The sequence below is a fragment of the Rana temporaria genome, chromosome 1 (genome assembly GCF_905171775.1).
Source record: "Rana temporaria chromosome 1, aRanTem1.1, whole genome shotgun sequence".
NCBI lineage: Eukaryota > Metazoa > Chordata > Amphibia > Anura > Ranidae > Rana > Rana temporaria.
The window spans coordinates 291,223,391-291,295,479 of record NC_053489.1 but is presented as its reverse complement, the minus strand read 5'-3'; positions in this window follow the sequence as shown (position 1 = coordinate 291,295,479).

The window sequence follows — 72,089 nt, the reverse complement described above, 5'->3', positions numbered from 1 at the left end:
TGCAAGTACATGGTAAACAGACCAATATCAAGAATATGAAAAGTTGAGGTTACATATACTTTAATACATGCAAAAGTTTTCATGGGGCTGTGAAGTGTAGTTACAAGATTTAAATTTTTGATTTGACTTTGGTGACACATATGGGGCAGTATTAAATAGAATGGGGCTGTAAAGTGTAGTTACAAGATTTAAATGTTTGCTTTGACTTTGGTGACACATATGGGGGCAGTATTAAATAGAATGATATAAAGTTTAAAAAGAGGGTAGAGCTCCGCTTTAAGACATGGTTTGGATGACTTTACTGCTTTTTTATGAATTCTGAGGATAAATTGCACCACAATGTATGCAGTCACAGAGGTCATTGAGGGCTTGTTTTGGAGCTCATTTGCTAAAAAATATGTAAATAATACTTACAAATATTGAAATACTGCTAGAATGATGTATACACATCTGAGAAATTCAAGGAGTATGTTAATTATTGATCATGCATTATGTGTTTTAATAGAAAATAGCGATATCATTTTCCTGGTTATAAAATGTGGCAGGAGTGTGTTCATTGCAAAAGTGGATAGACCAAGTTACATATATTTTAGCAGCTTAGAATTCACAGTTCACCTACTGTATATATTTAACTAGCACCTTTATGTATTTTTTGGAAAAATACATAAAGGACATCATTTTTCAATGCAGCTGTTACATTGTTTCTTTATTTATAGTGAGTTTCCACACACCATTCAAAAGTTCAGTCAGGGCTGCAGTGGATGTTTCTAGTCTAAAATAATATTTTGAAATGTTTCTATTGTTTTATGTACCGGGCACTAAAGAGTTAAAGCTTTTAGACTTATACATTTGAGAATCTTGATTGTTCTCCAGTGCTTCTATTTGTGAAAGAAACTAAGATCAGTCCTGGTAGATGGAAAAATTGCTAGTCTTGGTAAGATCATTAAAGGGCTTCCTTAATTAGTAATTGTATCAAATTATATATGAGGGTTCTAAGACTTAAAACGTTGTAGTCTTTCATTGTCAGTAAAGCCTGAAGAGTCAGTTGTTTTGTTCTTTGTATATTTTGGTACATTCAATTATACATCTTGCCACATAATTACTATAACCGGTTAGCTGGAGTACATAAGTGTTTGCAACAAGTAATCAAAAAAGAGTTCACTTTCTGCTTTATTCTATTCTGACAGATTCTCTATAAATACAACAATTTGGAATGTAGCATTGCTTGATAATTATCATAGGAGTTGGGTGAATCAGAAACATTTCTTGTAAATTTTCAATGTATTTCTTTTCAACATATCATTGTTTGCGCCTGTCCAAAAGGGGGTATACACAAATATAACAAAAGGCTCCTGGAAGAGAATATGGCATATGGGAGCCTGTATTTCAAACCATCCTATTTGCCCAACACGGGGGGTTTAAAAGTATATTATTACAAATGATGAAAAGACAGGGCTGTCGGGGGCAGCACTCAGCCACCTATGCACATTAATTACTATTAATAACAATTACCTGTATCTATGAAATGGTTCCAGATTACTGTCTTGCATGCCAGTGCATTCCAGGTGGGTCTTTATATTTATTAACCCAGCACAGTTTGTGTGTTTTTGTTGGTGTAGGAATATGCTGTGTATCTAGCTTTAGGCCCGGTTCCTGATGCGAGTTCATAACGAATGTGATGCATCAAAAACATTCTAAATTTGCATGTCATCTATAAAGTCATTGTTTTCAATGACGTTCGTTCACATACATGCGTTGCGATTCCTCTACGAATGTGATGCGATAAAAAAAAGGATCTTGTGTGAATTTACAGCGTTGCGTTGCAAATTTAGTCTCCACAGTCATCAATGTAAATTGTTCTGGAATCGCATTGATGGTTCACATATGTGCGAATTCCACTACACTACTCTCCACAAAAACGAGGAAGTACACAAGAAGTTAACACCTTTTTTTTTTTACATTATGATTCCACTGGCTAAAACATCAATCTCATGTCCAATATCCAACTCCTAAAATCTATGCGGTGCAGTGCATTGTGGGGCGCTCGACAGGCCAAACAAATGTTCGAATGCCCCGACAATTGGGTGTTCGCCAATCAGGCGATTAGCCAATGTTTGGCCCGAATTCATGCTCAGGCTGAACTGTTCACCCAACACTACAAAAAAGAAAAGGATTTTTTTTTTACACAGAGTTGTCAATTTAATAAGATAGTTGTCACACACAGAATTGGCATATATTATTATTATAATTACGCCCCAAAACACATTCTGCTATGTCCCCTGAGTATGGGGATAACACATGTGTGAGACTTTTTCACTTTTTGGACTGATTAAATACCAGACATTGTATCTTGTGTACCACACAAATCAACCAAATGTCAAAATCAATGTACTGTAATGGTCCCCTCTATACGAGTGGTCAGAAAATATAGCTTAGTGTAGCGTCACCTATAGCAGTCCCAGTTCCTGACAGCCAAGCAAGCCAAGCAAAACAACCTGGAAGCTGATTGGTTTCTATGAAGATCTGCACCAGATGTTGCACTATCCAGTTTTAGTAAATCAACCCCTGTATGTCTTATCTGGCTGCCTTCAATGTTTTTTTGTGAATGTACATAAACAGGGGTGGCAGTGATTAGGGAAATTTATGAATGCTGCGGTGGTGATTAAGGACACTAACTAGTGTGGCAGTGATTAGGGACAATATGACTAGTGTGGTGGTGATCAGGGACAATGTAAGTGGTGTGACAGTGAATATGGACACTGTAAATGGGTGGCGGTGAATAGGGACACTGACTGGCAGCACTGGTCTGATGACATTGTACTGCCGCGGCGGTGATCAGACATAATGGCTGGTGACACTGACATACAGTGATATTAGTGATATTAGTCAAAATAAATCAACACACAGCCATTAATGTCTAAACCGCTGGAAACAATAGTGAGTACACCCCTAAGTGAAAATGTCCAAATTGGGCCCAAATTGTCAATATCTTCACAAAAGTGTATGTGGATCTGGAGGAGCAGGGGGGAAGGGGAAACTGGGAGAAAAAGTGCAAAACGGAGTGGGGAAATACTTGTCCGTAACTTCCTTCAAGTGAGTGCCTAGGCCAAGCAAAACTCACTCAGTCACACAAAAAGGAGGGCCCGGCAACACAGACATCAGGCGCCTGTATGGGGCGGCATGCCCCAGGTTGGAGGAGCGGTGAGTTAAAGAAAATCTCACAACAACGAACTCACCAACTCCTCAAGGTAGACACGCGGCTCCGGGCAAGATGCACTCCGGATAGGGCGCCTCTTCTTCTTTTTCTTGGAGGCCCGTAATCCCTCAAAAACCTGTTACTCGGGGAACCGGGGCTCAAAAAGATGACCGGGGAGATCATTGCCTTCCATCGTGGAATCACCCGACCAAAATTCAAAATCTGAATCCTCCGCTCCGGAAGGGAGGTAATTTGTGACCTTGGCTAGAACGGGTCGGTAAGGCAGTCTCCATTCACCCCAGCTGGGTAGATGGGGAAGTTCCTTTCCAGCAGTAACACATCTGATGGAGGCCGCTCCAACCGATATGGCCTCCCGGGTGGTCTCGGCCTGCACGCATGCTGCACGGGCCATACAGTCATCATGCTCCCCCTTGTGTAGCGGGCTTACCTCTGTCAAGCAGGAGGGCGAGGTAGCCAGGGCCAAGGTCTCGGCAGATGGGGCGATGATGGCATCATCAAGGTTCAGAATCTCCAGCTTTCCGATCCCTTCAGAGGGCCATGGGACTTCCACCTCTGCGGTAACTGTCCCCGTGAAGCGGTCCACAAAGTAGTCTCTCGGGGGATCGACGGACGATAAAACATTGAATAAATATGTCCCGCACCTTTGGCATCGGGTGAAAGGCAAGAGGCGGACAGCCAGCTCCTGGCATTTAGGGCAAGTCAGGCCCAATATCTCTGTCCCTCCGGACGACAGCAGCACAAACTGCCCTCCCATAGACAGCCGGATGCCAGTGTCCGTCACGGGTGTCCCAGTTGGGATGGACACAGAGGACATCCCCGGTGTGGTCATGGGGCACCTTAGTGTAGCAGGGTCAGCAGAATACTTCAGAGTTCCGGACATTCTCTGTAGCAATCCGTCCTTCACTTATGAAATGGTGGCTCTGCTGATTTGGCGCGAAGAGGGGCGTTTCTTGCTCGTTTGGCGCGAAATCCCACTATACGTCTCACGCAGGGGAGGGTGGCTCCTCCCACTTGGAAGAACTTGTCCAGGCACGTTGAAGGCGCGTGCTATGCTGCACGTACACCCAAGCTCAGCGGTGCGAGGTTAACTCCCTCTTTGCCGGACAGTTCAAAACCACAATACCAAACACTCTTCGCTCTTTAATAAATTACTACTCATTTTTCTTGTTGCCAGCGGTAACGGCCGAATCCCGGGCGAGCCCCCACGTGTAGCGCTACCCCCGCAGGAGCCGCTGGTTGTTTGTGAGATCGGCGTATTGAGTTACCTGGCAGGGTGTCTAGGGGTGTACTGAGTGAGTTGAGGCAATGAGTGAAGGTCCAGTCATCAATTGGGTTTTCTTCAATGCTTTATTCCAAGGCCCAACATGGCCAACATCAACATAAGACAAGATAGGAAAGGTTGATGAAGCATGAGAACAACTTTAGTATCAGGCCTTGGATATGAAGAGAGCAGTCCTGCTCTCAATAATAATGAGATCAGTTCGTCGCCACTCCAGCCAGAGTGGGTAAAGTGCCCCGGACAGACTTTTGTCACAAGCCTGGCAGCCGAAGTGTCACTTGAAAAGCGCTGGGAGGAACAGACCTCTGCCACAGGCCTAGCGATTTAGAGTGCAATAATTGGATTGAGCGAATCCTCCCAGTTAAGTTTAGTCAGGGTCACCAGTTGACAGCTGCAACATACCTGTCAGTACCGTGGTGACCAGATCCCCGGTGGTTCATCAGGCCTCCTGGATAACCTCTCTCTCTGGGTTCTCCCTGAGCCGATTCCCCACCGCACAGCTCTCAGCTTAAGATCCTCTCAGCAAAGGGTGGGACCCAACAAGTCGCTGGGGCCCTTCTCATCATCAGGATGAAGCTCCGCATGATGCGCAACTCCGGCCAGGTAGGCCATGGTGGTGGGGTCCATGGATGCGCGCACCATGAAGGTGGATGCCGCACCTGGAACTCGGACCCCGCGAAACGGACCCGAATCAATGGCGTCTGCCCCAGATATACCCTTCCCCAGCATGCCCAGCGAGGGAAAAACTCCTCTCATTGGCTGCTGGGTAAAAGTGACTCTGCCAGAACCCCTCTAGCGCCAACTGCCGCCCAGGGGTGGAAACGCACCCCTGAGACGCAGACTTACCTACAAGACAGTTCTGAAAGGACAGCCGCCCTGCAATTTGACAAATTGTAAATGGTAGCAAATAACTCTCCCATTCCCCACTAACTTTAGCGTAGTGCCCATACTGAAAGTAAGATTAAGAACCCTTTCACATGGGCTTTTAGTTTAGGTCCACTTGTCAATTTTTAAGGGGGACCTGATTGAAAGCTCCATGCAACTCTATAGACAGGCTGATGTAAATAGACTTGAGTTCTTTTACTCCCATCTACCTCCACGCAGGTCCGTTAAAAAAAGAAAAAGGAACTGCATCCCTTTCTGTTTTTCTAGGCCTAAATGTGACATATTGGATATAGCCTGATCCATAGAGCCATCCCAGTTCTGCCGGTTATTTGTTACAGCTGATCTCAGTAGGCTGCCACACAATGCCATGTAACTTTGCTGCACTAAGAAGGTTGTATGGACATTTTTCTTGCCTTTTTCTTTTACTAAAAAATATATGAATCATGCAACCCCTATATCTATTTTCGTTGCATAGTTGCAACATGGTATAAAGCAAGAGGTCTTTATGTATACATAAGTATATTTATAGCAATGGACAATGCATAAGGCAGTGTCATGGTTTCATGTTTCCCAAAATATTTCATTCTAGTTATAAGATTGCTGAAGCCACCTGTCCAATGCAATAAATAGCAAGCAGTTTAACATTCAAGTCTCCTTTACATATATAAAATATATCCATTAAACATACATAATAGCCAAATTTCATGTTAAAGCAGGGGTTCTCCCTAAAAAAAAAAATTTCTAGCATCTTATTCAGCATAGTAGCGTGAGCTACAGTATGCCTTTATATATTTTTTTGGCGCTGTACTCACTGTGTAATCGCCTACGAAAGTTTCCGGGGAATGGGCGTTCCTATTCAGAGCGCTTGCGATTGACGGCCGGCTATGGCGCGTCACGCTTCACGGAAATAGCCGAAATAGGTGTTTGCTCTTCACGGCGCCTGCGCAGTCAGCTCCGATGTCTGTGCGCAGGCGCGGTATAGCGCCGGGAAGAGCCGAGACCTACTCCGGCTATTTTCGTGAAGCGTGACGCGCCATAGCCGGCCGTCAATCACGAGCCCTCTGAATAGGAACGCCCATTGAATTTTACTACGCTATTAAACAGTGAGTATGGCGCCGAAAAAAATATATAAAGGCATACTGTAGCTCACGCTACTATGCTGAATGAGATGCTAGAAAGCTGTTTTTAGGGTGAAACACCGCTTTAATTAAAAAAAATCTGTCAATACTCCTGATTTAAACTTAAAATGCAATTATGTATTATATTTTATCGGAGACGGAAATTAACCCTTTGAAAATAAACATTTGTGTTTTACCAACTGTACATACCGGTAGTTTCAGATTTTGCAGGCTTTTAGTGATGCAGGTCTTATTAATTGATATATCAAAGCAAAGAAAAGCAAAGAAAAGTTTTGGCTATAGAAACCATTTAAGTTCCTGGTATTAAAGGGGTTGTAAAGGTTTGTTTTTTATTTTCTAAATAGGTTCCATTAACCACTTGACCACTGGGCACGAAAACCCCCTCAATCACCAGACCAATTTTCAGCTTTCGGTGCTCTCACAATTTGAATGACAATTACTCATACAACATTGTACCCATCTGAAATTTTTGTCCTTTTTTTCACACAAATAGAGCTTATTTTTTGCGCTATAAAAGAAAAAAGACTGAAAATTCTGTAAAAATAAAAAAAAATTCTAGTTTCTGTCATATTAGCAGGTTATTTCTCACACACAGCATATGCATACTACAAATTACACCCCAAAACACATTCTGCTATTCCTCCTGAGTATGGCGATACCACATGTGTGAGACTTTTACACAGCGTGGCCACATACAGAGGCCCAACATGCAGGGAGCACCATCAGGCGTTCTGGAGCACCCAGACCAATTCTGACATTCCTCTCCTACATGGAAAAATCATCATTTATTTGCTAAAAAATTACATAGAACCCCAAAACATTATATATGCTTTTTTTTCAAAGACCCTAGAAAATACAATGGCGGTTGTTGCAACTTTTTATCTTGCACGGTATTTTCGCAGCAATTTTTTGAAAGCGTGTTTTTAAAAAAAAAAACTGTTTTGTGCTTAAAAAAAAAAAAAAACAGTAAAGTTAGCCCAATGTTTTTGCATACTATGAAAGATGAAGTTACGCTGAGTAAATAGATACCCAACATGTCACCCTTCAAAATTGCACACACTCGTGGAATTGTGCCAAACTTCGCTACTTAAAAATCCCCATAGGCGACGTATTGCAAGGTATTGGATTATTGGGGTATTGTGGAGTATTGAGGGTATTGCGGAGTATGGGGGGTATTGCAGAGTATGGGGGGGTATTGCAGAGTATGGGGGGGGGTATTGCAGAGTATGGGGGGTATTGCAGAGTATGGGGGGGTATTGCAGAGTATGGGGGGGGTATTGCAGAGTATGGGGGGGAGGGTATTGCAGAGTATGGGGGGGGTATTGCAGAGTATGGGGGGGTATTGCAGAGTATGGGGGGGTATTGCAGAGTATGGGGGGGGGGAATTGCAGAGTATGGGGGGGTATTGCAGAGTATGGGGGGGGGGTATTGCACAGTGGGGGGGGTATTGCACGGTATGGGGGGGTATTGCACAGTATGGGGGGTATTGCAGAGTATTGCGCAGGGATGGATGGCTGGATCTGTGACTGCAATTGTCACAGATCCAGCCCACAGTGCTGCTGCTGCCACCCGCTCCCCCCTCCTCTCACACTGTACCGAACGGTACAGAGAGGAGAGGGAGGAACCGGCGTCATTACATGACGCCGGTTTGTTTACAAGTGATCGTGCCGTCATTGGACGGCGCGATCACGTGGTAAGGAGCCGCTTCCATTGGCTCCTTACCGCGATCCTTGTTGCTGCGTGTCCCGTGGACCCGGCGAGCACCGGTGATCGCGTGTGCGCGCCCGCTCGGGCGCGCGGGTCTGATTCTCTGGGAGGATGTATATTGACACCCTCCCAGAGTAAGGGAACCGCCTTATAGCCGTATTTCGGCTATAGGGCGGTTACTAAGTGGTTAAGATGTATTGTTGGCTCACTTACCTTTTCCTTCGATTTCCCTTCTAAATGTTTTTTTTCTTTGTCTGAATTTCTCACTTCCTGTTTCTCCTCGGTAAATTTGCCCCCATCATCCGAGCTGTTCTGGCTGGGGGTTAGTCAGCCAGAACAGCTTACTGAGGAGGAACAAGAAGTGAGAAATTCAGACAAAGAAAACAAAGACATTTTTTTTTAGAAGGGAAATGGAAGGAAAAGGTTAGTGAACCAACAATGCACTAGCTTAACTGCTTGCCGACCAGCCGCCACAGTTATACGGCGGCAGGTCGGCTCTGCTGGGCGAAAGCACGTAGCTATACGTCATCTCGCAGAGCAGCCAATAGGGTTGCTCACTCCTGACTCCCGCGCGCGTAAACGCACAGCTCCCGGTCCTGTCATGGGAGAAATGCCTGACCGTCTGTTCATACAATGTATGAACAGCGATCAGTCAGTTCCCCTAGTAAGTCCACCCCCCCTACAGTTAGAACACACCCTGGGAACATACTTAACCCCTTCCCCGCCCCTAGTGTTAACCCCTTCCCTGCCAGTGGCATTTTTATAGTAATCAATGCATTTTTATACCACTGATCGCTATAAAAATGCCAATGGTCCCAAAAATGTGTCAAAAGTGCCCGAAGTGTCCGCCATAATGTCGCAGTACCGAAAAAAAAACAAAGGTAGACGTGCTGACGTCATCGCTCTGAATGGGAGATCGCATGCCGGCCAGCTCTCCATTGTCCTATACGGATGTTTGTTACTCTTTTAAACTGGAAGTTGCCATTTTGGTTATTAAACCTGATTCACCATACATATGTTTCCTAGACTATGACATTGAACTCATCCAACTTAAGTGTAAGTGAAGTCACTACCCTAGATTATTATGGCCTGGGATTTGAAACCATTAGCACACTGCTCACCAGTGCTCCAATGAAAAAAGTGTGAAGCACTAAAGCCTCGTACACACGACCGAGGAACTCGACGGGCGAAACACATCGTTTTCCCCGTCGAGTTCCTTGTTAGGCTGTCGAGGAACTCGGCAAGGCAAGTTTCTCCATTCCCGTCGAGGAAAAAGAAGACATGATCCTCGACAGTTTCCTCGTCGAAAAATGTACACGCGACCGGTTTCCTCAGCAAAAAAAAAATCCCAGCAAGTTTCTTGCTGGTTTTTGCCGAGAAACTCGGTCGTGTGTACGAGGCCTGAGACATTCGGTTTAAAGTGGGCAGCACAAAAAAACAAGAATACAATTTGCAGTACTAAGTAAAGATAAAATACACAGAGCTTTACTAGATTTTAAAAGATATTACAATGCAGTTTTGTTATCACAAATTATAGATTGGACATGTGAAAAGTTGGGTTAAAATTAAAAACACGTTGAGTAATACACAATTGAATAATGGGATATGGGTACCACAACAGTATCGTAATTTTTCGATGGACACAAGTGAATTACCAATGAACGTATTTAAGGTATGGGATTTAATACACAGACAAAGAAAATGGGAATATAATTCACCACTAATACCGCTCACAGGGACAAACAATTTTTTTCCAGGGAATGAGACACTATTTGAAGGATGGATAAAGGATAGAAAAGCATGATTAAAGGATATTAAGAGGGAGAGATATGCACAATCTAGGAATTAAGACACAAAAAGGAGTTACTTGTGATAGATGAACTAAGAAACCATCAGTTAAGACATTTTATAAAGACACTGCCACATCCAATAAGATCAGGAGAAAGTTTATTACCATTAGAAAAATTGCTCAACTTACAGGAAGCACCAAGGCATGGACTTTCCCATATTTAGATGATTCTTGTTTTGCTGGAGAGGGTGTTGGAAAAGAGGCACAATGACACATATATAGTGGGAGTGTTTCAAAATACAGAAATTTTGGCAAGAAGTTATACAACAGATCCAAGAAATTACGGGAGAAGATATGCCTAAAAATACAGAAACCTATTTATTACATAATACCAAACTTACAATAAATGCAGCAAAACACCTGATTCCAAAACATTGCAAGCATTGGAAAGCCCAACGCTAAGAGAATGGGTTCAAAGTTTAGAATTTATATATATACAGTGACATGGGAAAATTGTGTAATTACGGAGAAGATAGACTAGAAATGTTTTTAAATACTTTTCAAGAATTGAAAGAGTTAAAAGAGTTCAAGAATACAAAGAAATACTCTGAGATAATGTGAATCTGAAAAAAGAGAGGTAATATAAATGAAGGAAGATGATAATACATGTTTAAGGAATGTGGGACAGGGAAGGTGAGGGGAGGGGGATAGGGCAAAACTAAATTTTTATGAATGAGAATTTTGAACAAAGTATTTTATATTTTGTATAATGTGAAATTTAATAAAATTTTAATATAAACATAAAATAAAGTGGGGTGCACTAAGAGTATACAGTGCACTAGGTCCTATGTACTGCAGTTACTACATTTTTTAAGAGTTCCCATTAAAATAATACATTTGTAATAATTTTTGAGAAAAATTAACTATGAAAATCCAGCATTTTGTTGCAAGCAACACTGAAGCAAGAAACAAGCAATGATATGTTTTTAGCAAGCCTCCGCAGTGCCTCTCTCCCTCTGTTTGATAAGTTGAATATGTTTTACTATCTGGCATCACCTTCCCTATGCTGTGTCAGGGCTTGATCAAACCAGCAGTCCTGCTGAAAGCATGGTCCCTGTATTGCAATGTTTAAGTTTTTTGTTAGAACTTTATTGAAATGTCACAAGTGATATTTTATGAAGTTCTATAGGCCACAGCATGGTGTGATATGGAGGATTGCATCTCAAGCCTCGTACACACGGCCGAGGAACTCGACGTGCCAAACACATCGAGTTCCTCGGCCAGTTCAGCCCTGAAGCCGCCGAGGAGCTCGGCGGGACGAGAGCTCCCATAGAACAACGAGGAAATAGAGAACATGTTCTCTATTTCCTCGCCGAGCTCCTCGTCGGCTTCCTCGGCCGAAAGTGTACACACGACCAGTTTCCTCGGCAGAATTCAGCCAGAAACTCGGTCGGAAGCTGAATTCTGCCGAGGAAACTGGTCGTGTGTACGGGGCCTCATTGTGCTGCACTGAAAAAAACGACTTCATTCTATTCTTACTTCAATGTCCTGGTGTGAACTGGCCTGATAGGGAAGCTTTTCCCAACCTTTATTTCTGTCACGGCATTATTTAAAAGTATGCAAAATCTCAAGACACCTCAGTCTAAAATTAAAATATATAAATAATGGTAAACCTGAGCCTGGGATCAGTAGTGTATTTAGGTTTTGTGCTGCCCTAGGCCTGACTAAACTCGCGCACCCCCTTATTTAAATATGACCCACCCCTTCCTGTCAAGGCCACACCCCTTTATGTTTAAGACCCACCCTGAAATTTTCGAGTGGGGACATTAGTTCTTGGATGGATTCCCTTAATTTGCATAAATTTCCTCTCACTTCCTGTTTGGCTATGGGGCAGGAAGTGAAGGGAAATCTCTGCAATGGCAAAGGGATGGTAAAAAATAAACGAACAGGGGCTATAACCCTCCCTCACTCTATCCAAAATAAAAATAAAAGTGTTGCCTATAGTTCTACTAAGCACAAATTTTTGATAATTTTATGGAGAGGACTAATGGTGCAGCAGAAAATGGTGCAGCAGAAAACGTATAGCACAGTGAGGAAGGTTTGTGGTCCAGGCTGATAGGACAGTCAAAAGAAACAGCTTGCATTACACTAACAGTGTAGCACAAGCCGGTGAGGACTCTTTCCGTTCTGCCCCCCTGCAAAGTGCTGCCCTAGGCCTGGGCCTTGTTGGCCTAGGCCAGGATACAGCGTTGCCTGGTACAGTGCACATAACCATCTTGGTAAAATAACTTTAGAGTCCTGCCTTCATATCAGAGGCCCCCCATCCCATCAAAGTCATCCCTATACATCAAGGACCCCATCACATCAGAGTCCGCCATCACCTCAAAAGCTTCTTATTGCATCAGAGTTCTCCATCACCACCAATTCCCTCCATCACATCAGCGTCTCCTCATCACTAAACCACCCTAATAACACCCCCATCACAGAGCCTGGTTGAGAAACTCTGTGATATGGAATAACTATATACTATGTTGTTTGTATTGCCTAAAATTACCTTATTTGTTATAATAAATGGCTTCAACATGTTAGCTGTAAGCAACCATTTTCTCTGCCAGTGTTTACACAAACTGCAGGTAAATATAAATTGCTTAGCTTATAAACATCTTAAAAAGGAAAATTCACTAAAAATAACTCTCCAAAAGTCTGTGCACCTCTTAGGGCCCATTTATACCAGGTGAGTTTAGACTGCTCTAGGCACACAGAAATCCTTGTTCTTAGCATATGAGACAAGAAGCTGTTTTTATGGATCAGGACTACTGAACCTAAATGGTATTGCAGGAGAAAGACATACAGAGGTATTCATCATATAAATTGCCTAAAAGCTTATTTAAGCAAACACGTGAATGAGGTGGCAAGGCCATGAAAACATCCAGTTTATTCATAAGTCAGCAAGCTTCTAATTGTCAACGGTACTAATTGCCTTGCTGACATAAAACTTGACTTTGATCTTGAGATATTTTTATACAGATTAATTGAGATATTGAAAAGGTTTAACTACTTAGATTTAATTTCAATAACTAATATAGGTAAAAAAATTTAGATATTTTATTCCACCATTAAGAAAATGATCTAGTTATCTCTTTATATTTAATACCATTTCACATCACTTTGGCATTTAGTGTCAGATTACTTTTGTCATTTTTTTCATTAATATTACACACATCTCCCAGCTGTTTCGGAGAAGTGTGTGATTAATTTTCCCTCTGCTGTGCTGTGACCAAGGAGATAGCTGTGAAGCTGGAACTAAAGACAGATGATTAAGTTGATAAGTAAAATCAGGTTCCGCTAAATTACCATCAATAAAATGTTGTCTTAACCTTGTGAAATTGTTGCAAGTTTTGTAAATAAGGTTATAACAGATTAAGATTTTTTTTAAAAAATTTGTACTACAAAGTCAATGGTACCTTGGTTAGCACATTTAGTGGCTAACTACACCTTTTGTAAAAAATAAATGAATAAATGCAGTTGATTTTGCAGGTAAAAAAATTTGCATTTGTAGCCAGATTCACGTAGACGTGCCTAACATTAGGCAGGCGTAGCGTATCTCATATACTCTACGCCGCCGTAAGTTAGAGAGGCAAGTGCTGTATTCACAAAGCACTTAGCGTAAATGTGCCGGCGTAAGCGTGCCTAATTCAAATTGGGAAGAGGTGGGCGTGTTTTATGTTAATAAGGCATGACCCCACGTAATTGACGTGGACATAACCCAGTGCGCATGCCCCTAATTACGCCGCAAAGACTCATTGGTTTCGACGTGAACGTAAATTACGGCCAGCCCCATTCATGGACGACTTACGCAAACGACGTAACAATTTTAAAATTTCGACGCGGGTCCGACGTCCATCCTTAACATTGGCTGCGCCATCTTTTTGGTGGTTTATCTTTATGCCTGAAAACGCCTTACGTAAACGGCGTATATCTTTACTGCGATGGGCAAGCGTATGTTCGTGAATAGGCGTATCTCGCTGATTTACGCTTTCTAGGCATAAATCAGCATACACGCCCCTAGCGGCCAGCGTAAATAGTCAGACGGTCGTATCTTAGCAACATTTAAGCGTATCTCAATTTGAGAATACGCTTAAATATACGACGGCGCAGATTCGGAGTTACGACGTCGTATCTACTGATACGCCGGCGTAACTCTACCTGAATCTGACTATAATTTTTTTTTACAATGGAGCCTGCAAAGCATTGCATCAGGAAGGTGAGAAGGTATGTAGTGAACATGGAAAATTGTGATCACAGGGTCCCTAGGCATTAAAAAATAACAGGTTATCACATCGTTCATATGACTGGGAGCCGACCCTTCCAGGTACTGATTGTTAATATGAGACCAGTAGCTGTTGTTGGCAGTTCAGTCTCTGCGCTGGAAACGCACAAATACAGGAGCCTATATATGCGGTAAATTAGAAGAAAGCCTACTTCTGTGGTGCCACATATATGCGTGAGCTTTACATAAAGCGGTTCAGATTGAAGTTTTTTTTTTTTCATTTACCAAATCAAAATGTATTTTGAAGCAGAAGGAAAAACATCTTTTATATTTACATATTTGGTAATTGGTAAAGCTTACCGTATAGGATATTTTGGGGTTCGGGTTTACTATTCTATTCTATTACTATTCTACTTTAAAAATGAATGGTTGGACTGTTCCTGTGTGTGCCTTTCTCATGCATGCTTTACCGCTGCCAATACCAGTTGAGTATGCCCCATTTCAAAATTTACAAACTTGCCCCATTTCTTGAAGCAAGCTTTATTTAAGTAAACCTATCTTGAGAGAAGTTTGGACAATGCTATTTTGAATCTCCTTCTAAAAATGCTGGTTGGGTGGCTAGCATCCCGACCATTTATTTCAATACCTAAATCAAAGTCCCAAATTAGAAGGTATGACTTAAGGCCCATACAAGCGATCAGATTTTCCGACAACAATGGCCTGACAGACGTGTTTTATCAGACAATCCGACCGTCTGTGTGCTCCATCGGACAATTGCTGTCGGAATTTCCGACAACAAATGTTGGCTGTGCATGCTCTCAAATTGTTCCGTTGGATCATCTGATCATGTGTACACAAATCCATTGTGCTAAAATCCAAAGTATAAACACGCATTCTCTGAACCAATGCTAAACATCAGCCAACAATAGCAGAAGTAGGCCCAAAGGGTGGCGGTAAAGTGCTGAAAAACCAAGTGGTTTGGTGAATGTTGGCTGAAAATGTTCTGTCGTGTGTATGCAGCTCTCATTAGCCCTCTTATGATTCACCCCCTCTCTTCCTGGAAAATGAGAGTAATAGGGAGCTGTGCATGATGTCATAAGCCTAGGCTAATGACCAGACAAGAAACAGGAAGTGGACTGTATGAGGTATTTACTGGCAGCAAAAAAATGTTTTACTATCCAAAGGTAAAACAACAAGAGCAGAAGATTTAATAGATGGATAGTTGAAAATATGACTGAAGGTCCGCTTTAAAGTTTTTAGGCAAACAGCTAAACACATTTTAAATACCTATACTACATGTGAAATGTCTTGAAATTCTGTTTAGCCAGTCTTGTGAACCAGGTACCCCTGCCAGTTCGCAAAGTTGGTTACCTCATTCTTCTCCACTGTTGCTTAGCAATACAGCTTACTCACCAAACAGCATCCAGTCAATGCATCAATGCAATGAGGATGTCATTGCTTTTTTCCCTTCTTCCTTTTACTAGCAGGCCCCCGTTTATACTCTTTCCTTCCCTCAAAAGCCCCATACACACTATCAGTTTTCCTACAGGTTTTCTCTTCAGGTTTACCAAAACCATCTAATATGAGGTCAAACCTCAAGAGTTTAAATTTGTATGCAATCAGGCAGGCCCTTGCACTACATGGTTTTGGTAAACCTGAAGAGAAAACCTGCAGGAAAACTGATAGTGTGTATGGGGCTTCAGGCCCCGTACACACGACCGAGTTTCTCGGCAGAATTCAGCCAGAAACTCGGTCGGAGCTGGATTCTTGCGAGAAACTCGGTCGTGTGTACACTTTTCAGAGAGGAACCCATCAAGAAACTCGTCGGGCCGAAAAGAGAACATGTTCTCTATTTCCTCATTGTTCAATGAGGAAAGTTGGCCCGCCGAGCTCCTCGGCGGCTTCCACACTGAACGCGACAAGGAACTCGATGTGTTTGGCACGTCGAGTTCCTCGGTCGTGTGTACGGGGCCTCAGACTCTTTTCCCTGCCATTGCGGTGATTACAGTAGTTGTCCTTTAACTGATCACACCACCCGTCTGAATGGTTAAATATTGTACTTGCTTTCCTCCCCATTTTAGCAGTGTTCATTATGCAGCCCTGCCCAGTGGTGTGCAGCCTCTGTTAGAAAAACTTCCCCACTGGGCCCCCTTTTTAAGCCTAAAGTCTAGTACAAAGGGGCTGAATGTCGGGTGACATTAGCCTGTTCAATGAAAAACATCCGACATTCGGCCTGTGTGTATGGCAACTGGAAAACCAGCAGCCAACCAGTGCTGTCTGGAGGGTTCTGGCAGAGGGGCGGTCCCCTGTCAGAACATAATAGCATAGTAGGGGAGATTGCTGTACTAACATTGGAGTGTTAGTACATCAGCTCTGACCGGAGCTGTCAGGTTTTTTTCCATTCAAATCAGAGGGTTGAAAAAAACTAGTAGTGTGTACTAGGATTTACTCATGGTTAAAAAAAACAGCTGCAACATAACATTAAAACATACTGAAGAAATTGTGTATTTATTTTTGTACACTTTGTGTACAGAGCACTATATTCATAATAATAGGGATATGTTGGTCCCTGACTGGACACTGGCAAAAAAAGACAGAATGTCCCCCTCCATATATAATCCCTCCCTGTTAGGCCAGGCTGCAGTTTTTTGCTAGTGTCTTAGGCTATGTATTTTCGCAAACGTTTGTCTTTAAGGTGTGAGGTTCTACCCTTTCTGGTGAAAACCCATTCTACAGGAGTGTTGGTGTCTCCTGGGCTACGGGTGTTCGGTAACTCGAGTTTGTAAAGCTGCTACCTGGGCTTTGATTTATACTTTTACCGAGTTTTACCAAATAGATGTTCATACCACTGAGGAGGCTTCTTACTAGGGTTGTCCAGATACCGATACTAGTATCGGTATCGGGACCGATACCGAGTATTTGCGGGAGTACTCGTACTCGCGCAAATGCTCCCGATACCTAAATAGAATACTTTTTTTGTATTTATCAACATGTTCTATGAAAATTCTTTGAGTTTTTTACTACTGCGTGACAAGCAAATAAAACATTTTTATTCATTTTTACTCATTTTTATTCTTTTATAATGTCTTGAGTTAGAGTTCTTCATAATTCTAAAGAAAATATCCTTAGTCTGTATTGTGGTTTGAAAACTGTCACATGACATTTAAAAAAAGTATCGGTATTCGGTATCGGCGACTACATGAAAAAAAGTATCGGTACTTGTACTCGGTCCTAAAAAAGTGGTATCGGGACAACCCTACTTCTTACCTATTTGAAGTTGGTTGGTGTGCGCACTCCCCTCATTTTATTGCTTTGGGATGTCTCTGTAATTATGAATATGAAGATGCTCTGTGTCTCAGGATGTATAAAAAAGAAAGTCGGGTTTTAGGTTCACCTGTAAAATCCTTTTCTTTGCGTACATCAGACACAGAGATCTTGCCCTTCTTGCTTTGTGGTTCATGGCTTGCTACCAAAACTCAAGCCTGGTCTAACAGGGAGTGGTTATATCTAGGAGGGTACTTCCTGTCTTTTTTCACCAGTGTCCAATCACTTGAAGGTGCCAGCATAACCCTATACATTTGAATATGAAGATACTCTGTGTCCTGTGATATACACAAAGTAAAAGTTTTGACATGTAAATAAAAACTGTGGGCCAGATTCACGTAGCTCAGCGGATCTATAGATCCGCTCGATCTACGTGAATTAAGATCCGCTCCCGCAAGTTTAGGAGGCAAGTGGCTAATTCACAAACCACTTACCTCCAAACTTGCGACGGCGGATCCTAAATCCCCCAGCGGAATTCAAATTCCGCGGCTAGGGGAGTGTCATATTTAAATCAGGCGCGCTCCCGCGCCGATTTAAATACGCATGCGTCGTCCGGGGAATTTCCCGGCGTGCATTGCTCCCACTGACGTCAATAGGACGTCAGTGGTTGCGACGTGAGCTAGACTTGCGACGCGCGTGTTCGTGAATCGGCGTACGCAAACGACGTAGGAAATTTCAAAATCGACGCGGGAACGACGGCCATACTTAACAATACTTACCCCTGCTTTTAGCAGGGGTAAGTATACGACGGGTACCGCGCTACGGAAACGACGTAAGAACATCGCGTCGGGTCCGCGTACGGTCGTGAATTTCGCGTATCTCGCTGATTTACATATTATTCAGTGTAAATCAGCGGGAACGCCCCCGGCGCCATTTTTAAATCGAAAAAAAGATCCGACAGTGTAACACAGTGTGACACTGTCGGATCTCAGCCCTATCTATGCGTATCTGATTCTATGAATCAGGTGCATAGATAGGACCAGAAAAAATCCGAGATACGATGGTGTATCTGAGATACACCGTCGTATCTCTTTTGTGAATCTGGCCCTGTGACTATTAAACTCACCAGTTTTTTGCTAACATAAAAAAAATAATAAGTAAGAATAATAAGATTACAATTTAGCTTTTACTTTCTCACTGATAAACTCAATGGTCTACTATCCTTCTGCTATGTCTTTGCCTTCAGCCTTGTCCTCACAGGGAAGTAAATCTTTCAGTGGAAGGTATCAATAATGATGTATTACAGCATTTTCCTATCTTCCTTCAGTTCATGGCGTTTAATGACAACTAATCACAAGCCACGAGAACAGTCCTCAAATCTAAACAGTTCATTTGCACGATGATTATTTGTTTTTGTAATGCTTTGGAAATTGTGAAGACAATCTTAATTTCAAAATAAATAGTACAGACATATATCAGTAGCAGTTTTGTGACTTGCATATAGCATATATTGATGGCTAATGTTAACTGGGAATGCAGCCATTTTACTTTTCAACTATAATTAAGCCATTTGCTTTTTAGGGGAAAGCTAGAAACATGGGGCCATATCCACAGAAGAGATACTCCGGCGTAAGCCGTCGTATCTCTGGTTCTAACTTTGGAACTGATCCTCAGAAGCAGTTTTCCTAAGTTAGGCAGAAGATCCGACATCTGTAAGGGACTTACACTGCCGGATCTTAGGATGCAGTACCGCATCCGCCACTGGGGGCATTTCGAGTCGAAATGCCTCTGCTAGTATGCAAATTAGCACTTAGGGCGATCCTCAAAGCTTTTGTGCCTAGTTTTTTCGCCGTAAGTGTTAGTTTGCCTGGTGTAAAACTAGGGCTGCTTTTACAAAGTGTAAAGTTAGTCACACCTTGTAAAGGCCCATTCAAGCGACGGCATTTGGTATGCATTCCCGAGGGAGAACTCCACGGCAATTTGTAAATTCCAAACCGGCATGGGTTCCCCCCCAGGAGCATACCAGGCCCGTAGGTCTGTTATGGGTTGTAAGGAGACCCCCCCTCCACCGAAAAATTGACGTAGGGGGTCCCCCTACAATCCATACCAGACCCGTATCCAAAGCACGCTACCCGGCCGGTCAGGAATGGGAGTGGGGACGAGCGAGCGTCCCCCCCCTCCTGAGCCGTGGCAGGCCGCATGCCCTCAACATGGGGGGGTTGGGTGCTCTGGGGCAGGGGGGCGCACTGCGGGCCCCCCCACCCCAGAGCACCCTGTCCCCATGTTGATGAGGACAGGACCTCTTCCCGACAACCCTTGCCGTTGGTTGTCGGGGTATGCGGGCGGGGGCTTATCGGAATCTGGGAGTCCCCTTTAATGAGGGGGCCCCCAGATACCGGCCCCCCACCCTAAGTGAATGGATATGGGGTACATCGTACCCCTATCCATTCACCTGTAGGCAAAAAGTAAAAGTTAATAAACACACAACACAAGGCTTTTTAAAATAATTTATTATTCTGCTCCGGATGCCCCCCCTGTCTTCATTATTAGCTCAATTACCAGGGGGGCTTCTTCTTCCACTCTCCGGGGGTCTTCTCCGCTCTCCGGGGGGGGCTTCTTCTTCCGCTCTCCGGGGGGGGGCTTCTCCGGACTCCGGGGGGCTTCTTCCATCTTCTCCCCTCTTCCGCTGTTGACTCGGCGAACCCCGGTTCTTCTGCAGCTCTCCGGTGCCTTCTTCTTCAGCGCTGGCTGCCTGCTATGTTTGTGTGTTAGCTCGATTTCAAACAGGCAGCCGGCGCGGTCTTCTGTGGCGTCAGGGTCTTCTCTTCCTTTCTTCCGATGTTGCCTCGTCGCCTGTTGTCGCTGTAATGATGGAAGCGCGCCTTGCATCCCATTTATATAGGCATCACCGTCCCATCATGCTCCGGCAGGTACCCACGTGGTGGGTGCCTACCCACGTGCACCCACCACGTGGGTACCTACCGGAGCATGATGGGACGGTGATGCCTATATAAATGGGATGCAAGGCGCCCTTCCATCATTACAGCGACAACAGGCGACGAGGCAACATCGGAAGAGGGGAGAAGAACAGAAGAGAAGATGACGTCACAGAAGACCGCGCCGGCTGCCTGTTTGAAATCGAGCTAACACACAAACATAGCAGGCAGCCAGCGCTGAAGAAGAAGGCACCGGAGAGCTGCAGAAGAACCGGGGTTCGCCGAGTCAACAGCGGAAGAGGGGAGAAGATGGAAGAAGCCCCCCGGAGTCCGGAGAAGCCCCCCCCCGGAGAGCGGAAGAAGAAACCCCCCCCGGAGAGCGGAGAAGACCCCCGGAGAGTGGAAGAAGAAGCCCCCCCTGGTAATTGAGCTAATAATGAAGACAGGGGGGGCATCCGGAGCAGAATAATAAATTATTTTAAAAAGCCTTGTGTTGTGTGTTTATTAACTTTTACTTTTTGCCTACAGGTGAATGGATAGGGGTACGATGTACCCCATATCCATTCACTTAGGGTGGGGGGCCGGTATCTGGGGGCCCCCTTATTAAAGGGGACTCCCAGATTCCGATAAGCCCCCGCCCGCATACCCCGACAACCAACGGCAAGGGTTGTCGGGAAGAGGTCCTGTCCTCATCAACATGGGGACAGGGTGCTCTGGGGTGGGGGGGCCCGCAGTGCGCCCCCCTGCCCCAGAGCACCCAACCCCCCCATGTTGAGGGCATGCGGCCTGGCATGGCTCAGGAGGGGGGGGGGCGCTCGCTCGTCCCCACTCCCATTCCTGACCGGCCGGGTAGCGTGCTTTGGATACGGGTCTGGTATGGATTGTAGGGGGACCCCCTACGTCGATTTTTTGGCGGAGGGGGGTCTCCTTACAACTCATAACAGACCTAAGGGCCTGGTATGCTCCTGGGGGGGGAACCCATGCCGGTTTTTTCGTTGAAAATTGGCATGGAGTTCTCCCTCTCAGGAATGCATGCTGAGCGACGCTGTCATTTTTTTTTTAAATTATTTGTTTTCCCGGCGCGTCTTTTTTTCACCCGTCGCAACTTTAGTGTCCCGTCGCAATCCACAAAGCCGCCCGGCGTCAATTACGTTCGCGCGATGCACGTCGGGAAAATGACGTCACACGCATGCGCAGTACGGCCTGCGCGGGAGCGCGCCTCATTTAAATTGTAAACGCCCCCCGGAGAGGAGGAACGCCTTACGACGGCGGCACTTAACTTACACAGCTTGAAATTTTTACGTAAGTGCTTTGTGGATCAGGCACTTAGGTAAAAACTTTAAGTCAGTGTAACTTAACTGCTGAAAGTTAAGTTACGCCGCCTGGCTGATGATTTGGCCCATAGCTTCTGCTTGAGGGAGTACATCAGCCATTCCACCTCCTGAATACCCGCCAAGTACAAGAGAAGAATAAATGAAAAATATTGCTTGCATTAACTGACATATCCCAAGTCTTCAAAGTTATCCTGCTCATCTTTTATGTAACAATGCAGATAAATATATTGTGATGGACTAATATTTACAGACAGAAGCATTCTAAAAAAAAAATGTCCTATGCATATGCTTGTATAACACAGACATCTCATCAATCATATTTCAACAGAATTTAAGTTATTGCTATTTGGAAATTTACATCCTGTACAGCCCCTGTTCAAACTCCCTAGAGGAAATTCAAACAAATCTGGAAACTAAATGTGTCAGGAAAAGGCTGACAAACAAAAGACTTTACACTTCATAGTGCCGAATAGTAAGACTTCAGAATTTAAGTCTTTATAGTGACCCTTGGGAACATGAAACATGGTGGCAAGCTGGTAGTATACAATGTCTCAATTGGTGAAGGGGGAACTCCCTTAGTGGATCCCGCAATGCTCTGCAGGGTGCCTCTCAATAAGTTGTTGGTGCCCTGTGTTAGATTAAGAGGTTAGATTGAGTGGGGAGAACTCCCTGGCAATGACTTTTCCAGCTGATGTTATATGCATACTGCAGGTGCCCATATATCAGGACCCCTATGGTGCCCTGTGAGGACAGGTTTTTAAAATGATAAAAATCTGCACTTTGTGTTGTTTAATCTTAATTTATTTGCATTTTCTTACAGTTTGTTGTACTGCATGTGTGTTTAAGGTTTCTTTAGCCCGGGGATAGGTAACCTCGGCCCACCAGCTGTGGTGAAACTACAAGTCCCATGAGACTCTGAAAGACCCTGGCAATCACAGGCATGACTCCTAGAGACAGAGGCATGATGGGATTTGTAGTTTCACCACAGCTGGAGTGCCGAGGTTGCCTACCCCTGCTTTAACCCTTTAGAGCCCGAGGGTAATTAAAAATGTTATGACCTAATAAAATGTACTTTCGGTATACAATGGTTTACTCAACAACTTTTCAACTGCTTAGCACACTAAAATGATTTTGAAACTATGCAATATGGATCCTTCATTTTGTTTCTATTTTTTTTTGGTTATATTTTCTTAAGCAGAGAAATTGACAAAAAAAAGCAAAATAAAATAAAAAATACCATTTCAATTGTTTCCACTAAATGTATTTCTTCTATTTACAGAGGCTTATATGTGTAGGTTTTGATACAGACTTTAGTGCTGGTCAATAAACAAGTGAATTTAGTTTAGATTTCTAAATAGCTATTTTCCAATACAAATGGTTATAATTCACCAACCAGCCTGGGGCAAGTGTACAGGAGGGTCATTGCAATTGGGTTACATAATAAGATGAATCTGTGTTAACTTAAAAGAATACATTTTAAGTTAAAAATGGTATGTGTTTGAGAAATGGGTCAAAAAGAAGATAATCAACATTATAAATAGGTGAGACATTAAAGATTGTTACAGCCTATCAATTCAAAGTTAAACTGAAATGATGGCCCTACAGTTATGCTTCTACCTAAGACTTGTGTGGAGATGTGTACTATGTAATTGCGGTCTATGTATGTGCTTTCTCATAAGATATGTGTTTGTGTGTGGGAGACTTTTTTAATTGATACATTTTTTTTTACTATTACTATAGGATGGGTTGGTAAGGGGTTAAAGCCTAAGTTTACCTACAAAAAAAAAACACATTAAGCACAAGGGACATTACTTACCTTCAGTGTCATGTGTCACATAGTGAAGATAAGTAATGTCCCTTGTGCTTATTTTGTATGATTTTATAGGTAGACTTATGCATTAATATATCAGCATATCTAAAACTTAAACATTTTGATAGAATAAAGTATAATTAAAGGCAAAACAAATTGTTTACGTTTTCGACAGATTAGAGAGGGATTAGACTCCCGTTGGTTTGTATTGCTGTCTGTGTCCTGGTTAAGGAGATTCACCCTCTCTTTTTTTCCTGTTTACCATTATCATTGAAAGTTATAATGGGGTTGTCCCCAGAAAAGTAATAAAGGGCAAATCTTCCAATGGGGGCCACTAGTTCTGGTGACCTGGGGGTCCCCAAAAAAATCCCTTAATTTGCAGGGATTTCCTCTCACCTCCCATTTTGGCTATGAAATAGGAAGTGAAGAAAAATCTCACCAATGGGATAAAGCTGCAAAAATAAACCTTACAGGGGTTGTAACGCACCCTTATAAAAAAAAAAAAGGTTTTGCCTATAATTCTACTGTCAGTTTTTTTTTCTTTTTTGCTGTTTGTGTTTTCAACCTGTCCTGGAGACACAACAGGAACTGAGTTATATTGATACTGATAATATGGGTAAATCTCCTCTTAGGCTGTTGTCACCAAACTAGGTGTGCTCATTAGAAGGTTTCTCCTCAACTCCTTTTCCTATGTCCCATGACTTTCTGTTCTGGTGACAATGGTCACCAAGACAGACAGAGAGGTATTTTTTTTGGGGGGGGGGGGGTGGAAAACGGTATGCCATTTCCTCCCTCCTCCTCGGCAGGCCATTAGGAAGTCTTCTCTTTTCGGCCAGTCGGAAAACGGGTCTCACATCCACTTCTGATTGGCCGGATTGAGGATCAGTGTTTCAACAGCGAATATTAATTCACTGTTGTAACACCTGGGTGGGCTCATGGTGCAATGCTCTGCGCCACAAGCACACCCCTATTTTGAAGCCTTTTATGGCTCTAATCAGATGCTTAAAAAAACACCCCCGCCACTGTTATTTAGGTGCGAGGTGTCCTGAAAGGGGCCGGACTCATGAATAGGGGGTGGCTATGCATGAACCTATCAATTATAAGTATAGGGGGTGACATACTGTAGATAGGGGGGGGCCCTAATGGATAGGGGGGGCCCCTAATGGACAGGCCGCCACTGCAGAAAGGACTAATAACCCAACTGGGGACAACGACAGCAATAAAAACCTGCCAGGGGAGCTAACTGTTCCCTGTTCTATACAAAACTAAGAAAAACATTTTTGGCTAGAAATACACTTTAAACTATAGATGATTGATTTCAGTCGGGTCAAGTAAACACCCAAAAGCCTTTTGATCATCAATGTCTTGGAGACTAAAAGGGAGTGTTTTGCTGTAAACCCCACAAAACATAGTGATTAATGCTTTGACGCATTAGTCTAAACACAATGGGTTTGATTTTCTAAAACTGGAGAGTGCAAAACTGGTGCAGCTGTGCACGGTAGCCATTCAGCTTCTAACTTCAGCTTGTTAAATTAGGCTTTGACAATCAAACCTGGAAGCTGATTGGTTTCTATGCAGAGCTGCACCATATTTTGCACTCTCCAGTTGAAGTAAATCAACGCCTATGTATCATAGATTGATATAATTAAATTAACATTTGGATAAATAGATACAGATCATCAGCTTTAAAATAAATATTTGAAAACAAGAATCAAAACCTCAGGGGTTCATTGTTATGCTGAAACACAACCAGGAACATTATATAGCCATTAATATGTGATCAAATAATTAGATGGATCTATGTCTGTGCAGAACACTAGCACAGGATGTGACAGGCGGTATGAGAAGTGAACCCTGAGCCACACACTTCGCTGTGACAGGTGACAAGGCACATCTCACAAGTCAAGAGCCATGCACTGCATGAAGGGACACATCAGATCATTTATGAGTGTTGTTTCTAATGTATTGGACAAAAAAAAAGAAATTGGATTTGGACTTGCTCATAACTGACTCCTCTCTTTCAAAAAAGAAAACAACAAATAGTTCCACTTTTATAAACGATTTTTTTCAAGTTCTTACTGTATGTGTGTTAGTTATAAACCAACATGCTTTAATTAAAATTCTGTAACTGAAATGGCAGCAAGAACATGTATATCATCCATCCAGGTACATGTGTGTGTTATGCCTCGTACACACGACCGAGGAACTCGATGGGCGGAACACATCGTTTTCCTCGTCGAGTTCCTTGCCAGGCTGTCGAGGAACTCGACAAGGCAAGTTTCTCCATTCCCGTCGAGGAAATAGAGAACTTGCTCTCTTTTTGGCTCGTCAAGTTTCTTGACAGTTTCCTCAACGAAAATGTACACACAACCGGTTTCCTCGGCAAAAAAATATCTCCCAGCAAGTTTCTTGCTGTTTTTTGCCGAGAAACTCTGTCTTGTGTACGAGGCTCTAGTTTTCAGATTCACTATATTATTTAAAAATGAATAAATTAATTATACAACTTCTACTAATTTTACATAAAAATAAAAATAATGACAAAGTGGCATATTTGGGCTTGATTGTGGTCTTAGGATCACATTCTGTTACAAGCACAAAAGAATAAAAGTATACATTCTGCCCACAGCAAACATTGAGCTTCTGTCTGTAATTTATCTAGTGCAGGTTCTAAACCATGCATCAAGATGATTTAATGTAAGAATAAAAACAACTACATGCTGATACAGACAGTTGCAATAGGTAGATGGAATTTCTTCATGGCACAATAGCCAAGGACAGTTTTAAAGCTCTCTTTTGCATCCATCTTCTGGTTTGGCTGTAGTCCCATGAGAGGTGGGATGTATGAATGCCAACAGTATTGGAATTGCAGTTGACTGAAATTCGTTTTCTCCTCATAAATTTAATTTAAGCGTACAGAACCATTCTTTTAAAATCTTCTTTAGGCCATCATGAGTAGAAATATGCGACCAAAGAAAAATCTGCTTTCATTAATATTAAAACTCTGCTTTAAACAGTGACTTGACTGAGTGGATCCCATTTTTCACTCCATTAGGAAAAAGGTAGCATTAGTGAACTGGTAAAATGTGGGCCAAAGGAATGCTTATAATTCCTTGTATTATTTACGTGTATTATTTACTCTGATGTCTTGTACACACGATCGGAATTTCCGATGAAAAAAATCTGACAAAATTTTTTCATTGGATATTCCAACGGTGTGTTTGCCCCATCTGACTTTTTTCCGTCGGAGTTTAGAAAGAGAACATGTTCTATTTTTTTCCCGATGAAAAAAAAATTCTATCGCAAATTCTGATCGTCTGTGTGGAACTCTGACGGAGAAAAAAACACGCATGCTCAGAATCAAGTCGAAACATGCTCGGAAGCATTGAACTCCATTTTCTCGGCTCGTCGTAGTGTTTTACGTCACCGCGTTTTGGACGGTCGGAATTTGGTGTGACCGTGTGTATGCAAAACTGCTTGAACTGAATTCCGTCAGAAAAATCCGTCTGAGTTTATCCCGAATCCGAATATCCTGAAATTCCGATCGTGTGTGTACGGGGCATAAGCCTGTGCTTTCTCCTGGCCCATTGGGTGATAATGGTCACCCGGCAGGATTCAGTAGGGATCTGATTTGCCATCAATTTACAAGAGCATCTAATAAGGAAGCATTCTACTTATTGGGCCATTCACCCAATAGGTGGGAGGATTATTTTTTCCTTATAACCAGGGCCGTCTTTAATATTGACTGGACCCTGGGCAAATATTTTCTCCGCCCCCCCCCCCCCCTGCGATTTTGCTCTCCACCTGCTCTGAGTCGTACAATAAATAGCAGCTAGACTCAAAATCAGTTTACTGAATCAGATCAGGCAGCGATCGCAATTGGTTGCCAGGGTTTACATTGTATCATTACCACTCACTGACTGGCTGCTAGAGGTTACACATGACTTCTGCTTGTTGATTGGTTGCTAGAGAATGATTACTGTACATCAATAGTAAAAAATAATAAATGTGAAGCGCTATGCATTTATTCTTTTTTATTCTGGTCTGCTAATAACAGTTGGTGTTAAGCAGCAACCATCTAAAATATACAACACCTATTTTAATTTTAATTTTATTAGTAGCGCAGAAGTACATTTCTTTTCACTGTACATAAATAGTGCTCACTGATTGGTTGCTAGAGGTTACTGCATAGCCTTACTGCTCAATGATTGGTTGCAAGTGTGCAGATCATTACTGCTACTGATTGGTTGCTAAAGGTTGTAGCACATCATTTCCTCAATGCCTGCACACCATGGACTGGGGAGGTGAAAGGACCCATCAATAGACAGAAAACGCCTAAGAATCCTAGGACTTCTGGGATCAGTGGCAATGCTGGTTGTGATCAGTAGCAATGTTGGGGGGGGGGGTGATCAGTGCCAATGCCTAGGGGAAGGGGGCATTTTTGATCAGTGGCAATGCTGGGGGAGGGGTAGTTGATGGGATCAGTGGCAGTGGTGGGGGGATGGGATTTGCTGGAAGGCAGTATACTGTGGCAAATTCTGAATCTTGTAGAGCAAAGCTGGAAATCTTTGACAATTATATAGTGGGGGATTCTACATTGACCACCAATGTAAAGGGGGATTTACACTGATCACCAGTGTAAGGGCAATTCTGCACTTACCACTAATATAAAGGGAAATGTACCCTGATCACCAATGTAATGAAGAATTTACACTGACAACCAATGTAATGGGGGATTTACATCAACAACCAATAAAGGGGGATTTCTACACTGGCGACCAATGTAAGGGGGATTTACATTCACCACCAATTTAAAGGGAGCCTCTACATAGACCACCAGTGTAAGGGAGGATTCAAAACTGACCACAAATGTAAGTTTGGATTTATTTACTGATTACCACTATAAAGAGGAGTTTCTACACTGACCACTAATGTAATGAGGATTTACACTGGCCACTAAAGTAATGGAGATTTACACTGACCACCAATGTAATGGGAATTTACATTTACACTGACCATCAATGTAATGGAGATTTACACTGACCACTAATGTAATGAGGATTTACACTGATCACTAATGTAATGGGGATTTATGCTGACCACTAAAGTAATGGGGATTTACACAGACCACTAATGTTATGGGGATTTACGCTGATCACTAATGTAATGGGGATTTATGCTGACCACTAATGTAACAGGGATTTACACTGACCACTAATGTAATGGGGATTTACACTGACCACAAATGTAATGGGGATTTACACTGACCACTAATGTAATAGGAGCATTCACAAAAACCACCAATATAAGGAGGGATTAACACTGACCACCAATGTAAGGGGGACCTTCACACTTGCCACTAGTGTGAAAGAAAGGATTGTACACCAAGCCCCAATGTAATGACATTTAGCCTGCGTTCACATTTTTGTGTCGGGAATGCATGCAAATCACTTTCCTGACACCACAGCAGATACACAGCAGTGCCATTAATTGTTAATGACACCCTCACATGCATATTCACATACACCAAAAATCAGGGTGCTGTAGCACCGTGTTATTTTGAAAAAGGGTTCCACCTCCAATTTGCTTACCTTTGCAGAACAGGCTGAAGTTAGGCTTAATGACCACAGTTACAGGCAGGACTTTCAAGCATGCCCCTTTACCTCCCAGTGAGCAGTATTCAGCAGAGGTGATGGTGGATATGATCGCAGGGGGCAATTATCTACATATTAATGCCGCCGCTATTTACATATAAATGTCGCTGGTCTGCAGCTATTTACATATCAATGCTGGTTGTTTACATGTAAACACAGGGTATGCAGGTGAGTCATCTGTACACGGCAATAGGGCAGAGCTGGGCAGCATTAGTAACATAACTTTACACTGAGATATCGGGACACAATACGGGACTAAAACTCCAAGGGACAAGGAAATGTAAACTGGGATAGTTGGCAAGTACAAGGCAGCTGCTTTGGGCTCCAGAAAACAATGATGGGGCACAGGGCAGCTACCCCCCCCCCTTTGCCCGGCCTTAAAGACAGCCCTACTTATAACCCCTTGGAGATTTAAAAGTGGGAACTATAATAGAGGTTACCTAAGAGGATGGGAGTGGCACAGGCATTCGATATGGAAGGTTACCACACACTGTTGCACAATAGTCAACTGCTGCCATTCACTTAAGTGAATCATGGTTTCCAGTTAGGGGAATCACCAGCTCTCAGCTTGGAAGTTCGGATTCACTTGAACAGGTTCACTTATCCCTAAGCATGAGCAATTCCAGTGCTCACCAGGAACAATGCATGAGCACCCTTACCTTACCAGATTATCAAGACATGTTACAGAGGCTTTGGTGCCCTCAGAGAGCATAACATATGAAATATAACCACTTTGACAACTGCCTAAGTATAAAAGAAAATATGTGGACTGGTTCTTTACTCAGTATAACAACAAGGTTTATGGGCCCAGGGGATACTAGTATTAAGTACTGCTTACAATTCTTGTTGTGAAATACCAGGACAGGAGTGAACTCTTTATTTTCACTTATACTGCCTTTTGGAATTGTATTCATGTTTGAAGCTTAGGGCAATAAATCACAACCCTTTTTTATGCTACCCATGTGTGCAGTGCAGTTCATCACATTTATTTCACTGTCATTTTTTTCTCAATACTATTGTGCATGGATTGCGATTTATAGCTTAATTCCTGCAATATTTTATTTTACAGCTGCTTTTGCAGAATAAAAGCACAATTTGCTGTTTGTTTATTATAGCTTAAAATACATTAATAGACACATACAGATCAGATTACTATACCATAGTACAGCTCCAAATTATTATCAAACCAGTGATTTATAATTCATTTTTATGTTAGGCCATAGATATATTTATTACAGCAGCACAGTCACCATCATATTAAACATTATTTCTGGGGTATTAATGGTATATTATCTTCATAAATGTTTATAAATCTCGACATGTCTACTCTATGTCTTTAGCTTGAACCCCTAGTCGTTGTATTTAAAGTAAAATCTATTTTCTAACCAATTACACCTGGTAACTGAATAAAGTTCACCTGGTAACTGGCCTTGAGACAGTATATATACCAGGTAGGTGATTTACTAAAGGCAAATAGACTGCACTTTGCAAATGCAGTTGCACTTATTTTTCTCAGGCCTCGTACACACGACCGAGTTTCTCGGCAAAAAACAGCAAGAAACTTGCTGGGAGAATTTTTTTTGCTGAGGAAACCGGTCGTGGGTACATTTTCGTCGAGGAAACTGTCGAGCAACTTGACGAGCCAAAAAGAGAGCATGTTCTCTATTTCCTCGACGGGAATGGAGAAACTTGCCTTGTCGAGATCCTCGACAGCCTAACAAGGAACTCAATGAGGAAAACGATGTGTTTCGCCCGTTGAGTTTCTCGGTCGTGTGTACGAGGCTTCAGAGTTTAGTGAATGTGGTTAAGCTTCATTTTGTAAAAAATACCCAATCAGGTGCAAGGAAAAACAAAATTGTTTCTTGCACATGATTGGATGATGGAAATAAGCAGAGCTTCAACACATTTACTAAACTCTGGGGAAATTAGTGCAACTGCAATTACAAAGCGCATAGTCTATTTCATTTTAGTAAATACAGGAGTTTTAATTTTCCAAACTGCATACTGAGAGGTCAGACAGTCAGGAAATTAATATTTTCAGACAGAGGGCAAAAATGACACCTTCTGTACTTCTCTTAGAACAGGTTTATCTTAAAATTATCTTATGTGAATATGATATGATATTAATTAACTGCATAGGAAAGCCTCTGTTTTACTTATTGTTCATGTTCATCAGGGTTTATGTAAAGCCAAAGCTTTTTCTTTTTTCTCTCTTTTTTTTTTTTAGCTTTGGATAGAGTAAGGAAGGACTAAAACCACTATGGTCTTTTATTTTTTTACCATTTGTTTACTATTTGTAAGACTAACTACCTCTTCCTGCCCCTGATTCCTGTCAGTGAAACTAAAGGTGACTGTACAATCAAATTCTGTTTTGTATTTTCAGCCTGAGACAGTTTTTACTTGAGACAGATTTTTACACTGGAAGACTTTTTGTCTTGGCAACAATGGTCACTTGGAGAAAAGGAGAGGGCAAATCCCCTGAGCAAAGATACGGACATCAATAAAATATCAATAAAACCTGAAAGGGGTTCAAACCCACCTTCACTCCATATAAAATGAAAATTGGGGGGGGGTTACATATTGTATATGTAACCATACCCCTGTAGGAGCTACTAGATAGGATGGGTCCTCTGTTCTTTGCCTCCACCTTCTCAAGAGCTCCAGCTAGGGTGACCACCATTTTGCAGGTCTGTCCCGGGCACATTCATTCCAGGACAATACAGTGTCCCGGAATGAAACTGACACATCCACCCCGGGCCAATCTGATGACCCCAAAAAGGCTGCCACATCACTGCTTTACTCACTGACAGTACTTGTCCTGGCCAGGAATGCCTGGAGGAGCACAATTCCGCCCCCTGCTTGTGATTGGAGAAATCATAAATCCCGCATCTTGTGTCCAATCACTGTGCTGTGATTCGTTACAGCACAAGATGATTTTTGGGAAGGGAGGGTGTCCCTGAATTGTAGTTTGGAAATGTGGTCACCCTAGCTCCAGCCCTTTTGACACACCAGGTTGAGTGTATATACATATAATATCACAGGAATTCACTGAAAGCAATGCTTAATATATCAAAGAAATCACTCACCAAACCAGGTGGTGAAGGCAAACTTTGTCACCCAATATAGTTGGTAATTAGGCAAGTAAAATGGACTAACATTTAAAAAATTACACACACGTAAAGCACTGGTATAATGCTCAGCGCTGAAATGCCTGATTATGAAAAATAGTGGGAGGACATACATAAGTATGCTGGTTAAACAATAGCAACAATAACAAATATATTGTAGAGGTAAAAATTGAATAAAAAAAAATAAAAAATTAATAAAAAAAAGTTTTTGTAAAAAAACTATCGATCAAAGTCCTTAAATGAACAAGTAGAACATGGAGTTCTAGGGGGTGCGCCCCTGTCAACTCTGAGTCTCTGAAACAAATGCTGCAAAGGGAGCGATGCTGCTTTATGAGTGGGCTGGGGGGACCCGATCACTATGGGAAAAGGTGCCAGGCAAATCCTAGTGCAGAATTATTTTATTTGTTTAAAATACAAATGGTTGACTATATAAGGTGCACTTACATAGTGCTAATGAGGGTAGGTACATTCCAGATCCAGCATCACAGAAGAGCGCCTGGGTGTCCCTGTGGAAGGGTCCACGAGCGCCATGTGTCAGTCGGAAGCTGAAGCCTCAAGGGACCTGGGGAGGACACCGGCTGTGTAACTCTGAGTAGGAGTGTTCCAGAGCTGGAACCTGCCTACCACTGTGTCTGGCCAATCAGAACGTGTTTCGAAGGCACGATTAAGCCTCCTTCATCAGCTGGTTAGAATTTAAACTCTCAGGATGTTTAACAGGAATTGCCCAGCCAAATGCCCCACTGTGCATTGCTAAACACAATCATTGGTAAAAGTCATACAGCCGGTCAAGACTTTTAGCCACAGATTGTTGAGATCACTCCTCTGAGATGTGGTGCAAAAATGTCATGCCTTACTAATCTGGTCTATCGTGGCTAAAAAAATATTCTATTGTTGTTATTTGTGTATATCTATTAGGCCTATATACTCTCTACTGTTATTTGTATACTTAGGCAAGTTCCACCTGATATTCCCTGAAGAAGATTGTTTACAATTGAAACGTGTTGGGAACAATCGGTGGCAACTAACTATTTACCTTTGTATGGTGTATCTTATTTTGGTTCCCGGTTTGACCTTGGTGACCAACAATTAATTTGTGTTTGCATGATACATGGTACCTTTACTCCCATTGGGAGCCCAGTAGAGTATACAGCTAAAGACCAAAGCATTTTATATAACAATTTTAACTTTTCTGTACAAATACATTTTTCTGCTTTTAAAAGTGTCTGTAATTCATTTTTGGCTGCCACAAAAGCCCATGGGAGATGCATTTTTTTGTATAGTATTCAGGGGCAGAGCAGCCCTTTACCCATGAGATACTCATCCATACTCAGTACATTGCCACTAATACTTTGCCGTGAATTGCAATTTGTGGGACTAGGGAGAGTAGAGTGTAAGCTCACCTTGCATGCACTGTGATTTCAATGTCCAACAGAAAAAAAATGGTATGGATCCCTACCAAGATCCATACCAGACTATTTGGGTCTGGTGAGGATTTTAAGAGGAAACCCCATGCAAAAAAAGACTAAAGAAAAAAGCATAACTCCACCTCAAAATCTAAACCAGGCTCTTATCTGAGTATGTGGCCTGGTTGGCCAGGAAAGTGGGCCCTGGGTGCTGTCATCAGCATGTTTTCTTTTTTTTCAGCATGCCAGTGGCATTGTTCATAGTGATAGATGTGGATCTGCATTACTGGATGATATAACTGGTGATGGATTTACATAGGGGGTCTTTTTTTCATAAAGGATTTGTTTAAGTGTGTCTGTGTGATCAGGCTCCACACTAAACAACCACATCTCAGGTGCTTTTCTCTATTGAAGAAATTAAATGTAACAGCAACAGAAATGCTGCATATGATATGCAAAATAATATTCTTACTTCATTAAAATAGCCAGTATCTTTTGCCGAGAAACTCGGTCGTGTGTACGAGGCCTAACGAGGAACTCGACGAGGAAAACGATGTGTTCCGCCCGTTGAGTTCCTCGGTCGTGTGTACAAGGCTTCACAACATGTTTCCCACTTTGTCACTCCTTGAGAAAACACTGTACCTAGCACAAAACATGTCAGAAAAGAGTCTGTTCCTAATGGCTAATTTATTAAATAAAAAATTTTTTTTATTGCATCTTGGTGTGCATCATTCGTGTTGCTGTACATTTAAAGCAGGTTACAAAAATATTATTGAAAATTATTTACTTCCATTGACCAGCAGATAAGTCCTTATCAGATATCAGAGGAATCAACATCTTATGTTGCTATACATCCTGTAATTTACTACAGACGAGACACAAATAAACATCTATGCTCAAATCTGTACAAAAATGTACAAAAATGTAAATGTTTTTTATTGTTTTTTTGTTTTTTTGTGATAGACCAACACAGTGTGGCTCATAATTGTGAAGTGGAAGGAAAATGATAAATGGTTTTCAAATTTTTTTACAAAACAATATGTGAAAAGTGTGGTGTACATTTATATTCAGCCCCCAAAGTCAATACTTTGTAGAACCACCTTACGCTGCAATTACAGCAAGTCTTTTTGGGGATGTCTCTCGTACACACGACCGAGGAACTCGACGGGCGAAACACATCGTTTTCCTCGTCGAGTTCCTTGTTAGGCTGTCGAGAAACTCGACAAGCCAATTTTCTCCATTCCCGTCAAGGAAATAGAGAACATGCTCTCTTTTTGGCTCGTCGAGTTTTTCGACAGTTTCCTCTACGAAAATGTACACACGACCAGTTTCCTCGGCAAAAAAATATCTCCCAGCAAGTTTCTTGCTGGTTTTTGCCGAGAAACTCGGTCATGTGTACAAGGCCTGACATTTTTGCCCATTCTTTTTTGCAAAAGCTCTGTCAGATTGGATGGAGAGCGTCTGTGAACAGCAAATTTCAAGTCTTGCCACATATTCTCACTTGGATTTAGGTCTAAACTTTGACTGGACCATGCTAACACATGAATATGCTTGGATCTACACCATTTAGCTCTGGCTGTATGTTTAGGGTCATTGTCCTGCTGGAAGGGGAACCTCCGCCTCAGTCTTAAGTCTTTTGCAGACTTTAACAGGTTTTCTTCTAAGATTGCCCTGCATTTGGCTCCATCCATCTTTCCATAAACTCTGACCAGCTTCCCTGTCCCTGCTGAAGAAAGGCATCCCCACAACATGATGCTGCCACCACCATGTTTCACAGTGGGGATGGTGTGTTCAGGGTCATGTGCAGTGTTTTCTGACAAACATAGCATTTTGCTTTTAGGCCAAAATAGTAACATTTTGGTCTCATCTCTACAGAGCACTTTCTTTCACATGTTTGTGTCCCCCACATGGCTTGTCACAAACTGCAAACATGACTTATTTTGTCCTGTGGACAGATTCTGCCACCTGTGCTGTGGATTTCTACAGCTACTCCAGAGTTACCATGGACCTATTGGCTGCTTCTCTGAATAATGCTCTTCTTGCCTGGCATGACAGTTTAGGTGGACAGCCATGTCTTGGTAGGTTTGCAGTTGTGCCATACTCTTTCCATTTTTGGATGAGGGATTGAACAGTGCTCTGTGAGATGTTCAAAGCTTGGGATATTTTTTATAACCTAACCCTGCTTTAAACTTCTCCACAACTTTATCCCTGACTGTCTGGTGTGTTCCTTGACCTTCATGATGCTGTTTGTTCACTAACAAACCTCTGAGGGCTTCACAGAACAGCTGTATTTATACTGAGATTCAATTACACACAGGTGAACTCTATTTACTAATTAGGTGACTTCTGAAGGCAATTTGTTCCACTACATTTTTGTTAGGGGTATCAAGTAACGGGGGCTGAATACAAATGCACACCACACTTGTCACATATTTATTTGTAAAAAAAATTGAAAACCATTTATAATTTTCCTTTTACTTAACAATTATGTGCCACTTTATGTTGGTCTATCACATAAAATCCCAATAAAATACATTTACGTTTTTGGTTGTAACAATAGAAAATTTGGAATATTTCAAGGTGTATGAATACTTTTTCAAGGCACTGTATCTATAGTGGCTTAAGAGTTATAGTATATATACTGTGCATTATCAACATAATATTACCATTTATGCCAACTGGCTCACCAAAATATTACTATTTCATGAATAAATTCACATGCTTAATTTGATCATCCAAATTAAAACGCACAATCCATCCTCCAAAAAGATACATGCAGTATGAAGCAATACTTTTACAAATAAAAGTAGCTACTCATTAAAGGAATGGAAAAAAATAAAAAAAATAAAGTTTATCTCACATTTTAATCCTTTGATGTTTGAGTCACTAGGTTCATAAAATCTTATTGTGAAGCACTGTAGCGGGGCAAGAGTCAAACTGGATAAAAGTTGTATAATCCGCAAGACTTTATCTGTGGTTTATGGCTTAGAAAGGAAAGAGAAATACGTATCAAAAGTAACACCCAATTAAAAAGTAAAGGGAAACTTCTCCAGCTGGATAGAAGCAGCAACAAATAACCTGATAGTGGTTAAATCCATACCTACTCTATTTAACCACTTAAGCCCCGGACCATTATGCAGCTAAAAGAACAGGCTCATTTTTGTGATTCGGCACTGCGTTGCTTTAACTTTAGCTTTGACAATTGTGCGGTCGTGCGACGTGGCTCCCAAACAAAATTGACGTTCTTTTTTTCCCACATATAGAGCTTTCTTTTGGTGGTATTTGATCACCTCTGCTTTTCTTTTATTTGTGCGCTATAAACAAAAATAGAGCGACAATTTTGAAAAAAATGCAATATGTTTTACTTTTTGCTATAATAAATATCCCCCAGAAATATATTAAAAAAAAAATGTTTCCTCAGTTTAGGCCGATAGGTATTCTTCTACATATTTTTGGTAAAATAAATCGCAATAAGCGTTTATTGATTGGTTTGCGCAAAAGTTATAGCGTCTACAAAATAGGGGATAGTTTTATGGCATTTTTATTAATATTTTTTTTTACTACTAATGGCGGCGATCAGCGATTTTTTTATTGTGACTGCGATATTATGGCAGACACATCGGACACTTTTGACACATTTTTGAGGCCATTGTCATTTTTACAGTGATCAGTGCTATAAAAATGCACTGATTACTGTGAAAATGACAATGACAGTGAAGGGGTTAACCACTCGGGTGTGCTGTAGGTGTTAAATGTGCCCTAGTGTGTGATTCTTACTGTAGGGGGGCGTGGCTGGGTGTGTGACGTCACTAATCGTCGTTCCCTATGACAGGGAACAGACGATCACTGACAAGCCACTAGGAAGAACAGGGAAAGGTTTGTTTACACTTACCTCTCCCCGTTCTTCAGCTCTGTGAATTGATCACGGGACACCGGCAGCGATCGGGTCCGCGGGTCCCGCGGGCGCAGTCACGGAGCTTCGGACTGGATCGTGGGCTCGCCGGTGGCGGCGCTTTCGCGACCCACGGCTGGGTTCTTAAAGGGGACGTACCCGTATGCCCTTGTGCCCTGCCATTTTGTCGATGTATATCATCGTGCGGCGGTCCACAAGTGGTTACGTAGACAATATATATATATATATATATATATATATATATATATATATATATAAAGATATATAGAGTGGAAAGGGATTATAAGACCTATGTTTTTATCACTGTCCCTATTAAGCCTCGTACACACGATTGGACTTCTAGCTGACTTTTCCATGGATTTTGGTCCGAAGGGCTTTGGCCGTGAACTTGTTCTGCATACACTTGGCCCAACATTTTCAGCCAACATTCACCAAATTACGTGTTTTTTCAGCTCTTTAACGCTACCCTTTGGGCAACTTGTGCTATTGTTGTCTGATGTTTAGCATTGGTTCCGAGCATGAGCGTTTGTACTTTGGATTTTAGGACGAACTTGTGTACACACTATCAGATAAACCGACATAACAGATTTATTGTCAGTTGGTGAGCATGAACAGCCAACATTTGCTGTCCTTAATTCAGTCAACAATTGTCTGATGGAGCATACACACGGTCGGAATATCCGACACAACACGTCCGTCAGACAATTATGGCCATAAAATTGGATCCTGTGTACGGGCCTTAAGGTAGATCAACCCTCTATAATTGTCTTATTTACCATTTTGGGTAGTCCCTCAGAAAAGTAAATCTTCCAATGGGGACACTAGTTTACTCTAACTTCCTATAGGACAAGAAGTGTAAAAAAAAATCTTCCCAATGGGACACAGGTGGCAAACTAAATCTAACAAGGGTTATAATCCTCCCTTACTCGATCCAAAATGAAAAAAAATATATTTGCCTATAGTTCTTCTTTCAGTTTATCTTTGTGTTTCTCAATTAGTTACTTCACGCTGCTCATAAGTTGATTATGCATTTGCATTGACCTCTATAAAGAAGAAAAGCAGCTCAAACACAAAAAAAAATGCCCATGTGCAAAAGTCATTACCAATGTCTTCAAAATAATATCCATCACACATCTCTAAAGACAAGGACATGGGCATTAAAATCAATAGAAAGTGAAATGCAGGAGGCTTTCAGGCGCTTCTGTGTCACTTTGATATACATTGTAGTTGCTCATGGAATAACTTTGAGCTGCTCGTGATTTGCCTTAAATTGCTATCAGTTGTTTTTGCATTTGTGTCAACTTGTGTGGGGGAATAAAATCAGACTGTGTTCATAATCTCTAACAGGGACTTATGAAGGAAGAGCAGGCTAAGAAAAAAACTATTTTCATGTCACATAAGGCACAAAATCTCTTCAGAACAAATCTATGATTTAAAGATATTTAAAATCATGCAGTAGCATGAGATTAGCCTATTGTTTTTGGTGGCTACCTCATGTACAACACATTGATTTCAAAAGTTTGGAGTTTAAGTGACACCATTTATTGATTAACTTAAAACAATACATATTGCCCTCCTGGGAGGCTATGGTGGATGCAGTCCTTCCTATGTACAAGCTAACCTATATCAATCGGGGTTGTCCTTGGAAGTTTGATAAGGTGTGGTCCCCTATGGAATTTGTGATTTGGATTTGGGTATCCTGTAGGAACCCCCCCCCTTTCCCTTCTTTTTCTTTCCTTTTGTCCGCCTGCCTTTTTTCCTTCCCCCCATTTTTTTTTACCTTATTTCCCCTTTCCCCTTCTTTCAAGCTGATCATTGGGTATAACACGGGTCTTCCCGTAATGTTGAGATCTTACTATTGTTTATGCCTGTATATTGTACATGTTTGGTTATGACGTGTCTGTTTTTTTTGTACCTGGCTTCTAAAATCCTTTTTTTTTTCATATTGCTCGGTCTCTTTCATGTCTTATGTACTTTTGCAAAATGAAGGAAAAACGTTCTGGACAGCCGCACCCCAAAAATAAATTGCTTTTATTGTAAAATAAAAAAAACACACAGAAAGCATGCCACGGCAGACAGGGTAAAAATCTGACGCGTTTCACACCAAACTTTAGTGCTTTTTCATAGCTTACGTAAGCTATGAATAAGCCCTAAAGTTTGGTGTAAAACGCGTCAACTTTTTACCCCGTCTGCTGTGGCATGCTTTTTGTGTGTTTTTTTGATTTTACAATAAAAGCAATTTATTTTTGGAGTGCGGCTGTCCAGAACGTTTTTCCTTCATTTTGCATCATTCCATGCATTGCCAACACCCTTGGCTTTTCGATCAGGTGAGGAGAATTTCTGATTAGTATCTTAGAGCGGTGATTCCTCTTTTTCTTATGTACTTTTGCTTTAACAATGTAATGCACTGAACCATGTCTTGTGTTCTGTCCTGCTGCATTTGTGGCAAAGTGAAATAAGACACCCCTGTTTTATAAAAAATAAATAAAAAACAATATGCATGCATTCAGGATGTATACATTTACAGTGTGCTGCAAATTAAGCATATGTAAATCATATCACTATACTGAAAAATTTAACAATTCTTCTGTAATTTTATTATAGGTAGGTCACTATTTCAAACACGTTCCAATAGCAACATGAAAGGTGCCTTCTTTAACCACTTGAGCCCCAGAAGATTGGTCTGCTCAATAACCAGGCCATTTTTTGCAATACGGCACTGCGTCGCTTTAAATGACAATTGCGTGGTCGTACGACGTTGTACCCAAACAAAATTGACGTAATTTTTTCCCCACAAATAGAGCTTTCTTTTGGTGGCATTTGATCATCTCTGCGGTTTTATTTTTTGCGCTATAAACAAAAGAAGAGTGACAATTTTTAAAAAAACACAATATTTTTACATTTTTTTTCCTCAGTTTAGACCGATACGTATTCTTCTACATATTTTTGTAAAGAAAATTGCAATAAGCGTATATTGATTGGTTTGCGCAAAAGTTATAGTGTCTACCAGGGCTCGAGTCCTGCGGGAACGCATAGGAACGGCATCCCTGCACTTTTCACAGCAGGAACGCCGTTCCCTTTGCAGGACTCGAGCAGCCGAGCGACCAAGCCCAGGGCTGATCCTAAACGGGGTGCAGTTCACCCAGGCGCCACAGTGGTGGGGGCGCTCAAGCGCCAAAGTGCTCCCCTCCCTCCTCCTCCTCACCATGTAAGTTTCCTGCCCAAGTCTAAAGGAACAAGCAACAGCACGTAATGGGGAACTAATGGTGGTGATCTGCGATTTTTATGTGATTATTGTGACCGTGACATTATGGCGGACATATCGGACACTTTTGACACGTTTTTGGGACCACTCACGTTTATACAGCGATTAGTGCTATAAAACTGCACTGATTACTGTGTAAATGTGACTAGTAGGGACGGGGTTAACACTAGGGGGCGCTGAAGGGGTTAATATGTTCCCTGGGAGTGATTCTTACTGTAGGGGGAGGTGGACTCACAAGGGGAGGAGACCGATGTGTGTTCCTCTGTACTGGGAACATCAAAATCATGTCCATAAAATTATGGCGTGAAGAGTTTTGTCACAAAATTGTTGTCCAAAATGAGTACCTGACTCTACGAATGCCCTTGTTTGAATATTCACACAGACACACTCCAAAATCATGATGAAAAGTGAAGGTTTTTAAAAAGGAGGGGTCAATTCAATTGAGATTCCGAACAAGGTTGAAATGGTACACTGTCCATAACTGATGGCTTACTTGCAGCTAAGTTGGTAGGCTTCACAATAATACAATTTATCTCAAATAACCACTTGGTGCCCACTCTATAGCCAAAAGACAGCTACAGAATGGGCTTACAATTCCGGGAGGGCGTCCATGTACGTCCTCCCATACTCGCGCTGCCCACGCCCCCAGCGAGCTCTGTGATCACCAAGTCCTTGGGACTTGGCTGATCACAGATAGGGTAAAGGGCCAATCACAGCAGGTCCTTTACCACATGATCAACTGCCAGACAATGACAGCTGATCACGGAAGTAATCAGAAGCCAGTTATCGGCTTTTTTCCCCTTACGCTGAAAGAAGAAAGCCGTTAACTGGCCTCTGTTAGAGGGACATTGGTCCCTTTAGTGCCCACCAGTGCTGCTAATCATTGCCCTCCAGTGCCGCTGATCAGTGCCCTGCAGTGCTGCTAAACAGTGCCCTGTAGTGCTGCTAATCAGTGCCCATGTATCAATGAAAAATCCAATCAAAAAATATTTTGGAGTTTTATTTGATGGCATATTCCTAAGCTGAAAATCCTATGTAGGAGTGCAGCTTTTTTTTGTGCTGAAATGTGCCATACTGGCACCTCCTGGCACATCCCTGTGCCCTAAGATTGGCTGTATGGGGCTTTCCAATGACAACTGCATACAGAGCTGCTTCTCTTTTAAGTGCAATGGAGATCTTACTCGTTCTTTGCTCTGACATTCCTAGAACCCCAACCTAGCAGTAATATGCTTTAATTTCCAAGTTATGGGTTCAAAAGACATGGAGTGACAAGCAAGTGAAATCTCTCTGCATCACTGGTCGATAAGGAACAGCTCTGTATGTGACAGTCATTAGATTGTCCCATACACCTGCATGGCTTCTGTGTTGAGTGACAGTGACACCGTTGCACACTGTCACTTTGATGAAATCAAGAGCCCAGGAACAGGTGGGTAGCCTCTATTTATTTTAAATATGTATTTTTCCTCCACTGGATCACCAGGGATTATTACTATGGGGAAGGAGGGCACTCACCCAACAGACCACCAGGGATTGCAAATGTTTTATATTGGGGCACTGCATTTGGCGGTGCATAGGAAGGAGGACAGGCCAGTAACAACATCTCTACTGAGACAAAAAAAGCCATGTGTGGGAATGGGTTTCCAAATCATTCAGTTACTTCTTACAAGCTAGTAATACATCAAAGTGCAATCATCCTGTTATGCATTGTTACTATTTTCTTTTTAATCTTTTATCTTCCTTTTTACTTGTGCTGGTTACAGCTCTTAGTTTCTTTGATCCACTGGTTTGTATTTTAGAACCAGTAGTCTGCATTCTATGAAATGAGGTAAACAACCTTCTGTGTGCAGCTCCAGCCCCCCCTTATACTTACCTGAGCCCCATCTCGATCCAGTGTTGTGCATGAGAGCATAGGCTCTCCCATGTCTCTCTTCATTCATTGGCTCAATCACAGCCAGTGAGCCAATGAGGAGAGAAGGGGGCAGGCCTAGCCACACTCTGTGTCTGAATGGACAATGTTCATTCACAGGAGTGTGGCTCATGTGCAAGCTTAATTAAGTGCCCCCCATAGCAAGGGGCTTTCTATTAGGGGCACTCTACAGAGGGAGGAGCTTGGACTGTCAGCGGGGGACCCAAAAAGTAAAGGACTGGGGCTGCTTTCAGGGGCGGCCTGTCTATTAAGGGCGCACAGGCAACGCCCCCCCTATTTATCGCTAAATGCATGGATTACAATGTGGGGGTGGGTGTTTTTTTGCAGCACCTGATTAGAACTGGAAGCCTTCGATGGAGGAGAGGACACAAAGCTGCTGCCTCCACCCGCCTAGATGGAGTATATGCCGGACCAACTGGCAGACAGCGAGGGGGAAGGGGGTCAGAGCTGCCACTGGCTGCTATGTGCAAAATCATTACACAGAGCAGGTAAGTATAACATATTTGTTATTTAAAAAAAAAAATTTTTACAATCACTTTAACTCATTTAATTCCTTAAAGTGTATCTATAGTCAAAACTTTTTTGTTTTGTTTTGGGTAGATTAGGAAAGGATTAGGACCAGTTTGTGTGACTTCACTAACAGTCTGTGAACGCAGACTCATCTCTGGACCGCAGCATACACAGATGGGGAAAGTACTTCCCTGTTTGACGTAACAAACAGCCTGCCCACTGATATGTGTATAGGAAACATAAGCTAGGCTGTGTGACTGCTAAAGGATTAAAAGATAGGAATATAGTGGTTTTATGCCTTTGTGCTTTGTCCTTGAGGTGCATTCACGTGTACTTTTAAGCCCAGGGAAGCTTGCATATTATCCCCTGCAATGGGGCTGTACCCGCACTGTAAGGCCGCGTACACACGGGCAAACATGTACGATGAAACCGGTCCGCCGGACCGTTTTCACCGTACATGTCTGCCCGGGGATTTCTGTACGATGGCTGTACTAACCATCGTACAGAAATCTGGGCGTAAACAATACGCGGGGCGTGTCCGCCGCGTCGCCGCGACGATGACGCGGCGACGCGGGCAGCCCTGCCAGTTAAATGCTTCCACGCATGCGTCAAAGTCATTCGACGCATGCGAGGGATGGCGGGCGCTCGGACATGTACGGTAGGTCTGTACAGACGACCGAACATGTCCGAGCGGGCAGGATTCCAGCGGACTGTTTTAAAACAAGTCCAGAAATATTTGCCCGCTGGGAAAAGGCCCGGCGGGCAAATGTTTGCTGGAATCCTGCACGCTCGGGCCTACACACGACCGAACATGTCTGCTGAAACTGGTCTGCGGACCAGTTTCAGCAGACATGTTCGGTCGTCTGTACGGCCCATTAGGGTTACTCAATTGTTTCGTCTAGAGGAGAGTAAAAGTGCTTTTTCTTATCAGCGTTGTGCTTTTAATCAGAGTTACATAACTTTTTGTTAATTGGAAATGCATTATTTATTCTGTACAGAAGACAGTGTTCTAAAAATTACTAAAGTGTATATGTGCCAAGGAAATTATGATTCCTAAAAGTAAGCAAATGTGGACAAACAAAAAACCTTAACCATTTGCTGACCAGGCTTTTCTGACCCTTTTTGTTTACAAGTTTAAACCAGTAATTTTGCTAGAAAATTACTTATAATAATATTTTTTGTCACACGTTGCTTGCGCAGTGGTTTTGCAAATGCAATATTTTTGAAAGAACTACACGTTAATGAATTTGAAAAAAAAACATTATATACCCCAATTTTTTTGTATAATGTGAAAGATGATGTTACGCCAATTAAATTGATACCTAATATGTCAGGCTTTAAAATTGTGCATGCTTGTGGAATGGCGATAAACTACGGTACTTAAAAATGTGTGGTGCGGATACTGTTTACATATGCATACCTGACTTATGTATTGGTTCACTTCTTCGCCTATAGAAGCAGCTGGCCACACCGTCGGATCATTTCTTGGGCGAACAGGCAGAAATGGTAAGCCCAAGAAACACCAGCGAATTGTTCCAGCGGCTCATGAGCCTCTTGAAGCATTTTAATGAGAAAAACGGCCGCCGGCTGCAAAAAACGTTGCTGGGGTTATGGCTGATATCTTTATCAATAATCCCAATAAACCACCGTGTATATATATATATATATATATATATATATATGTATTACGGTCGGCAAGTGGTTAAAACAGGGGTGTCCAACCTGCGGCCCAACATGGCTATGAATGCGGCCCAACACAAAATCGTACACTTACTTAAAAATGTTGATTTTTTTTTTTAAACTTTGTAAAAATGTGTTTACACTTAGCGAACATATGTGGCCAATTTTTTTTTTACAGTGTCTCTTTACTGGACTCTTATAAGTGTAGCGCCCTTCTCCTGTTGCGTAAGCGCTATTTGTAAATTTAAGTTATCTGAGCTGTAGTTTAGCTCGGAATGATTATGTCAAATTATTGGTTTCTGTTCGAGTTCAGCTGCGTTGCACATTTTCCACTTGACTGTGGGTGTAGCTGTCACCACGGGTCAAGGTTGGGAATGCAGTGGGCTGGGTGTATTGAGTATTTCTTTCCCAGAAGCAGCCCAGCAGGCGTGGTCCCCCGCCGCTGTGCATTCTGGGAGAGGGTACTTAAGGGACAGACACCGTTCTGGCGGGGGCTTTTTCCGATCCTGACCTGATGGCCCTACTGGCCTCAGGGATGTGTTAGCAGTTTTTTCCGGCCTTGGGGCCTGCTGGCCCGAGGCTCCGTTACTGAGAGTAGGCCCAGGAGTTTCTGGGGCCTACTGGTCCAGGTGTGGTCCTGTGCTGTCTTGCCTGCGGGAAGAAGCCGAACGATTGTGGACTTAATTGAAGTACGCATCCTGGCCAATCTACCTCACAGTGCTGCCAGCTGGCTGAAAGATCCTGGTACTGTGTAGCTGTGTCTTTGGAACTTTGCAAAGTGTGTGTGTCGTTACACGGTCCTGTGGCAGAGGACTGTGCAACCACTCGACTGCACTCATCAAATCTGTGGCAGAGACTTTTGAACGAGCTTCGCATCGGCTGCTAGGTCAGTGAGAGGGGCCTATCCGGTGGTTGCTGAATCCAGTGTGGAAACGGTTTGCCCTCTGGATCCAAGAACGTACCCGTGATCCGCAAAGCAAGGTACCTGAATCTCCCCTAACCCTCCATCCCTCTGTCTGAGTTTGTTTAATAAAACTTTGGAAGAAAAGAGACTAAGTGCTGGCGCAGACATTTGTGAATAACTCTTCAAGAAGGACCCCTAAGTCGAACGTGGTGAACGGTGAGGTAACGGCAGGCCCAAATTTGTGCCTCCATTGTGGGGACACTCATTGTTTAGTGTTAGGACCACAGATTACAGGGTGCCTTGGCGTGGCTCTGTGGCTCACGCATGCGTTTGCAAATGCGTGCGGACAAAACTCCTGTTTTTAACGCATACTGTTAGACAGGTTAATTGGCTGTTCTGTGAGCTGGTCGGTAAGTAGGCTTGGTTTTTCCCTGGGCATTCCCCAGGTTTTGTTGTTATCTGCTTTAGCCTTCCAATGCTACTTACTGCTATGGCCATCTATAGGTGGGGCGGTGGACATGTTTATGTTTCACCTGTGGTGCTTGTATTGGTCCAGCAGTGCACCAACATCTTTGCAGCCATTGTGCTACATGCTGGGTGTTTGGTGTGCTCCTGCACCTTTAAGGAAGGGTGGCTCCCCTTCAGTCCACCTGCCCTCATCGATCCATTAGAATGCATGTGCCTCCATTGTGGGGACACTCATTGTTTAGTGTTAGGACCACAGATTACAGGGTGCCTTGGCGCGGCTCTGTGGCTCACGCATGCATTTGCAAATGCATGCGGACAAAACCCCTGTTTTTAACACATACTGTTAGACAGGTTAATTGGCTGTTCTGCGAGCTGGTCGGTAAGTAGGCTTGGTTTTTCCCTGGGCATTCTCCAGGTTTTGTTGTTACCAAATTTAATCCAGCAGCTCCTTCGGGGGTAGTGCTACATAAGTTTTACCTTTCCAAATCTTCACAATCACATTCATCTCATCAGTTTTCGGCAGCACTTATATTTGTGAGCAACTATTTTCAAGGATGAAGCACATGAAGAGCAAAATTAGAACCAAAATATCAGAGCACCTTTAAGAATTAATTGAGAATTGATACTAAATCCATCAAACCTGATATTGATGTGTTAATTTCTCCAAAATAGTGTCAAATATTGCACTAGTTTTATGTCACCCTCTATTACTTCTCTAATAAAAAAATAATAATTTATTACTCAGATATGTACATTGGCCCAGATTCAGGTACGACTTGCGCGGGAGCAAGTGTGATTTGCGCCGCGCAAGTACGGATTTGCTCCCAGGCAAATTTGCGGGTGACCCAGAAAGCAAGCTAAGCCTGAAATGTGCCATTTTTGCACAGAGGCAGTTTCTCTGCCCCGGCGCAATTAAGGGGCAATTTTGCTCAGGGAGCAACTTGCGCTCTCATGGTTTTCCCTCAGCAAATATGCAAATGAGGAACTGCCACTGATTCATAAACTTGCGCGTGTGAGGAGCATTTTGCTCCCAAAGCGCGCAAGCTGTTTGGCCGGGGCAAATTTGCACTTTATAAAAGCAGGGGCAAGTTAGCAACAGATGGCCACAGGTCAGCACTCCTCACCGTGTGTAGGGACTACAAAAAAAAAAACTTTGAGCATAAACTAAATATAGAAAAGCTCCTAATCTGAGCAAAAAAAAAAATATCCCCAAAAAAAAAAAATATAAGCATAATCAAAATAAATAGAAAAAGCTCATTATATGAGCAGCAAGGGATAGGTAAAAAATACAAAAAATAAAAGGAAAATATTTTTTTTTTTGGACATCCTTGTGCCAAGGGTGCCCCGGCTCTGGCTCCTCAGTCTGCGTGGTTGAGCCTGTGGTGGGGATGGAGCCTGGGCTGAGGATGGAGCCTGTGGTGGGGATGGAGCATGGGGTGGGGATGGAGGGGGGGGAGGAGCATCAACCTCTACTTCCTCACTCCTGGCAGGTGGTGCCTGCATGCCCTCCATGGCGTTGGCCAGGCGGGTGAGCACGCTGTTGGTTTGGGCCAACATCCGCAGCTGCCGGGTGGTATTGGTCCTCTGCTGCCGCCGGGTTAATCTCCCCTCCTCCCGCACAGCAGCAGTGTTGGCCTCCACCGCACCTGCTAACCTGCTCACCTCCGCTGTTAGCAAAGCAATGGCGCCCTGCTGCTCGACCATGCAGGTGACCATGGCTCCACAGTTGGCACTGACTTCCTCCAAGCTCTCAGTATCTTGTATCCCCCGGTCAGCATGCAGGGTGAGGGCCTGCTGCAGAGAGGAGGAGGAGGATGCCAGGCTGTCCGCCACCCGCCTCAAGTCTCCCACCATGTCCCCTATATGGCGGGTCTGCCGGGCCTGTTCCTCCTGCAGACCTTCACGGAGGCTGGAGGGTACACCCCTTGTTTTACATAGAGCCTTCCTTGGAGGAGAGGCTGGGGCACGAACTGAGGGAGAAGAAGGGGAGTGGGCCACACTGGAGGGAGGGACACTGGAGGGGTGGACACTGTAGGTGGGGACACTGGAGGGGCTTGCCCTGGAGGGGGATGACGTTATGGTCGGGGGGGTGGTGGGGAGGTCAGGGATGGTGGGATCCTCCTGGAGGTACACAGATTCATCCAGGTTGAGGATAATGGACTCCTCCACCACTTCCTCCTCCTCCACCAACATGCCCAGTATCTGCAGGGGGCCTGACTGGACGCCATGATGTTCTGGGGATGGCGTGGGTCGCCCTACAGCCGACGATGGCCCAGCCTCATCATCAACATCTGTGGATGACACAAAAAAAATATGTTGCTGGAGCAACACACTTATCACATGTTCCCTTCTACCCCCTCCCATGATACACAGCAAATATGAGAAATAAAAACTTTTTACATCTTCCCTTCTACCCCCTCATATGTTCCCTTCTACCCCCTCCCATGATACACAGCAAATATGAGAAATAAAAACTTTTTACATCTTCCCTTCTACCCCCTCATATGTTCCTTTCTACCCTCTCCCATGATACACAGCAAATATGAGAAATAAAAACTTGTTACATGTTCCCTTCTACCCCCTCATATGTTCCCTTCTACCCCCTCCCATGATACACAGCAAATATGAGAAAAAAAACTTACCAGTCCCCAAGTCCCCAACAGTGGAGTCATAGCCTGGGAGTCCCTCCACCTGCTCCAGCGCTAAACTCTGTGCAATAACCTCCTCCTCTGGATTTAATCGTAAAGAGCAGGCTGGTCCTCCTCCCGTGCCCCTGCTATGCTTTCTGATTAGGACAATTTTGTCCCTGACTCGACGACGCATGTCAGTAAAAAAAAATTGGATGTCCTCCCAGGACCTCTCCTCAATGCCCAGGGCATTTATGTCCAATGGGCCTCATATATTGCCCTCCTTTGGGCTACGGTGGTATTCTTCCGCTCTGAACCAAAAAGAACGGCAGTATGGCGCGTCAGTGCCGCAAGCAGTATATCCATCTCAGCGGAGACAAAATTTGCTTTTCTTTTTCTTTTCTTATCAGGAGGTGCCATCTCAGAAAAAAGGGCAACATTACCTTGCTCAGGGGGGGGTGGAACAAGCAGGATGTAATTTTGCACAGGACCTGCGCAGGTCTGCCCCTATTTATTTGCTCAGTGCAAGCAGGTGGGCAAAATTTGCCCTGAAAATAGGCGCAAAACCACTGCTGAGTGGAAAAAAGATCATTTGCATAGGGCACACCCACTTTCACTTGCACTGCCTTACGCCCTGATTTTTGCCTTACAAAGGAGCAAGTTAGCAGACAAAAGGAATCCTGAATCAGGTGGCAATCTTTCCAATTTGCCCCAGCGCAGAGCAAATCAGCTGCTCTTCACATGTGCAACTAATGGGCAAATCTACCTGAATCTGGGCCATTATCTATATCAGTGATTGTTAACTTGTGATCTGCCTGACCATTTCTGTTCATCAGCTATCCTTATTGTTAGCGCATTTTATGTGTGGCCCAAGACCATTCCTCTTCTACCAATGTGACTCAGGAAGGTCAAAAGGTTGGGCACCCCTGTCTTAAAAGCATAAAAACAGCAGAAGAATAAATGCATATTAGTAGATAATTACAAAAATGATGTGCATTTCTTCAGGGAAAATAGGGAAATATGTCCATTAGTCTATTAGTGTAGACATTTATAATAAACACTTTTTATTATGTTTTTTTAAGTTTAAAATGTAGCAGATATGTCATATATATTCTATTCATTCTGCAATATTGAATGTGTCTAGGTCACGCAAAACAGGAAATGTCTAGAACATCGAGTGTAAACCTCATGAGATAAATTCTGGCTTCTGACACTGGTCCAGAGAACAGAAACCAAAGCACTGTAAAACATTTCCTAATTATCCATTTTACACAACAAGCAAATAAATTCCTTCCTTACTGTAATCCTGAATCCAATAATTACGAAAGGACTTCTTCCTGGATTAGTTTAATTCTTTATTTACTTTAATTATATGGCTTAATCATATCTTCCTGTGCCTTGATGAAGACGAATATTTCATTACTGACTTTTCAAATACAATCTTTTATGCATTTTACGTAGGAAGAGTAGTTGATAATTTCTGTTTCTTTGGGTCCAGAATTGTATTCATCCACCTTCTATGTTGTGTCTGCTCACGTTTTTCGATAGATAGGTGAATGTTTATATTTACAAGCTAAAGTGAATTTTTTTTTGTTGTTTTGCCGTTAATAGAAATTTCTGTCTGCGTTAATATACAGAGTTTTAACAGTAGAAATCTTTTTAGGAAATGTTATGATAATGATTGACTAAAAGTCTTACAAAAGACTAAATCGCCAGCATATCACATAAAAACAACGTACATCTGAAATGATCTGTTATGTTATATAGCTAGGATAGAATAGGGATGGCGTGTTACCTCTGTGAGCATCTAGGGGTAGATGATGAGAGTAGCAATGATGGAATGTCCAAACAGCAGGTGTCTTTCTTGTGCTTTTATTTCTGCCCAACACGGCAAACAGTAAAAGTTAAGGTGGATAGATCAAAGATGGGCGAGGAGAAGGATTAACAGACTCAGGCCTAATAGAACGGAAGCAGTCCACTTCACTTTCGTCGCCACTCCAGCCGGAGTGGGTATAGTGTACCCGGACAGGCCTCTCACACCGACCTGGCAGCCAGGGTATCACTCGGCACTTTTGGGAGGAACAGATCTCTGCCACAGACCTGGCCTCAGAACTTAGAATATGGAGACTGTTCTCCTCAGTAAACTTCTTCGGGCCTGGATCTCGCTCAGGTAGTTTCAAATAGGTTCCCGACTGACAAGTGGCTAACTTCCACCCCATCAGTGTTTGGTTACCTCGATCCCCGGTGGATTGTCTAGGCCCTGTTGGACCGCCAGCCTCTCATTGACGCTCCTCAGACGGACTCCCCACCGAACAGCTATCTCGCTTGGGATCTCCTCAGAATTGGGGACCCTGTCGATTACTGGGGCCCCGCCGTAGCTTCAAATGTTCCGGGCCAACATGGTCCCGGAACCAGGAACAGAACATCTCGTGGCACGCGCACCCCGGCCTGGTAGGCCTGCATCGCCGGGGGCCGTGATGTGTAGACACCCTGAAGGTGGGTGCCACACCCGGAACAAGACTCCACCCAACGGTGTCTGCTCCAGAAGTACCCTCCCACAGCATGCCCCGCGAGGGAAAACCCCTCCTGATTGGCTGCTGGCAAGAGGCACCCCAGCCCGGACTCCACTGCTGCCACCTGCCGCCCCGGGGTGGAAAAGCACCTCAGGAACACAGAATGAACCGACAGCACAGAGGCCCAATTTATACAAATCACTTGGATGAGAGCTAATTAACTCTCTCATCCCCCTTAAATTTAAAATAGCACCTGTACTGAAAGTACACAGGCGCTACACTAGAAATATTTTAATTTTTTTTTTTTTTTCACAATCAAATGGTTTTATTGAGAAAAAGATAGCATAGTTACATGTTGAACGAACTTTTGTAACATGAAAAGATAACAGTTATCTTGTAATAACATAATATTGACATTGCGCTCATATAAATGAAGAACTATGCATTGTAATAATCATTAATTATAGTTTCGAGTTAGGGAGTGTTAGAACTGATCTTAGAGAAATTCCAAGGTTATGAGTTAAAATATAAAGGGAGAGGGAAAAAGAAGGGGAGAGAGGGAGTAGGGTGGGATGAGGAAGAGAGAGATAGATAGGGAAGTGGTATATCACATTATAACATGCCTCTCTCATAGCTTTGGTATATAAGTTACTTGGGAAGTTGTAAAAAACAGCAAAAGAATACAGTTTATGATTTATTCATGGTCACTTATATTTTCTATGTATCTGGAGAAATAAGAGTCTGATACTCTTTGGAGTATATGAATATTAACCAATTTTTCCATGTTTTGTTGAAAGCCTGTCCAATTTCCTTCTTCATTGCTGTGATTTCTTCTAGTCTATAAATGTAATTGACCCTGTCCAGCCAATCTCTGATCGACGGGGTATGTGTTGTTTTCCAGTGCAATGGAATGAGAGTCTTGGCAGCAAGCAATAGGTGTCTGGTTAAAGATTTCTTATATTTACTTAAGGAGTAAGAATTTATATGAAGTAGACATGCAGCAGCGTTTAGGTTTATCTCAGTCTCTGTTATATGTTTAATCCAGAGTATGATTTGTGACCAGTAGTCAGAGATTGGTGGGCATTCCCACCATATATGTAGGAAGGTTCCAATGTCTCTATTGCAGCGCCAACAGAGATCAGTTTCTGTTGGGGTCCACTGTTTGATTTTGTGCGGGGTGAGATACCATTGGGTTAAGACTTTGTACGATATCTCCTGGTATCTCGTGCTGATCGAGCATTTATGTGTGAGGATACATGCTCTTTCCCATTGTATTTCGCTGATTGTAGTGCCTAGGTCTTTCTCCCATCTTTCTTTATGATGGGCAGAGTCTTTATGTGTGTATTGTTGTAGCCAGGTATAAGCGATGGAAGTGGTTTTCAGGATCGGTCTCCTATTCAGGCAGATTGTTTCTAATGGGGATGTGTTTTGAATGAATGCTTCCTTGTGTTTATTGTTCATTAGGAAGTTTTTAAGTTGTAAGTAGAACCAAGGGCTTGGGGAGGAGTTCCCATATTCTGATTTAAGTGTGTCTAAAGATTTAATTTTACCGTCTGCTATGCAGTGAGAGACTAGAAATTTGGAAGTGTGTTTTGGGATAGGGAAAGGGATAGGGAAGATTCTCTGGTTCTGGCCTGGTAAGAAATCAGGGTTGTTGATAAGAGGAGTGAGAGGGCCTGGGATGGAAGCTAGTTTGTATCGTGTGGCAATTTGGTGCCATATCTTTATGTGTCAACAACCTTAAAGATATATTTTCAATACGTTCTTCTATCACAAAGGCCTGTATAAGCAGCATTTTGTATGCCCAGTGTGTATGGGGCTGAAAACATAGACATTTTCCCATTTGCACAAGCTGTAAAAGAATTCCGGAGTAAGCTCTGAGCTGCTTTGGTTGGAGCTTACACAGGGCTAAGGTCTTTCTTTCTGCACCCATGGGACAGCACATATCCAATCACTATCCAACTACTAAACACCATCGCTGGCACATGAAAGGAAAAGGAATGAGTTATATGTCCGTCTATATCCATAAGTACTGTACCTCTTGCTCCTGGAGGCTGAACTGAGCCCTGGGTGAGTAAAGGAAAGGAAAGCCTCTGCAATGTCCGTCTGCACAAGAGGGGCATTAGAGTGAAAACAAAACCATATTATTTTTTTAACCCCTTAATGCTGAAGGCATTTTATGTGCTTCCCAATCAGTGATTTGCTGTCACAGTGATCACAGAATTGACAGCTCCTCCTACAGGTTCCTAATCGTTATTTGTGACTGTCGGTAACAGCACGATCACAATGCTAGAGGTGTGCAACTGAGCACGTTCCCAAAAGAATTCAGTGGCCATTTATATGTAGCAACATAGAACAAGACCCGCTTCTGTGGTATCAATTATGTGCGTATGGCTGGTGGAAAGGGGTTAAGGGAATATTACTTGGTTTTCACTTAAAATTTCTTTACTTATGATGAATTTACTTATTTAGGTAAATATTAAATATTAGAGCTAAGAATCTTGTGCTAAGTGTGTCTCCAAGTACACCAATGCAAAAGCACACCAAGTACCCAAATACAGAATAAAATAGATAAAAAATATAATAGGTGTGCTGTCACTTTTATTCAGTGAAAAATTTGTATAAATTAGTATGTTCATTTATACTCATTTTTCACTGCTTTAAAGATATATAAAATAATGGAAATTCATGTTCTTTTTTTTTTAGCCAGCAGATGAATCTCTCTAGTCTACTTTTTGCATGTTTTCCAGACAATTCGTATCTATTTTGCTGAAAAAGGCTGTTGTCCACACAGCTTAAAGTGGTTGTAAACCCTTACAGGCCACTTAGGCCTACAGGTAAGATTAAGGCTTACCTGTAGGTGAAAGAAATATCTCCTTAACCTACACGGTTAAGGAGATATTTGAAAGAAAGACCGCGCAGGCGCACTGAGCTTGCCGTTTCTGAATGGGACCGTGCCGTCCCTGATGACTCCTGTGCACAATCGAGGGAGTGACGTCATTGCGGCTCCAGCCAGTCACAGCGCCGGAACCGCGATACAAAGAAGTGAGATGGTGGCAGTGGAGGAGAGGAACGAGGGCCGCTGCGGGGGTTTCGATTTCGGGTAAGTACTTCCTAATGAGCTAGTATGCCACACAAGGGTGTGTTGAGTATTACATTTTTATTTTCAAAACAACACATTTATGCAAATGTTATACTTAATATGCACTACTTAAATCGTGAGAAAGAATGGATATAATACACCAGTTTAAAAATATAAGTACAATTGACCCATACCACTGTATCTTCCCTTTAAATTAACATGTCCAAATAAGGCAATGACTGATTACGAGTTATGTGGAAATAAAATATATTCAATAAGTCATAGAGGCAGAAAAGTATTTCTGTGAATAGTCATCTACAGTCTCCATCTTCTTGTAATTGGGCATATGGTCACAGAAGTGACTGTGTTATCTAGGGAGCCTATATAAGTGTAAAATGTTTCCAGATGGAAGAGACAAATGGAGGAACCGCTACAGTAATTCTAGACACTTGATCATAGTTATTTTGATCTATTTACCATGAACAGTATAGTATGTGTTATGGTGTACTATATTAATAAATAGCTGATGCTGCTAAAAAATATGGCCGTTCAATGTGTAGTATAGTGTACAAAATATTTATTTGCAGAATCTTATTTTGTGTCAGCGCACAGCTTTGAAACCCAAACAAATAAAAAATATACAACAAAATGACAAATGATTTTGCCACTTACGGTTCCTTTACAACAAGGATAATATAATGGGTATTGCCTATATGAATCAATCAGAGTCCATTTTTAAAAGTGTTTTAGAGCATGAAATGAAACCTTTAATTGGTTGCTTTGGGCAACATCCTGTTTAACAGTAGACCAGGTATAACAAATATAATGTTCTAGACAGCATCACTTTTTTTCATTTTATTATTGCACTGACCTTTATTTTAAAGGTGGCTTGCTATTTTCTTTCTGACAAGCTTCCTTTGAAAAATATGTGATTACGTGAGTTTGTCTTTTATTTTCTACTGTTACCAAATCCTGATACTCTTATACTGCGTACACACGGTTGGAATTTCCGACAACAAATGTTCGATGTAAGCTTGTTGTCGGAAAATCCGATTGTGTGTATGCTCCATCGGACATTTGCTGTCGGATTTTCCGACAACAAATGTTTGAGAGCTGGTTCTCAATTTTTCCAACAACAAAAGTTCTTGTCGGAAATTCCGATCGTCTGTAGATAATTCCGAAGCACAAAAATCCTACGCATGCTCGGAATCATTGAACTTAATTTTTCTCGGCCCGTCATAGTGTTGTACGTGACGTTCAGAATTTCCGACAACATTTATGTGACCGTGTGTATGCAAAACAAGTTTGAGCCAACATTCCGTCGGAAAAAAATCCACAGTTTTGTTGTCGGAATGTCCGATCGTGTGTGCATTAGATTGCTGCACATTTACGCCTATATGTCTTGGCAGCAATGACTTGTCAGTGGGCATATATGATACTACAACATATAATTGAACAACATAAGAAAACTATTCCCTGGGTGCAGTTACCGGTGAAGCCACCCACCGCAGCACAGACTGGGCTGTGAGGGAGGCTGTCAGAGCCCCTGCAGCTGCCAACACAAGCATTTGTCCCTCTCTTTGGCTGCCAGTTAGAAGGAGAGAGAGAGAGAGAGAGAGAGAGAGAGAGAGAGAGAGGGACGCCAAAGGACACAGGATGATGTTAAGGCTGTTTGCAGCAACATAGAGCCAGAGGAGAGCCTGCCAGCTGGCTCTTGTTACAGAGGGCATCATGATTGTCTACTGTACAGCCTGGCAGGAAAAGCCTGAGCCTATGGGAAATGTAGTCCCACAAGACAGTTTTTCTATTGACCCACAAACTGGAGGGACTGCAAACCCCAGCAGGACAGGGAGTAGTGAGCAGGAAACGGGAGAGAATTCCTGGGCTTTGGGAAGTGAACTTAAGAATAGGTTACTGTGTCAGAAAGCTGCCTGCTGGTGGGTTCACAGCAGTGTTGGAAATGCAAAGAGACTTTACTGTTGACATCACCAGGTGACCAGGTCAGTGGGAGTTTGTCATCACTAAGCACTGAGTTGCTGTTGACATCGCTAGGTCAGTGAGAGATTGTCATTGTGGAGTCCTGAAACGCAGCTCACAACACTGGGTGGGTACAGACAGAGGTGCGGGAGGAAATTAAACCTCAGATCATTTGGTGGTGAGGGGCTTCTAGCTGCAAATTCCTGCCCACTGCTTAAAGGAACAGAATCATATACCTTTAGTATACAGTGTGGGCACTTATGCCCGGTATTGTTGGATATACTTAAGTCTGAGGGGTTTGGAGAGACTATTGGACCTTTAGTTCCCAGTACCACCCCTTAGTTAAGACCTCCCTGGTTTTAGAGTTTGGGATTGAGACCTTAAGTCCTCCAGTTGTTGACAGAGTAATACAATATTGGTATCTAATAGTGGTCACTTGTGTAATGTCATTGCTGTTTCATTTATGAATTTGCTGTATGTGTTGCACAAATAAATATTCCTTCTTTAGCTTTGGTAAGTCAGAGGGTGTGGCATTGCCGGGAGGGTTGTTGCAATCAAAAGTCAAGGGGCCCAAACATCAGTGGCTCATTGGGAGGTAAGCGCTACACTGGGTTTTTGGTGAAATAACAAATTGGGATAACAGTGATCTTTTTTCAGAAAAGGTTTCACCTGCTGGTGTCACTGTCAGATCTTTTGGCTGCAGTACTGGTGTCCACCAGCGGGTGTCTCCCGGCAGTCTGTAGCTGACATCATCTCCTGCAATCAGGCATCACCTGAGACTGATTGCAGGAGGTGTATGTATATATACCCAGCTGATGATGGCAACTCATCGCTTTGGTATTATAATTGAGCCCTGATCTGTATCTGTGATCCTGTGATCCTGTGATCCTGAACCTGAACCCGTTCCTGTTCCATCTGTGATCCTGTTGTCCTCAACCCTGCATCTGTTCCTGGACTCCTGCCCGGCAGCGTGATCCCTTCCACCTTCTCCCTGTCCTGTCTTGCTCCTTGCCCCTATCGTCTGGATCCCCCGTGTATGACCCTGACTCAGCTATGATTACGATTTTGGTATTCCCTATCTGCTGTATATATTTAGTTTAGACAGTAGTTCTTTGTGGGTCGCTATTTGGTTGTTTGATTTGTTTTACACAGTTTGGTATGTTGGAGGTTTGTTTATATCCTTTTTCACTTATCTTTTAAATAAATTATATTATTTTACACTACTTGTGTCTGGCATTCTCTGGCAGTCCACACAGTTCTGGTCTCACCAGTTCATGACAGAATACCAAGGCCACCCCCGACCAGAAGTGGCTGCACAGAGGATTGTGGTGCTGTTGTCTTTGCGAAGATGCATTCAGAAGTAGTGGTTTATCTATCTTCACTAGTAACGGAGGATAATAATTATTGCCATCAGGTATTGAAGGAGTGGACCAGCGATCAACTTTTATCCGTCTGGCCCATTTTCTGGTTGATCAGGGCAGTATGCTGTTTGAAATCATTCAGCCTTTAATTCAGGTTTGTGATGGGCTGGCTTTGTCCAGTATTCCTAAAGGTAGTGATGACTTTTCTCCCCCTTTCAGTTATGGCTCAGGTAGAATCATTAGTGTGGCTTTTGGAAGATGACTCTGCATATTTCTTTGAGCACTATTCAGCATGTTCCCAACAGGTGCTAGTGGAGTGTGTTAACTCTTATCAGACAGACAGCATGTAAACTGAATTTTGTTCAGCCATTACTCCATTACTTTCTGGCCAGTGAAAATGGCATTCCTGGGGAAGCCATGTACCAGTAGGTGAGGCTTGCTTGGTTTATTGGAACTGGGAATGCTATAGGTGATACTAAACTCAGCTACATTCCCTAATCACTCATGTAGATGTGACCATTACAGTACCTTGGTTTTGATCGGTTGATTTGTGTGATCCACATGATACAATGTCTGGTATACAAGTAGGGAGGAGTAGCAGAATGTGTTCTGGGATGTAATTCTAAGTATGCCCATGCTGTATGTATAAAACTGACACCTTTGTGCAAAAGAATAATTTCCATTTTCTTTCTGCATTTTCCAAAATCTTATGGCAAAAAAATGAAGGCTTCAAAAGACTCACCGTGCCTCTTGGAATATACCTTGGGATGCTTGCTTTCCAACATGTGGTCATTTTATCGGTGTTTCCACTGTCCTGGTGCTCCAGCACCTCAAAAAATGTGATAAGTGTTTAGGAAATTGGATGCATAAATTATTCCCCCGGAAAGCCTGGAACTTGTTAAAATTACAACTTTGTGGAACAAAAAAAATTACTTTCTTAATTTTCTGGGAAAAAAAAACATGCCTCTTACTAACACATGAACTGTGTACTTTCTAAAAAGGGGTAATTTGGGGGGGGGGGGTATTTGTACTGTTTTGGCATTTTAGGGCTTCAAGAAATTAGATAGTCAGTACATTAATTAGGCTGAATCAATTTCAGATAGATATACCATAGATTGTAAACTCTATAACCTTCACACAGACTAAATAATATACACTGATTTGGGTTATTTCCAGGGCTTTTTTTCAGTGGGAACACGGAGGAACACAGTTCCACCACCTCCAGCACTGAGCATGTAATAGCAAGGGGTATGTGGTGTGCTCAACAGTCTATTGATGCTGGTTGCTGGGGGATCTATTGCCACTGGTGGGGATATGTGAGGGTCTATTGTTGCTGCTGGGGAATATACTGTTGCTTGGGGTCTTATGATGCTTGTAGGGATCTACTGTTGAGAGAGGTCTATTTTTACTGGCTGTTGGAGGGTCTATTGATGCCAGCTACTGGCAGAACTGTTGTTGCTGGTGGGAGGGGGGTCTAATGTTGCTGGGGAGGTTGGAAGGTGGAACCAAGGGACGGTTCTCAGAGGTGGGTAGGGGGTGGAAACAAGGCGTGAATCAGAAAGGGAGAGTTCCTGCACCTATTCTCTGAGAAAAAAGCCCTGGTTATTTCTAATGCCGCGTACACACGGTCGTTTTTCGTCATGAAAAAAAATGTCATTTTTCAGCATGTCCAAAAAACGAAGTTTTTCCAACTTCATCATTAAAAACGACGTTGCCCACACACCATCGTTTTTGAAAAATGATGAACAAAGCACGGTGACGTACAACGCGTACGACGGCACTCTAAAGGGGAAGTTATATTCGCCTTTGGGCTGCTTTTAGCTGATTCCGTGTTAGTAAAAGACGATTCGCGCTTTTTTGTCTGTTACAGCGTGATGAATGTGCTTACTCCATTATGAATGGTAGTTTTACCAGAACGAGCGCTCCCGTCTCATAACTCGCTTCTGAGCATGCAGGGGTTTAAAACATTGTTTTAGCCCACACACAATCATTTTTTACAACCCGAAAAACAACATTTTTCAGAAGCCGAAAAACGATGTGAAGCCCACACACGATGATTTTAAATTACGTTTTTAAAAAAGTCATTTTTTTTTCATTGCCGAAAAACGACCATGTGTACGCGGCATTACAGTTAAATGTGGCAGAATACGTTTTGTCCTTCATTTATAAGGCAAAATTATTTATTTGCAAAATTCTTTAAACAGAAACTAAGAAAAAGTTATTTTTCTAAATTTTCAGTATCCAGTGATGATTAAATACCACCACAAGAAAGCTCTATTTGTTTCAAAAAATGATAAAAAATGTATTTGAGTACAGTGTTGTCGTTTAAAGTATGACAGTGCCGAACATGTAAAAATAGCCTGGGCAGGAAGGGGACGTGTTTGGTATTGAGGTAGTTAAATCAGTTTGTTTTTTCTTGATCTTACAGTTTTTACTACTAGCCATGCTTTCTCATATACCGTAATGTACTTTATACTTGTTACTAATTACTAGACCGCATACTTTTGCACATTTCCCTCTGTGCTGTGATTTGGGTTTATCTCTAATAATCATCTTGTTCATTTCTAAATTATTCTCAGTTATCTTTATTTACTTGATTACTCGCCTAAAGCAAACAGTTACAGAGTACTTAACACATTAAAAGCAAATACATTTTGCTGAAGTAATTGTCCCTGACCACATTGTATAGCATCGAAGGTCAAAAAAGGAGCTTTTCCTTGGGGGACTTCCCCTACATCTACAAGAGTACAAGTCACTCCAATTAAAATATGATTGATTTTTGTTGCATTCTTCTTGGTTTTGGCTTACAATACTGCTGCTTTAGTACTACAGCAATAATATAAATGGTTTTGAACATTTCATTTTTTGTGCATTTGTTTATAGGAGAATAATAAGTGTGTTACGCTAGATTAGTTGTCATGTGTGCAAGGTCTTAAAGTGATTGTAAAGTCTCGCTTTTATTTAAATAAAAATAACAAACATGTTATTCTTACCTTCCCTGTTGCAGTGGATTTGCACAGAGCGCCGCTGCTGTGTCTCAGCCAATCAGGAGGAGTGTCACGGACGGCTTAAACATTCGTGGACATTGCTGGAGAGAGATGGGGCTCAGGTAAGTAATTAGGGGGTGCTTGGGTGGCTGCAGGCAAGCACTGGATTCACAAAGCACTTGCTCCCACTCGCTCTTAAAGATACGCTGGGTTTCCTCGGCGTAAGCCAGCGTAGGTGGAAGTGGGCGTGAGCCATGCTAATGAGGCGTGACCCCATGCAAATGATGGGCCAAGCACCATAGAAGTACTTAAAACGAACGGCGCATGCACCGTCCCGTGGACGCATCCCAGTGCGCATGCGCAGAATCACGGCGGAACTACTCCCTAAGATACGACGTGAACGTAACCTACGCCCAGCCCTATTCAGGTACAACGTAAACGTCAAAAGATACGACGGCTTGTGCTCCCTGGTCTATACCTTTGCATGAGTTGCGCCTCCTATATGGGGAACAACTTTACGCCGGACGTACGACTTACGCAAACCACGTTCGTGAATCGGCGTATCTCCCTCATTTGCATATGTGCATAGAAAATCAATGGGAGCGGCAAATGCGCCCAGCGTAAATATGAGCCCAAAATACGACGGCGTAGGCAAGTTACGTCGGTCGTAGGAAGCCTATTTTTAGGCATATCTCAGATTGTGGGCACGGCGCACAGATACGACGGCGCATAGTTAGACTTACGCGGCGTATCTCGAGATACGTTGGCATAAGTGCTTTGTGAATCCAGGTCAAAAGGTTTTTTATTTTAATGCATAGAATTCATTAAGAAAAAAAAACGGTGTCGCCCACTAGATTAAGTTAGGTGCTGCATATGTTCACCCCCGTGTATATGTCTCTGTTGATGTCTAATTGATTGTACTGTCGCTGTGGTTCATGTGGACCCATTTCCTGTTATGAATAAATAAATAATAATTAAAAAAAAAGATAAAAAACCTTCTGCCTTTACAACTCCTTTAACCACTTGTCTACAGGGCACTTAAACCCCCTTTCTGCCCAGACCAATTTTCAGCTTTCAGTGCTGTTGCACTTTGATTGACAATTGCGCGGTTATGCAAAACTGTACCCAAGTGAAATTTTTGTTTTTTTGCTAAAAAAATACGAAAAGAGGCCGAAAATTTTGAAAAAAACTGTTTCATAGTTTGTTATACAATTTTAAAAACATGTAATTCTTCTCCTTCATTGATGTGACCTAATGAGGCTGCACTGATGGGCATTGATAGGCTGCACTGATGGGCACTGATAGGCTGCACTGATAGGCACTGATAAGGCGACACTGATGGGCAGTTATTTATAAACAAAGCAGATACATGTATCCAGGAAAAATGCCAAAATGATCCAAGTGCTCCATCTGCTGGTTGCACATAAAAAAACGAAATGTTAATATGTAATATTTTCTAGATATCTATTTATAGATATGGTTTAAGTTCAACCACAGTAAATGTGTGTGAGGAAAGAGGTTGCAGGCGGGGAAGAAAAAATGACCTTCCACAACTGTCAGATCATAGCAGAGAAAAATATTAACTGCTACTGGTATGTGCAGGCACCTCTAGGACCCTGCACTTTACACCTTCTAGAAGCTCTCCCTTTTTTAAAGTGATTATTTTAAGTAATCCCTCAATGGCCAGTCCCTACTCTGCTCTGCAAACTCCAAATGCTCCAGTGGATAAAGTTCCAATATGGGGCAGAGAAACACAAGTTGTAGGAGAGCCACAAGTTTAATGTCTGGCCACTGACCTGCAATGCAATAGAAGTAAGATATACCTGTGCTCAAATCCCAAGGCTTCTACATGTATACAATCCATCAGGTGCTAAACGGGTGTGACCACATGTTCACACTAAAAAATTCTAGATGAACCCTCTTCAGACTGCTATATAGTGAATCAGAAATAGAAAGACAGGGCCAGATTCTCGTAGAACTCCGGCGGCGTAACGCATCGTGTTTACGTTACACCGCCGCAAGTTTTCAGCGTAAGTGCCTGATTCTCAAAACACTTACCTGTAAACTTGCGGCGGTGTAACGTAAAGCCGTCCGGCGCAAGCCCGTCCAATTCAAATGAGGCGTGTACCATTTAAATTAGGCTCCCGCGCCGGACGTTCTGCGCATGCTCCGTTCGCAATTTTCCCAACGTGCTTTGCGTGAAATTACGGCAGCCCGACGTGTTTGTGAGTCGCGACGTGCGTAACGTACTTACTTTTTTTAAAAAACAAATTCAAACTCGACGCGGGAACGACGGCCATACTTTAACATGGGCTGTGTAAAGTTAAGGCATGAAAAAACATGACTAACTTTGCGACGGGGAAAAAAAGACTTGCGATGACGTAACGAACGCGAAAACCTTTGTGGATCGCTGTAAAACCTCATTTGCATACCCGACGCTGGAAAACGACGCGAACTCCACCCAGCGGCGGCCGAAGTATTGCATCCTAAGATCCGACAGTGTAAGTCAATTACACCTGTCGGATCTTAGGGCTATCTATGCGAATCAGCCGCATAGATACGACAAGAGATACGACGGTGTATCAGGAGATACGCCGTCGTATCTCTTCTGTGAATCTGGCCCTAATCTTCCAACCATGCAGTAGGTGGAGAACTAAGCAATATCTCAATGATTTAAACAGCGTGCCATAAAATGCTTAAGGAAGACATGGGTAGATAGGAAGGGTGTGTCACATTTTATTTATTTTAATTGTCATAAAATTTTCATTTTTGGCAAACTCAATTAATATAATTCAAGGGTATTACACACCTTCATCTCCATAGGCAAAGCCCAGTACCTGGTTGTAGGGAATCCTGCCTCTCTCTCCAAATTACTCCACTTTATTCACCTTTTTTTCTGTGGAGCAAAATTAAAATGTTTATAATCGAATGTCATTTATAATTATGACTTCTAGCAATGCAATTTTTTTAGGACAACACGCTTTGTTATAGCATGCTTTTACAAAAGCAGATTTAGACATCTAATATGTTTTTCAAAATCACGTATTCTACAGTTTGCGACTGGGACAGAAGTTTTTGAGAAGACATTATGATCTTTGACACCGCTCTGGAAAGTGGTTTAGTGTTCTGCAACAGTGCTCTTTAATGCATTTCTGACATTGTGGCTATTGGCTATCAGTCATGGTTATATGGATATGGTTTAAACGGTTTATTTTCAGTCAGTGGCCCTAACAAGAGTGTAATTTCCCTGCAAATGACCCCAATGTAAAGGTTACAATAAATTAAAGGTAAAGGTGTAAATATTATATTGGTAGCAGTTTTCAAATAGTTTACAAATAAGTACATACAGGTACATCTCGAAAAATTTCAATATCATCAAAAAGTAAATTTATTTCAGTAATTCAATTCTTTCCTTTAATTTTGATGAATACGGCTTACAGCTAGTGAAAATTTAGTTTGTTATAAAATTAGAATATTACATAAGACCAATAAAAAAAGAGGGCCAGCACACACGCACTTCAAGCTACTAACACAACTCTTTACGGCAGCCAAACAAACCATAGCAAAAGCTTGGAAAACTCCAATTTTATCAACGACGGAAACAAAAAATAGAATGAATATTGCTATGACGCACGCCAAAATGGAAGCGTTAGAAACGGACACGATCGCCAACTTTGAAAAAATATGGAACCCTTGGATACAATATGCTATACCAGAAAATTTTAATAGAGGTGTAATGATGCCATGGTAGCTTTCCTATACGAAAATAACCGCTGTACATTTCATGCTTTGACGACGGATCCTAGCCCATCCCTGCAGACTTCCTTACCTGACCCCCCCCCATTTTCCTTCCTTTTCTTCGCTTCTTCCTTTTCCTGATCTGATACTGCATAAGGTAGTACCCTCGTGTATCTACCGTTAACTTTGAAAAGGTAGCACATTTTAGAAATTTAAAGTTGATAGGTAGTAAGGTTACATTAAATAAGGACGTATTATCTTTGATATATTATCCACTAGCCACTAGGACAAGTTGTAAGGATTACATATTTGGCTATGTTAACTACTTAAACTCTTCCTGCGATAGTACACAGAACATGGCTAAAATATTCCCGTTTATTGTTGTTTAAGAAAGATGATACTGTTAGTCAATCTTATGTTATAATAACCACCTGATAACTGTAACGAATGTATGCTTCATGTACAATTTATTCTTGCATTTAATAAAGATATTCTTGACAAAAAAAAAAAAAAAGAGGGCCAGATTCTCGTAGAAATAGGTTGCTCCACGGCAGCGTAACGTATGTGATTTATGTTACACCGCCACAGGTTTACAGCGTAAGTGCCTGATTCTCAGAACTCTTACCTGTAAACTTGTGGCGGTGTAACGTAAATGCGCTCGGCGCAAGCCCGCCCAATTCAAATGGGGCGGGCACCATTTAAATTAGGCGCGTTCCCTCGCCGAGCGTACTGCGCATGCTCCGTCGGGTAAATTACCCGACGTGCATTGCGCTAAATGACGTCGCACGGACGTCATTTGTTTAGACGTGAACGTAAATGGCATCCAGCGCCATTCACGGACGACTTACGCAAACGACTTTGTTTTTTAAATTTCGTCGCGGGAACGACGGCCATACTTAACATAGCTTAGGACAACTAGGGCTCAGCCCTAATTTTACGCGGCGTAACTCAATGGAAACAACGTAAAGTTAGATCGACGGGCAGCGCGGACGTTCGGGGATCGCCGTAAGTATTCATTTGCATATTCTACGCCGACCGCAATGGCCTCGCCACCTAGCGGCCGGCCTAGAATTGCATCCTTAAGATCCGACAGTGTAATTCGATTACACCTGTCGGATCTTAGGGCTAGCTATGCGTAACTGATTCTATGAATCCGTCGCATAGTTAGGACGGCCGGAACACAGAGATACGACGGCGTATCAGGAGATACGCCGTCGTATCTCTTTTGTGAATCTGGCCCAGAGTTTTTAATTCAGAAATGTTGGCTTACTGAAAAGTATGTCCATGTACAGTATAAAATGCACTCAATATTTGGTTGGGGCTCCTTTTGCATGAATTACTGAATCAATGTAACTATGTAATGCGGAGTGGCATGAAGGCGATCAGCCTGCGGCACTGCTGAGGAGTTATGGAAGCCCAGGTTGCTTTGATATCGGCCTTCAACTCATCTGCATTGTTGGGTCTGGTGTCTCATCTTCCTCTTGATAATACCCCACAGATTCTATATGGGATTTAGGTCAGGCGTGTTTGCTGGCCAATCAAGCACAGCGATACCATGATCAAACAAGCTATTGGCACTTTTTGCAGTGCGGGCAGGTGCCAAGTCCTGCTGAAAAATTAAATCAGCATCTCAATAAAGCTGGTCAGCAGAGGGAAGCACGAAGTGCTCTAGAATTTACTTGTATAGGGCTGTGCTGACATTGGACTTGATAAAACACTTTGGACCAACACCAGCAGATGACAGGGCTCCCCAAATCATCACTGACTGTGGAAACTTCACACTGGACTTCATGCAACTTGGATTCTATGCCTCTCCACTCTTCCTCCAGACCCTGGGACCTTGATTTCCAAATGAAATGCAAAATGTACTGCAAACAGTCCAGTGCTTTTTCTTCTTAGCCCAGGTAAGACGCTTCTGATGTTGTCTCTGGTTCAGGAGTGGCTTGACACAAGGAATGCAACAGTTGTAGCCAATATCCTGGACACGGTGTGTGTGGTGGCTCTTGAAGCACTGACACTATATTGACACAATATTGGGTTATATTCACCAAAGAAATGTAGTTGAATAAATTTTGTCATAAGTTAATAAAGAACAATTATTTATTTGGAAAAATTTATAACAAAGAAAACATTTTTTTTGTTTATTTAGCAAAAAAAAAAAAAAAAAACCCAGTGGTGATTAAATACCACCAAAAGAAAGGTGAACAAAATGATAAAAATGTAGTATGGGTACAGTGTTGCATGACAGCACAATTTTCATTCAAAGTGCAACAGCGCTGAAACTTGGACAGGGCAGGAAGGGGGTAAAAGTGCCCAGTATTGAAGTTGTTAATACCTCATTAAAATACTGTATGCAAGAAATCTGCTGTATACTGATTTTACAGAAGAAAGCTGTTTTATGAAATATTTATTTTCTATTTTAAACCTCAGAAAACACTTGGAGGAGTGTTCGCATCACTGATTGTCTACTATCTCCCTGAGGATGACATTGTTGTCAGTAGATGTCTCAATAGCTATCTAGATGTTTAACTAGACACTATCAGTCACAAAAAAAGCCTTTAGACAGTGCCACAATTCATATTTCAAAAAGCTCACAATAATAAAAAATGATAGTTTATATTAAAATTAAAAAACATTTCTGTTGAATTATGTAAAAGTAATGCTAGTGATATTGACATGTGTAGGTATCCTTTTCCTTCTTTTTTTTTTTAAATCTTGCATTTGGTCTTATGTGGCTCTTTGAGTTAAAGCCTGGTTGATTGAGGATGGTATTTATTAAAAATGTAAACTGTATGCTTATAAGAATGGATTTATATAGGGCTCAGAAATGTGACCAGGAAGATCCTTGCAGTTTATAAAATGTTATGAAGTCTATTCATTTTACAACCCAGCTCCAGCCAAAATATGTTTGTGTTTTAAATACAGTAAGACCCTTTTTCACAAGGCACTTTTCAGGAGTTTTAGCTCTAAAATACTGTCTGTAAAGCACCTGAAAAATGCCTCTCAAGCCACCCCAGTGTGAAAGCCCAAGTGCTTTCACACTGGAGCGGTACGCTTGCAGGACGTGAAAAAAAGTCCTTTAACCACTTCCAAACCAGGCACTTACGCACCTTCCCGCCCAAGCCAATTTTCAGCTTTCAGCATTTGAATGACAATTGCGCAGTCGTGCTACACTGTACCCAAATGACATTTTTATCATTTTGTTCCCACAAATAGAGCTTTCTTTTGGTGGTATTTGATCACCTCTGCGATTTTTATTTTTTGCGCATTTTTTTTTCTGTTAATTTTTTTGTAAATAAGTAATTTTTCTTCAATTATGGGCACCGATATGGCGGCACTGGTGGGCACCGATGAGGTGGCACTGATGAGGTGGCACTGATGGGCACTGATAGGCGGCACTGATGGGCACTGATAAGCGGCAGTTGTATGCTGCACTGATGGGCACTCATAGGCGGCATTGATGGGCACTCATAGGCGGCATTGATGGGCACTCATAGGCGGCATTGATGGGCACTCATAGGCGGCACTGATGGGCACTCATAGGCGGCGCTAATGGGAACTCATAGGCGGCACTGATGGGCACTCATAGGCGCACTGGGCACTCTTTGGCGGCACTGATGGGCACTCATGGGCGGCACTGATGGGCACTTATGGGTGGCACAGATGGGCACTGATAGGTGGGCACTGGGCATAGATGGGCACTAAGAGGTGGCACTGATGGACACTGGGTGACACTGAGGGGTGGTACTGATGGCATTGCTGGGCACAGTCAGTGCCCATGTTGCTAAGTCAGGGCCCATTTGTGGGCACCGATTGGCATCGATTGCATTTAAAAAAAAAATGTTCATTGTTTTTTTTTAATATATCTATTTGTGCTCTATTGAGCACTGGGGGCACTCCCTGGTGGTCCAGTGTGGGGATCCTAGGGGGGGCTGTGCTGATAAACAATCAGCGCGAACCCCCCCTGTCAGTAGAGCCGCCGATCGTCTCTCCTCTACTCGCGACTGTCAGACCCGAGTGAGGAAGAGCCGGTCAACGGCTCTTCCTGTTTACATCGTGATCAGCCGTGGTTGGACACGGCTGATCACGTGGTAAAGAGCCTCCGCCGGAGGCTCTTTACCCAGATCGGAGATGCAGGGTGTCAGAATAGACGTCCATTTAGGATTTCAGAACCACTTCCCGGACGGTGGTTAACCAGTTAAGGACCCCTTCACGCCAATATACGGCACAATCACGTACCTGTACGTGTCTCTTAAAAGCCCAGCCGTGGGGTCACGAGTGTGGCGCTGGCGGCGCGCTCGCGACCCGGTCCGAAGCTCCGTGACCACGCCCGCGGGACCAGCGGACCCAATCGCCGACGGTGTCCCGAGATCGGTCACCGGAGCTGAAGAACGGGGAGAGGTGTGTGTAAACACACCTTCCCTGTTCTTCGATGTGGTAGTGTCATTGATCGTCTGTTCCCTGAAAAACGTTTTTTTATACATTTTTGGGGGGTATTTATTATAGCAAAAAGTAAAAAATATTGGGGTAGATTCAGTAAGCAATTGTGTCTGCGTATCCATAGTTACGCAGCGCAATTGCTTAGTTGCGCCGGCGTATCGACTTTTCTGTATTCAGAAAGCTCGATACGCCGACTGCAGCCTAAGATATGACTGGCATAAGGCTCTTATGCCGTCGTATCGTAGGCTGCATTCTTATGATGGCCGCTAGGTGGCGTTCCCGTAGTGGTCAGCGTAGAGTATGCAAATTGCATACTCACACCGATTCACAACCGTACGCGCGCCCTGCGTTCACATTTTACGTCGTTTGCGTTCGTCGGTTTCTGCGTAAGGCTGCTCCTGCTATTAGCAGGGGCAGCCAATGCTAAGTATACCCGTCGTTCCCGCGTCGCGATTTTTAAAAATTACGTCCTTTGCGTAAGTGAATCGTGAATGGCGCTGGACGCCATTTACGTTCACGTTGAAGCAAATGACGTCCTTGCGATGTCATTTACCGCAATGCACGTCGGGAAAGTTTCCCGACGGAGCATGCGTACTACGTTCGGCACGGGAACGCGCCTAATTAAAATTATCCACGCCCCCTACGGGATCATTTAAATTACGCGCGCTTACGCCGGGCAGTTTTCCGGAGCGCACACGCAAATTACGGAGCTACTGCTTCGTGAATGAAGCGTAGCGCAGGTAATTTACGGAGGCGTAGCGTAAAAACGGTACGCTGCGCCTCCATAGTAGTGCGCGCCCCTACCTGAATCCACCCAATTTAATTTTTTTCAAAATTGTCGCTCTATTTTTGTTTATAGCGCAAAAAATAAAAACTGCAGAGGTGATCAAATACCATCAAAAGAAAGCTCTATTTGTGGGGAAAAAAGAACGGCAATTTTGTTTGGAAGCCACGTCGCACGATCGCGCAATTGTCAGTTAAAGCGACGCATTGCCGAATCGCAAAAAGGGGCAAGGTCCTTAACCTGCATAATGGTCTGGGTCTTAAGTGGTTAAGCAGCATCTTTGGAGCGGTTTGGGAGCGGTGTATACACTGCTCACAAAACACCCTGCCCATTGAAATGATTGGTGTGCATTCGTTTTAGTAAATCTCCCCCCAGTCCAGTCTGAGGTCTGGATGGGGGGGAGTAAATGGCCACTTAAAGGGTAACGCTACTTTTTTGGGGGGAAAAAACAAACAAACAAATAAAAAATAATAATATAGCATAATACAATTAAGACATAAGCCATATTGTAATTGAATGTAATTGAATGGTTTTATAAATTACCTTTTTATTTTTAATCTGCAGAACTGTAATTTTCTGTAAAATTCTATGCAATTTGTCAACCTGCATAAAAAATAAAAAATAAATGTGAAAAAAAATATATACATATTTTTTGTACTGTCATCAGTCAGTGTCCTGGTGATCACCACCACACCAGTTATATGATGACACTGAATATTTTTTTATTAATTTCTTAATTTTTCAAAACATGGCAAAAAAAACTTAAAAAAACTTGCCATGCCTCTTACTAAATACATTGGACTGACTACTTTCCAAAAGGGGATCATTTGGGGGATATCTGTACTGTTCTGGCATTTTCGGGCCTTTAAGAAATAAGGTTGATCGATTTTCAGAGAGATATAAAGGCCCGGATTCACAAAGCACTTGCGCCGACGTATCTCAAGATACGCCGCGTAAGTGCAAATATGCGCCGTCGTATCTGTGTGCCAGACCCACAAACTAAGATACGCCTAAAAATAGGCTTCATCCCACCGACGTAACTTGCCTACTCCGGCGTAGCGTGGGCGCATATTTAGGCTGGACGCATGGTGGCGCTCCCATTGATCAGCCATTCAAATATGCAAATGAGGAAAATACAACAAATCAAGAACGTACGTGCGCCCAAAACAGGCTATGAGTGGTGCGCGTAAGTTGTACGTCCGGAGTAAAGTTAAGCCCCATAAAGGAGGTGTAACCCAGCAGCAGACATGCAAAGGTCTGCACCAAGGAATACAAGCCGGCGTATTTTACATAGTTTACGTTGGACGTGAGTCTGGCTGGGCTTATGATACATTCATGGCGTAGGCAGTGATCCGGCGTATCTTAGGCAGTTGTTCTGACATGGTTGTGAGCATGCGCAGGGGGATGCGTCCACGGCACGACGCATGCGCAGTTCTTTAAACGTACTTGTCTGGCGTTCGAACCATCATTTGCATGGGGTCACGCCTCATTTGCATGGGTCAAGCCCACTTCCACCTACGCCGTCCTGCGCCTTCGAAATCTACGCCACGCCGATGCAGCGTGGGGAGCAATAGCTTGCTGAATGCAGTGCTTGCCTCTCTGCGCTGCGTCGGCGTAGCGCACAGGGGGATGTGCTGCGGCGGCGTAATGTGCGCCTGCTGTCTGTGAATCCGGGCCATAGTTTGTGAGCTCTATCCTACAAACTAAATAATATACACTGATTTGGGATATTTTCACCAAAAAAGTAGCAGTATACATTTTGGTCTAAATTTATGAAGAAGCATTATTCATTTGCAAAATGTTATAACAGAAACAAAGAAAATATTTTTTTTCACGATTTTTTGGTCTTTTTTTTTTTTTAAGCCAAAAATAAAAAACCCAGTGATGATTAAATACCACCAAAAGAAAGCTCTATTTGTGTGAAAGAAAAATTATATTGTCATAATGGTAATCATTCGGGGACAGTATCGCAATTGTCGTTCAAAGTACTGAACGCTGAAATATGATCTGGGCAGGAAGGTGTGAAAGTGCCTGGTATTGAAGTGGTTAAGGAACTGGTCATCCTGGATCTGAGGTCTAACTCTCAGAACTTCCTGGAATT